The 72,089-nt window shown below is 38.0% G+C and overlaps 1 protein-coding gene across 1 annotated transcript; it reads right to left on the minus strand.

Moving 5' to 3' along the window:
- Positions 1-5,476: 5,476 nt before the first annotated feature.
- On the minus strand, positions 5,477-43,331 carry ANKRD10 (ankyrin repeat domain 10). Its single transcript, XM_054654061.2, has 6 exons — positions 42,980-43,331; positions 36,983-37,135; positions 28,510-28,601; positions 13,511-13,746; positions 10,015-10,110; positions 5,477-7,131 (listed from the first exon to the last, which is right to left on the minus strand). The coding sequence occupies exons 1-6, from the start codon at positions 43,178-43,180 to the stop codon at positions 6,665-6,667; spliced, it is 1,245 nt and encodes a 414-aa protein (XP_054510036.2). The 5' UTR covers positions 43,181-43,331; the 3' UTR covers positions 5,477-6,664.
- Positions 43,332-72,089: the final 28,758 nt, after the last annotated feature.

Here is a 72,089-nt window from a genome sequence, read left to right on the forward strand (position 1 = left end):
AATTTTTTTCAGACTGACATGTTACAGGAGCAGGATGTGGAGGAAGACTGTTCTTAAATGTATAATAAATCAAACTTGCACATAATCACTGTGGGACACAATCTGTAACATTCAGAGTACTTGATATTTTCAAATAGGTTCCTATGGGAGAGGAGGAGAAAAGACAACATCTCAGTGTTACTGCCACTCCATGTTGGAGCTGCTGTTTTCTGAACTTCTTTCAGGATGAAAAGAGGCAATCCTGCTCATGTCTACTGTCTTTAGTCCCACAGTACCCAGCTGACCTGGGTCAGTGCCCAGCTGTCCAAGAGGTCCCCTGTGCATGACTTGGTTCCTCCACTCTGCAAATCGAGTCCAAGGGATGATCCTGTTCTCCAGTCTCTGGATTCAGCAGGATTATTCCCTCAGCTGTTCTGCCTTTACTATTGGGGTCATGGCAGGCTTAACCTCAGCAGACTACCAAAGACCTAACAAATGGAGCTTGTTACTCTGGGCTTGGTGCCACGCTAACCTGGTTACAGAGCACGCAGCTGGCACGCAGCTGGCACACAGCTGGCACACAGCTGGCTGGGGCTGTGCAGGGCTGCTCAGGGCAGCTCACCAACAGCTGAGGAACACAGGGCTGCTGCAGCCACCAAGCCTGTGCCGCTCCCAGCAGGGGAGGCCTGGCGCCAGGGACTGGGAGTGCTGGTCCTGCTGTGCAGAGGGGCCTGCCAGGGGTGAGGGCCATGCTGCCACTGCTGCTTCCCTTCCCTCTGGAACCTTCCATCCTGCAGCCCTTTGCCCCTGCAGGCCACACAGCAGGTCTAGCACAAGCCCACCCTGCTGATGGGCAGGGCTGCCCTGCCAGGAGAAGCTGGCTTTGCAGGCACCTTGGAAATGTGGAGGTGGGTGCTGCCACTGTGGTTCAGATCCTTGCTCCTTTTCACATGAGCATGGATAATGGTGATTCTTTAGCTCCAGAAGAGCAGTTGGAACACTCTTGCCTCCTGTAAAACTGCCATCTACTATGGAGGCAGCACTGCTCATGTAGAGAATTGCTGTGCATTCAAAAAAGGGGTGATCAACGATGTTTTACTTGATGTCAATGCCAGCCTGTACCTGCAGGATGATGCTATGAGATGAAGAGTGAAGATCTATCCAGGAAATGGTGACAGTTTCAGTGAAACAGTGTCCAGCCCATCAGCTAATGGAAAACATCTCTGTGATTTATCAATACTAGAATTTCAGCTGAAAATGCAGATTTGAAATATTAATTATGAATGTAGTCCAATAAATAAATCCCTGGGCATTTTATTAGATATACTGTATATAAAAAATCCAAAGGATTTTACACTTCCTAGAATTTACAGGATTTTCTGGTAGGACATCTTATAGTAAGAAGAACTGCTTGATCTCAGGAACTACCATTTAAGTAAGTGCTTTTCTACATCATGCATATACTTTTTGCTTGGTTCTTCTTAGATTGTGTACCTGCCTGATTTTCATAATTTGTCTTTTTAGTACTGATTTTTAGGAAATATTTGTATTATACTGTGTATTGAATATGAAGCAGAATAAATTCAGTTGTAAGCTAGGTAGCTAAAGTTACTGACACGTGATCCAACTTGCAACACCTTTTAGAAACAATGAGAATAAAGGAAATAAACCTCAACTTCTCCTCCCCCATACAAAACCTGCAGGCACTATGAAGTTTGTGGCTGGAAAGCACAAGTGTCTTTGGTGACACTGAGCTGCCAGCTAGCACTTACAAACAGCACTTGACCCTTCAGTAACATCACAAGGAGAACTCTTCTAATACATGGTATTTCCTGTGCAGTAAGATTACATTGTACCTTTGCAGCAAAAGAAACTCAGACAGACTTATTTTTCTCCTTCAACTTATAGTTTTAGCTGGCAAGAAGAAATATAATTAAGACTATGCAACTTAATTTTGTGTTCAGCTTCAAGTACTTGGTTATTTCCCTTGTGGAGCCCTGCTCAGATTAGTGATAGAGCCAGGGCACTTGTCTTCAGTGACTGCACTTCAGCCAGCTAAGCCTAATTCCTGCTGATCTGGAAATGGTTATCAAGTCCTGGATGTGCAGCTCCATCTCAAGGAAGCAAAGAGAAGTTACTCATCAACAGTTAGGCTTCTTGATGAGAGAGATGATGCCCAGCTTTCATTCTCATACCACAGGTAACATTCACTATGATTTTGAGAGTGATAAAGCTTTTAAATTGGATATTAATAACTACCATTCCCAGAACTGATGTAGATGGCTCTTTTATAAATTATTCCACTGTATTAAAAAAATTAAAGCCAGATATGCTTTAAAAATAAACCATCTGCCTTAAACCAGAGTTCTTTTGATCCTTGCCTGTGAACAACCAGGCACCAATATGAGACAGGAAACTCTGGGAAAGGAAGGAGAGGTGTGAAATGTCTGGGAGTCATTAGGCAGTGCAGCAGAAATGTAGTTACCAGTTGCCAGGAATAGTAAATCCTGCTTACACAAGACTCCTTTTTTTTTTTTTTTTTTTTTTTTTTTTTTTTTTTTTTTTTCCCTGATTCAGCTGGGTCTCAAGGATTTTGGCTCTGTGAATCTGTGCTCCCCAGTCCTGCAGCAGCAGCAGAATGGGATGCTCCCAGGGTACCATCTTCCAGTCCTGCCTCTGATGCTTCAGCCCAATTGCTGCACAGCACTATCCAGAATAGGAAGGTGCCACTTCTATTCCTTTTTGTCCCTGTAGGACATCCACCACACTGCTCCATCCCCAGGTAACCTGACCCCAAACATGGCATCCAGGACTTCCACCCTGGAGCATCAAGAAATTAATTTTAGCTGCAATTTGACACAAAGATATACTTGGATTTAGGGGCAAATAACAGAAAAAGAACTACAAAACACTCCAAACCAAAAAAATCACTTATTAGAGTGCCAGAGAAGGTGTGGGGTTTTGTCACAAAGGCCCCTAAAGGCACAATTAAAAAGAATTTCACCGGGTTAGTCACCAGCCTGGAGAACATGTATCAGGCTTTGAACATGTCAGTGGGAAGGTGCAGTGTGTGTCACAGGTAATGGCACCAGCAAGGGAGGGAGGAGTGCTCCAGCCCCCTCACCCTCTGCTGCTACTGCCCTGCATTCCCAGATCAGGGCACCCAGAGGATGTACTGCCCTGGCTGTGCCAGCCTGGAAACACAACCTGGGCAGCTCTGGGCTGGGGAAGGTGGTTTGCACCCACTGGGAGAAAGTGGCAGTGCACACCAGAGGTGGAGATGTGTGCAAGGCTGCAGCTGACAAGTGTGTGTGTGTAGCAGTTGTACTGGAGGTGGTCCCTTGTGGGACAGCAAGAAATCCTTTTTTCTAGGTGTGTTTTCTGCTCAGGACTTATTCCCATGGTTGTGAGGCAGCTCTTTTGGATGTATTACATCTGTAACTGGAATGACAGAAGCTCGGTAGTGATTTGTAACTTGGCTATAAACAGGAAGGTGGTATTCAGTTTCAGACTGCAGGAGGACAATAGTTTGTTAAAGCAGTGAAATACAATAGATTACACAGTGTCCCTTGCTAGCTTACTGAATGAGAGACAGAGCAAGGACAAGGATTTGGTCAGTAAGATGCAAGACCAGCAACGGGGAAAGTTCACAGGGTGTGAAAGTTATTTGTACCTGCTCTTGAGGCCAAGCAGCATCTCATCTTAATCTAATACCTATCTCAAATGAAAGCCTTCCTTCCTCACTGTTGGAAGTTTAGACTAGATTTTATTTGGAATCAGGGTTTGTTAAAAATATTAAGGACTCTAACTACGTAAGAAGTAGTGTAACACTTCCCTCTTCCAGTGCTGCTAATTTTAACTACTCAGTCAGAAATATTCTGTATCAAAATACTGCCTGAATCTGTACTGACTTGTACTTCTGCCAAAATTCTGCAAATGGTTTTGAAAAAAAAAAAAAATAGGAAAGGAGCTACATTTAGGGGGAACTAGGGCAAAAACATCTGTATCAGCCAGAAAGAAATAAACTGAAATTTCACACAAAATTGAGAGTCAAAGTGATTATGAGGAAGATGGTAAGAGTAACCAGTTACTGAACTCCACATGACATTTGCAGTGGTGCTATCGAGTTACATCTGGCAGATGGAAAGAAAACTTTGCTTTTGGACAGCTACTTCCAGAACCAATGTAAGACAAAGCAATGCCTAAAAAAAAAAAAAAAAGTTTGCTTGATGCAAGTATTGAGAATTTGAGACTTGGACACAAGGCCCAAATATGAGCAGTGCTACAATACTACTGCCCTTGGCAGGCAAAGAGCTGGTGAGATTTTACCTCCAGGTGTTTTAAACCCAGCAGCCTCTTCAGAACTGCAAAGCACAGCTTCATTCAAACAGCTCAGCACTGCTGTCAGCAGAATCTGAGACTCGGTAACTCAGGCCTGAGGAGGGCTTGGGAGCTGACAGCCTTCTCAGACTGCCTCAGCTGGTCTGGCACAGCAGCCCCAGGAAAGTCTTCTGCATTTTAACAGCAAGATACTTAAAAACAAGGCCTCTGCATCATCAATAATTGCATGTAGCTGCCCACTGCAGGAGGTTTGGAAGTAGATGATTTTTAAGGTCATTTCTAACCCAAGCCATTCCATGATTCTGTGGTACAGAAAGACGCAGCTGCGCCTGGCAGAACTCATTTTGTGCTTGACAATCCTTTACCGACCAGCTCAGCACAGAAGTGCAGCTGGATCTGCTGAGCTCATTACTTTTATTACTTATTGCTCACATGTGTCTCAAATTACAAGGCAAACTGAAATCCAGAAAATTCCAAGGAAGCATGAGAAATTTTTTTCCTGTGAGTGTGGTATGGGCTCACAACAGCAGCATACACTTGGCTATGTATTCACCAACCCCAGCCATGCTGGGATCTGTGATTCCCTATTTCATGTTTCATTGAAGATTTATGGGATAATTTAAAAACAAGACTTCAGATGGCCTTTGCAGTAAATAAATATATTGTCTCAAAGAGCAGCTGCAAAAATGCCATCTTTGAATTCCCATCCTTATTTGATGTTTTAGAATTTATACATCTCAGCTCTTGCCTGAGTTGTCCTCTGTCACAGAGCTCTACTTTTGCAACATGAATACACTGTGAGCATCTTGTGCCTAGTGACCCATACAGAGTGTAAAGGCTAATTCAAACACTGACTTCTCTGCAATGAGTAGCACTTTGCTTAAAAATGTTTGAATGAGACTATATTTTTTTTTATTTACAGACAGGCAATATTTTAACCCAGTATTTTTTAAGCTGAAGGCTGATGTGACTTGTCATACACCAGGTTTGTGTTTGCGTAATTCAATCAAGGACAACTTGTTGGGCTGTTCCCATTTGCTTTCATATACTGACAAAAAGAAATTCACCAGCAGCACTGAGCAAGATTATAAACTACATATAAACAACTAAATGCTTTCTCAACTTGCTGCTAAAATAATAACATCTAAACAAAATATTCAGATACAATGTAATGTTTCTTTATTTTTTTAAAATCCAATTTGTAAAGGTCCCTTTTTAAACAAAACAAGAACAAAAAAATCAACACAATTCAGAGGGCTTATCTCATTTACCATATTCTTCCCTACTCTTCACTTATAACACAAGCAGCAACTTATAGTATTAGTGCTCATATAGTGCACTTATATGAATTTTGATTTGTGTATTAAGCATTAAATACAATGTATTTTCTGTGAGCATAGCCCGAAGAGTACACAACGTTACATTTTCAAAGCATATGTTAAAAAAAAAAAGACAATAAATGTATACCCAGGACAGTCAAACTCAAATATTTTGACTTGGCAAATTCTATAACGAGTAACAGCAATTTTAAACTGCGTACAAAGCAGAACAGTGCCAACATGCCTCCAGTCTGTGAGCTATGGTAAAACATCAAGCACACATACAAAGGAGAGAAGCCAAAGAAACCCACCACAGAGCTAACCTGAGGCACACCCAACTGCGACCGAACAAAGGCAGCTCACGTTCCCACTCTGTAATGCAAAGAGCCCAACAACAACAAAAAGCATTTCTACGCTACAGAAAGTGAACAGCAACTTCTTCCAAATTTGTCTCCGCATTTTAAAACAACTCGTTCGAAAAATTTAAAGATGAACATCTAATTATACCAAACAAATGTACAAACTATAAAGTCAGAGAAGCTCCAGAAGATTGCCACTTTCAACCTTGCATAGTGAGAGCTGGCATTGATATTGCTACCATAGCTTCAGCAGAAGATACGGAAAATAAAAAAAATTACCTCTAAGTGATGCACATATGTAGCATTTTCTTCACAAAATTCAGTTAAACATTGTTTTAATAAAAGGGAAAACAGCTCTAAAAAGGGAAAGATAGTGTTCACAAGCTTAGAAAAAAAATACAAAACCAGAACATTCCATAATAAAAAAATAAAAACAATAAACATTCCATCATGACAGCACCTATTTTATCACTAAATAAGCCCCATACATGCAACAAACTACGACTATTGTATAAGGCCATCAAATTAAAGGTTTACTTTTCATATAAACAAAGTGTAAAAATAGCAACAAGTTGCGATCTTCAAATTTAATGCTATGTGAGGATTCTGTCCCCCCAGTTTCATTTGGTAGCAGTTTCAATATGGTTTGATATAAATGTCATTCATCTAGGAACCGTGGTACAAATACATTGTGCCTAGGACAGTATTGTCATATCTCTGTTCGACCTTGACAGAATTGGAATGCTCAACAACACTACTGAGTTCAGGGATGCTCTCAGCAGTATCCCCAAAACCATGATAGTGTCCATAGTGCAAAGTGTCCCCAGGGTCTTCCACCCAGGAGGGCCGGTTAGAAACACAGCTACTGGGGCTCCCATTGAGGTGCAGGGATCCACACATATCAGTGGAATTGCTCATGGCTTTCTCGGGCTCCTCGATGCCGTTAGCGGTGTGCAGCCGGTGCCTGCTGGGAGAGGTGACCCCAGGAATGGCACCGTTGGGTGCTAATGCCGAGCACTCCTCACGCCTGGCATCCATCCCACCGAGCTGCTGTGCGGCGCTGAAATCCAAATGTCCATTGATGGCACATCCATTTGTCAGTGCATTCAATATGGAGCTACTGCTATTCATATCTGCATTAAGAAATACACCTGTCACCAACAATTAACGGTAAATCGAAATACATCAAAACATCTCCACTATACTCCACTTACTTAAAAATGTTTCCATACACAGCTTTGAAAATAAATCTATGCTTTATAACAAGGCAGGTAGTTCCAAGTAATGAGATCTGACCAGTAAATTTGTGGCATGGATTCTTATGTTGAAAATGCAACTATCTATCCACATTTGTTTTGAAAATATGCCTATATTAATCTTTGCAAAGACAATGTGAACTTCTCAGATTTCTTTTTTTTTTTTTTCATTTAACTGTAAGAAGTGCAGCTGACAACATTCTGGACAGTGTTTTCAAAGGAGGAATAAAAGTGATCTTTCCACCTTAACTGTAATGCCCTCTTGGGATGGAAGATTATTAAGTACATACAAGAACTGAGTATCTGTGAGACGGTGAAGGGTGGTTTTTTTTCCATTTTTCAGCCGTAATTTAACTGTGGCTTTTTTTAATTTTTATTTGTAACTCTCAGAGTACAGTATGCACTGAAGTAAGTCACATATAGAAATGTTACATTAGAGTGCTATGATAAAATGTTTCCAACTTCCTTTATTCAGAAAATACTTCACTGTACCTAGCAGCTTGCTAAATAACATACTGGGCAGGTTTGTATTTAATGCTATGTTTATAACAGCATGTGTACAATCCACATGCAAAATGCCATACAACAGCAACAGCAGAGTGCACAGAAGACTAAAAAATACTAGTAGGAAACAAAATTCTAAAAATGTGCATGCAAAAATCACTGACAACTGTTTTGAAGCAATTTCCCCTTTGAAGTTAGTAATTAGTACAGTAGGTTTTGTTTCCATGAACAGATTTCATCAGTCTGTCTGAACTGCATGTTTTTGCAGTGGTACTCAAAAGTACTAGCACAAAAAATTCATGATACATTCTGCCTTTAAAATATAATTTATGTCTATATTGGTAAAGATGAGCAAGGCAAACATAGCAACTACAGAGCTATGTGGTGACATTTTAGGATTTTACATTCTGTCATTATCCTTGGATACATGCACATATGTTTATGCCTCTATGAACGCATAAACCCATGTGCAAAACAGGATTGCATTTACTGCGTGTATGCAAATTAATTCAGTTAATTTAGTCTGTGGGCAACTTCCCACATTTGTAAAACACTGGGTTCCCATTTAAGTGACACATAATGAGTACCACTGTCTGACAAGGAAGAATCTGGAGTTTTGGTTCTCTCTGTTTTTTGCATGGCTATTATTTGAAGTAGGAATTACAACACTGATATTTCACAGACACCAGTATGTTACAAAAGAAATGTGTCCAATTTGTAACTCCCTGGATGTACTAACTGGAGTTCCCCATTTAGTCCCTACATCAGTTAAAATAACCACATCAGCCAACCTCGCTAACCATGAATTCTCATTAAAAGTGGAAAAAAAACCCCACAAACCCATCACGACATCACAGTTAATACTTCAGGGATAAAAACGCACAGAAGTAGTTTCATATAGTGTTTATTAACTGAAAAGTGCAAACTTTTAACTGTTTAAAAATAAACCATCATAGGCTGGTTTTGCCATATCAATTTAATAAATCTGGCACTTCTATTAGGTAATATGCAAAAGTAGCTAATGAATAGTTTTAGTGATAATTATAGAATGTTATTATTGGTTAAAAACGAGCACCTGTAGTAATACAGCAATAGTATATATTTATGAAATAAAATAATTTTTCCATAAATAAGAACACTTAGTAATTATCACTGGAAAATACCATAGTCTACTTTTAAAGTATTGATTATATATATGTTTATCTATTTATTCCTAATATATTAAAATATCTATTATTATCATTCCCTTTGTTGACTTGGATCTGTGGTACAAAGCATAAACATATTTCTGGCAGAAAAAATTGATAAATAAGAAATTAATTTCTGAATGTAATAATGCACGACTGTAGTAACTCCATGTCTTAAACTACAAAGTGCAAAAAAAGGCTGACCCAAGACAGTTTTAATCAAACTCTATATACATCCCATCACCAAAAGCATCTTGATTAAGCAGCCCTTAAAAAATCTAGAGCATTAATATAGACCAATCCTAGTAACATTTTTACTGTTTCATTATGATTGGTACAAAACATAAAATCTGTTTTCCCAGGTACACTAGTTCTAAACAGTAGATCAGAACTGTGATGTCTGGTCTTCTATTTACATAAAAAACCCCACAGCAGGATCCTGCACTTATGTCATTGTGTCTGAGCAAGTTCTGAACACAGGGTGTTTGCCTAGATTATTCTCTGTAGTATTTATTGTATTATTTTGAATATAGTTTTGTCATAACATTATTTTCAAAGCTAGAATATGCTTCCCTATCAAGTCTTCTTACTATCTATTCAATCAAAATTAAACAAATAATTTAACTTATTTCTGAATTTCCTTTAACTCAAAATTATAGCAACTAGAAGCAAGGCACAACGTAACACAAGCCTCAGGTTAAAAGAGAAACAGCCATCGTGGACTTGTTTACTTGAAATGTTAAGAAATTACTAATAAACCTTCTCTTTCACCATTACAATACATTGCATGAAACAGCTAATTTTTGATACCTACTAAACTCCCAATATAATGGGTGTTACAGCAATACAATAGCTTTCAAGACTCCAGACAACAATGTGCAAAAATAAAGGACTAAGTTTTATACTTAAAAATAAAATGCATATTGATTCTTGCAACGACAAGGAGTTTGCATTGCAGAAACAGTGTATATTTCAATTTCTTTTGGTCCAACAGAAGTACTCTCCTGTTGTTTGGTGTCTTCAACCATTTGAGTGTTGTTGTAGTTAACAGGAAACTGTCCACTCCCACCTGATACAACAGCAAACTCTCTATCAACGTGCATATTGTCAGCATCGTCCTCAGCTCCTCCATTCAGCACTGGTATTAAGCCATCAAAGCTGTAAGCTGACAAAAAAAGTCATGTTTAGTCATAAGTGCCCACTTGAAAACTAGCCAAAAAAAAGATGAGTACTTTGATTATTAAAGCAGAACAGAAAATTACTGGGGTACGTATCAGACTTTGCACCTACATAATAAAGTTACTAGCAGGACGCACAAACAGGTTCAATGAGGAGAAATTTAGGATACTCAGGCTTTACAGGGGTTGTGGCAAAACCAGCACATTGCCCAATTCACGTTTGTCTACTGTCAGTTTAGACTGCTCCCTTTTTCACTCTCACGGGCCAGGTCCCAAAAGCCACCTTTATCCACACCAGACTGCTCCCAGGGATCTCTTCAAGAGCTGAACAAGCAGAGCTGTCTTCTGAAATAAACTGCCAAGGGGTTAGACTGCTGGGGGGAATGCTTTAATAAGATGGGCTTGATTTCTCTACTTCTTGTACCTACCCAGAGCACTGCTCCACTACTACCCCAGCAGGCCCTGCCCTGCTCTCACAGTGACACTGATACACTTTTCTACATACACTGCACACACTCTCAGTGTTATGTTTTAAGTGCCTGCTTTGGCAGACTGCAATTCAGCTCCTATTATCTTGGGCACAACCAAAATTTTCATAAGCTACTCATTTTTAAAGAGCCTTAAGTCCTGCAGTGTTCCAGGGCCAAAGAGATCACTGAGGGCTTAAATGACTTCAGGGACCTTGGACCAGCAGGCTTCAAATTACCCTAAACCAGGAAAGGAAAGACTTTTTGTTTTAGTTAACTAGAGGAATATGTAAGTGCAATTTCATGTTGGCCAATTCCAAGGTTCAGTTCCAGGAATGCCCTCCATCACATCTCACACAGAACACCCAAAGCATCTGTGCTGAGGCTTGGGACACCCAGACAGTGGCTATAAGCAGCACACACATCACAGAGCACAACCTGCTGAGGGCTGGATTACAGGGGTCAGGATTATGACTGACATGAACACAGCTGTGTGACCAGTTGGCCCAGTGTGCATCATCATCATCATTGAACCTGTGCACCCTCTGCTGATCTTCCCAGGAAGCAGGATGAAATTTCTGGAATTGATTTCAGAAATATGGACATAAAATTCAGTTTATGTTCCTAAGTTAAAATTAAAAACTATTCGGCATATATTCTGAAAGTGGTCACCAATTTACTTGTTAATTACACTTGAGTAATTAGTTTCAGATACAGTGTATCATGTATCAGTGTTGCCTAATTTTGAGCTTTAAGGCTTCTTTTAATACTATGCACATGTGAGCAGATACACCTGTGTGTATATAAACTATTACAAGTAATGCCCATCCACTGCCCAGTTTGGTTATCCCAGGGCAAAGCACACCTTTGTGATTGTTCCAATTTGGGGTATGGCTATCAAAACCTGAGTTTTCCCTGCAAATATAGGTTGGCTTCACTCTCTGAACATCTGGAATCTCCCGTGCAAATTGTCTTTAAAGGACAACAGACCAGTGTGCTTTTAGTAAGGGATTAAAAATAACACAAAATTGGTCTTGTTCTGTAAAAAGGCCAGCTGAGCACAAAAACGTACTGATAACTCATTACTCAGCTCTATTATTACATCTATTTGTTGTTTACCAAAATGCCTCAGGAACAGTGACTCATTCTCAGTGCAAGAGACTTTTTACATCGATGCAATAGTTATTACTGGTGCTGATGTCTTTGAGGGCAAACACGTCAGATTAGAAACTCCCACAGCTGGGATGCATCTCTTAGTTACTCCAAAAACCTTCAAGCAAAAGCAGCAAAGGTTTTGCATTTGTTTGTGAAGGTCTTAAAGAGTCATATTTTTAACAATTTCAAAAATAACCTACTCCAATTGCTTTTCCGACATTTTTGTAATTGTTCAGGAGCACTTGTTCACTTCAAGCACTGTCTTTATTTGCTCAATCTAATTGAGGTGCTGGACCAAGTCTGAACAGTGAAAGGTAAGGCAGATACAGCACCACTCCCCTGACTGTGGGGAAATGCTGCCCACTGACTAGCTTGGGGCCCATTCTGAAAGAGACAGCTGCTCAGGAACACTCAGATGGGGCAGCTCTTCAAAATGCAAGGTAAGTTAACTTGACTTCAAGCAGCGCCTCCCGGTAGATCAACGATTGAAAACATCTTATTGCAGTTGTTATGGACACTTGTGTACTGGGCAAGTTTTCTTATTCTATGTAGCTACTTAAGAAATACTTATTCCCAAAGTCTTGTATTTAATTGCCCAGAGACTCTTCTCCATAATGAAATTTATCATTTAGACCAGCTACATGAAGCACATATCCTGTTTATGATTGGCCATGGAGTTCCCAGTTAAGGTCTCTGATCCTGGTATAGGTGGTGTTTGGATAGCAAGTACTGAACAAACAGTAGTATTGATATTGATGTGATTTATGTTGCCTATGTCATATTTAGAAACATGGTTTAGGTCTCAATTCTGCCCTTGCTATCTGGAATTAAGCACTGTTTAAGCCCATTCTATTTGGTTCACTCAAAGTAACTTATGTTAGAACATCAACTTTAACTGAACAAAGTGCCTTCAATGAAGACCTATGAAGTCCCTTTCTTGATGCTGAAGAACAGCATCCTTTAGCATCATCAGGAAAAAGGAGGTTTGAGTGCTGAATTACTCCCTTGTTTTTAGTAAGAGTTTATTGGGATGACCAATAGAAAGGAAGATAATTCTCCTCCATCATGTTACTTAAGGTGTTTCTAAAAAAATCTAAAATCTATAAAGATTTCTACACAGAGCTACCAAAAAGTATCTTTAGGTTATACTATTTCATCACCGCTGGCAAAGCAGCGTCCTCAACACAGAAGGCTGGATAGGAAACCTTAAGGCTCATTCTGTTCTTACAGCCTTGTGTAAGATAGCAGCTTCCCTTGGAAAACAATCCTGGAAACTTAGGGTATGTTAATTTACAGACATAACCCCTCTTGATCTGGGAAACCCTTGTGCATTCAATTTCTTCCAACTACCTTATGCAGCAGTTTCTGAACTGTGAATTAATCCCTGAATGGGAAATTATCATCAGAACATCCAAGCATCTCTGTGAATCAATGGAACACTACTTGGCCCTCCTGAAGCTGAAGAAACTGTGGAAGAAGCAGAAGCTAATTTCTGCTCCTACTCCTCTGCATAATTATTCTCAGCATCATGCAGCTTTAGCACTCTCTGGAAATAGAAATTTCTGAACAAGCCAGGATGATGACAGGGAGAACTGGGATCTTGTGGCATGGAGTAATTGTATTAATCTGCTTCTTGTATTAATATGTAATTTAGATACGTAACTTTGTCAAAAATACTCAACATCCACTCCAAAAGACTTTAAAACGTTTATTTTCCTTTCTCAGCACCAGTATCAACCCATCCCTTTTACCTCTGGGGCCTCACCTTCTGTTCTAGCCTTCTTCACTCCAGCAGACTCCATATCTTCAAAGGATCTCTTTCGACTTGTCCCACCACTGAATGGATTGGGACCTGCATTCTGATGAACCCCATTTATGGTGCCATTGCTATAGAAACGATTCAGGTGACAGTTCTGGAGGTTCAAGAGAAACTGGGCACATTCTTGGAAGCCCTGGGTATGTGCAAGGTCTGCTGCTGTCAGGCCACTGGCATTTCTCAAGCTGCACAATACAAAGAAACTGGATTACACTCATTCATCAGGCTAGCTGGCTGCTGCTGCTGCCCTTACTGACTATCTATCTGCTGGTGATGAGAGAAAACATACACTTAGCAAATTTTCCATTAAGAAATTAGTTATCAATCTTAGTTTTATAACTATCTTAACTTTTTGCACATATATCTCACTTCTAAGCAAAATTTGGGAGACAATACACTTTTAAATAAAATCAATATACTATGTGCCTTAAGCCATCTTCCTATTTAAACTTCTCAAAATGCTTTACTCTAAAATAGTCTGAAGTAGCTAATCTTTACATAAACTTCAGACTAATTTAAGTGTTGAATTTTACCATCTTCTGCAGTTTATTCTGCAATCTATTGCTTTAACTTGAGCAAAAGATCAAATACTCAAAACAAACTTAACATGACTTGGCAATTGTCCATGGCATTCTGGTTTCTAAGGTAACAACAACATCACTATTTTTCCTAACAACAAAATACATACATATACAGTAAAAGATAAGTAAAGATGCTATACTTAGCTGTGCTTTGCTTATGCTTTTGTTGCAGGTTTGTTTCTCATTTCAAAGTGTGTGACATCATAAGTACTGGGACTTGCTTTGGTAATTTCAACCAAGACTTTTCTGTGCACGAGAGAATGGCACTGGATTTTCCATATTCTAGTGCATCAAGGAGGTTAGGAATGAAATCAGGGAGGACATGTAGATATGCAGAGGTTTAATTTGAAAAAGTATTGACTCATGTGCATTTACACAAACATACAGGATGCCTTGTGCTCAGCAATTTAGGCTAACTTCATCAGGAAGAGCATAAAAGTGGAGGCAAGAAGGCCAGGAATGACAAAACTAGATGGTGATGCAAAAGATGCCCATTACTCTTTCCTAATATTTTTCCAGAGATGTTAACTAGTCAGAGAAGAGGAATTTTTTTTCTTGGCTTCAATCATTTAGACAAGTCTCTTACTCAGAAATCCAGAAACAGACCAGCTAACAGAACAAGAATTCAGAAGATTAATAGATCTGATTCTCTTGAAACTCCAGCTCATGAGAAGAAATCAAAGAACAAAGCCCAGATTTGCTTCCTAGATCATAGTAGCTTACTTGCTATAAATAAGAAAACCTTTAGAAACTGACTGTTACAGAATCACAAAACCCATAATCTAATCCAGGATTAATTTCATTCCATACTGTAGTATTCTAAGTCATTATTTACTTGGACTACAAGTGAAAATCCACAGAACAGCAGTCAAGAGTGCTCTAGAAAGTAAGACTTCAGAATACTGGAAAACCTAGGTAATCAAAGAAATGAAACTTCGATGTGGTATTAGTTTTGAATACCTACAAAAGAACTGCAAAGTGCTGAGCATCCAGTGTAGGCAGTATATGAATGGGATTAATATGAACAAAGGAGAATTAAAGCTAGCATCAGGAGAAAGTTTTAGAGTATAAATGTTGCTGAATCTTGAGTCTCTTCTCCTCATTTTAAGAGCTGCCTATGATATCAGAAATTCTACTGTCGATCCTTTCCCCTGCTGAACTAGATGACCTGTTGAAGCTGCTGCTAAGCAACAAATACTTGACACTCCTTTAGCAATTCTGATTTACTTGTGCAGCATAAGGATGTAGAACAATTAATCTACAGCTTAGGAAACAGAAATTTTAACAGATCTGTTCTGTTCAAGAAGAAAAGCTCAGTTCTCTGACTTTTTTAGACTTCTGAGCCCGAAAAGAACAATAAAAGAAATCTAAGCAAGAGCAAAATAAACAAAGTTATGCAAAGATAAAAATGACAAAACCAAAATGGTATTGAATGGCCATCTAATTTAAGAGAAGTTCAAGTAATTCTATTACTTAGCAAGTACTACTGAACACTAACTCTGCTTTTCCAAATTGACTGTTCAGTCACCATTTTCCAAAGGATCGTCAACGTAAGATGCCAAAGGCATTTGGAGATTTATAAACAAAGATCAAAGTGTGTAAAGCTACACAACCAAACTTGGGGAAAGAAAAACTAAATTTCCCAGAAAAAAATAAGCAGGATTTAGAGGTTGAATAACTTTAAAATGTAATGATCTTTGATATTTAAAGATCTGTCCATTCCTACCTCTTCCTGAACTAATATTACTCTTAATAGGTAGACAAAGATGTGCTTGTTTTACAGAAATATCCTGGAAGCACTGCATAGATTTCAAGGGACTCAAACCTACTGGATTTAACATTCTCGCTTCTGAAGTTTAGAAACACCTCTTTTAAATGTGTGAATCTGAATTTAGCCTATCAAGTTAGTAATGAAAAGGAAAAAAAGTTCAATGAAATAAAAGGAGATTATAAGTTCTAGATGACTCTGAAAACTGTTTGAATAAATGTTATGGAAGACAACACAGATGCTCTCTCTGCTCTCTTACAGTGGGAACACTAATTTGAATATTTTTCCTATATCTAGCTGCCCAAGTCCATGATTTTAATCAAAGCCTGATTATTCTTGGACTTTCATATACTTTAAAATTTCTGTTAGACTGCCTTGAATTAACAGGATGCAGTAGAGGAAAAGCTGACAAATTTTGCAGAAACCTTCCATCACTTTCTCAAAAACAGGCGAGAAAGATAAAAAAAAAGACCTACTTCTTTAGCAGATTTCTCTAGGAGGAAAAAAATCTGTCAATGGGAACACAAAAGGCAGCAAGAGGTAGCTGTGCAATAATAGCCTATCATAACCAAATGCAAGTAATAAAAAAAATTGCGAATGTAAATAGGAAAGAAATAGGAAAGGAAATGCTCTTAACAGATATCACGGAGTTTTACCAGATTGGAATAGTTTATGTATTTTCAAAATCATTTAGAAATACTGTCAACAACTGTAAGGATTCTGAGTCTGTAAGAGAAAAACAGTGTAATACAGTCCTTCCAGAAAGCCTGGAGTACTTGAATGAATTAAAAAACCAGCATACCTACTAGACCATTCTTTATAAGTGTTAATCTGAACTTGGAGTGGAACCACCCTGTAATTACACGGAACTAGGAACACATTTAATACTAAATCTGCTGCCCATGTCTGGCAGTGAAATGTCTATCTCAGCTTATCCCAGGAGCTAAGAATTTAAGTGTCATTACTGTAGACAGACTAGATTATATGGATGAAAATAGAAATAGTTCACTGTCCCAGCCACACATAAGAGGAGTTCAACCTCTTATGTACAATCCCTGTCAGCCCTTGGTTATGAACTGCAATTATATGTAAACTGACTATCAAGTGAAAAGGAGGGGGAATAGTATGTGATTCATTTGGCTACAATGTGTAGTAGCTAGGTGACATGGAATGCGTGGCTAAAAAAGGGAAGAAAAATCAACAAGCAGGAAACTCAGTGATAATCACTATATTCAAGTAAATTTACAGCTCTTTCAGTTATTAGGTGTCCCTTGAAAGGTACTTCATTTATTGTAGCTGCTGACATAAAGAATAAGGATTGGTAAAGAATATTATAAACTTCAAAGTAACTGCAAAAGAAAAACACTGGAAGAAACAGTGGACAATATGGACAGAACTACCTAAAGGTCATGGGTCTTGAAAAATAAATCTTCTTTTCCACCCATCCTCTGTGACCGTGTTCACAGGGGTTCTTGGATGAGGGAAGAGACGAGAATGTCGACTCCATGTTCAGAAGGCTTGATTTATTATTTTATGATATATACATTACATTATGACTATACTAAAAAGAAGGACAAGGTTTCCTCAGAAGCTAACTAAGCTAAGACTAGAAAAGAAAAGAATGATAACAAAGGCAGCTCTCTCGGACTCTGTCCGAGATAACTTGGTCCTTGATTGGCCATTAATTACAAACATCCAAGATGGGCCAATCACAGGTGGACCTGTTACATTCCACAGCAGCAGATAACCATTGTTTACATTCTGTCTCTGAGGCCTCTTAGCTTCTCAGAAGGAAAAATCCTAAAGAAAGGATTTTTAGTGAAAAGATGTCTGCGACAATCCTCTGCTTTTTTAGTTAGTTGGAGATAAAAATCTCTCTGGTACCAGTTTTGATCTTTAATCCTAAATACCTTGAAATAATGGAAGCTCCAAGAAGTTTGGAACACAGTGATATTAAATCTTCAGGCAAACTGTCCTTTTGTTACTGCTAATCATACAGCAAATATGAGAGGTCTATTTCTGCAACTGCATTACTCGGAATTAAAAAATGGGGACGGAAATTTTAGCATGTTTTATATTTTGTTTTGTAGGGGTTTTTGTTGTCATTGGCTTTTTTAAAAAAACTGTTTTTGTGACAAAGATGCCAAACTTCAGGACAAGCTTATATTTCTTTTCAAGGTTTGTCTCTCAGCTAGGCTTCTAGCTGAAAAAAGACAAACAGCAGGTCACAAACACTGCATTTTTCACATGAATTCATTATGAAGGAAGAAGCCAGCAGCAAGGAAGGTGTGGAAGGATGGAAGGAAGACGTAAGTAAGAAAATCAGAATAAGTCTTGGAAACTGACATGTGTTTTATGCTTACTCAGCAGTATTCACTGACTTGATGCAGAATTTTTTAAAGGCTGGCCTAGTAACTATCAAATCAGAGAGCAGTGCTCCAAAAGCGTACTTCCTTCTATCTCCAGTAAAAAAGTCAAAAACTAAACACAACTTTGAAGGTCAGTCTAGCTACATGAACAGGTGGAAAGAAAAACTGAAGAAAGGACACTGAAAACAAAAGCTCTGAAAATGTCATTCCTTTTTTGGCACCTGCTCCAGACAGGAGTATACATGAAGGCACGAACTGACAAACAGGAGAAAAATTCCTTACTTAACATTGCCCAGGGCTAAAGGCAGCCATCAGAAAGTCAATTCACTCCATGTTTAAAAAACACATATCTTGCATCCCTTCCAAGGCAATTAAAGTATTTGAAAAATGACTGAGTGTTCAGGATTTTTCACTAAGCAGCATTTTTTTGCTATATACTTTATTCACTGTTCCCATGTAATTCTTATTACTAGAAACAAATTAAAATCATGAAGCACACTATTATTTACCCTCAGCCTTCCCGTAGGCTAAAATCCAGGAGCTGGGAATAAGAACATCTTGTTTTCTTCATAGTACAGAAGTATAAGATGCTAGTTCCAACGCAAAGAAAGAAAGCCAAATGTAAGGAAGGATACATTTTCATATTACAAAGCTATTCTAGATAGAAAAAAATCCATGAGAAAAGACGATGAAAGTCTGAATATGGATGAGTAGGTGATCTTGAAGTTTCTTGACATATGACACTTGCTTATCACATTCTGTAGTGACAGGTGTTTTCATAAATAAACTTCAAACACACACTGATATATTGAGTTAACGCTCTGACTTTTGTATATGCATTTATTCACAGACCTACAGTGCTTAAAACACTCTTATAATATGTTTTTCTTCTCCCATCAAGTGATGTCCACAGGCAGTCTTCAAAACTGAGTGATCTTGGCATGAAGAGGACTTTTTTTTAGGATCCATTCTTCTCCCTCTGGGTTGACATCATCTGAACTCCCATTCTAAATGCCCAGTTCATCTGAGAGTCCTGGTACCCAATTAAAGCAGCTATAAAGAGGACACTGATGAAGCATGACTTTAGGTATTTCCTTCTTCTGAAATGCTTTTTCAAAAATGTTGGCTGCGAGTGTAATTGAATTGTCGCTCTAAACCAAGAGACAAGTGCATTATCTGGCCAAACAGGATTGGTGTACAGAAACACGAATGTAACTTTCAGCTTAGCTTTATTTAGGAGGAAATTTTTATTATATCAACCTAATTTAAGAAGTTTCCTAAAGGAAGAAAAAATTGAGGCAAGCTTTTAAAAAATATTCAAGATGCTTCCACTATGGCTAAGCAATGGAAAGTAAAAAAAAAAAAAAAAAAACCAAAACCAAGAAAACACTCAAAATTTATAATTGTTTAAATATGACTTGGTGCAACAAAGATTTAGTTCAGTGTAACGTACAGAATTTACTCTTTGAAAGATCCGTAGAAAGAAAACAAAGACTTGTGCTTCTCATATTGAATTATAAATGCTATTCAATTTACTTCAAAAAATTGCTTCCAAGTTGCTTCAACTGTTCATTTTTCATATTGGCAGAAAAAAACTGGTAGATTTCTTTTTAACATAGAAATATCTTAGAAATACACTATCTTCAACTTATAATGTCACATACCTTGAAAAACAAAACAAACATTTGCTACACAAAAAGTCAACAATAAATATTTTTGAAAATCATATATGTAAAAAAAATCTCCTGAATGTTTAATTTGAAATAGTGATTACAGCACCTACAGCTTACTGTGTTTTTGTTAATGCCATGCGACAATCTAAGAAAATAAACCACAGTTTTCGTATATCAATGTAATATCTGTTAAAAATTACTGATCTCAACTTATCTATTGTTAGTTTACAAATAAAAATGTAGATAATTGTAAATTAGGGTAAGCAAAGCATGCAAATCTATAGATTCTATATCTGAATTCCTAGATTAGCATTAAAACCAATCACCGCAACAAATACCTCAACAGTATGCCTTGTGTGCAGAAAGGAAGCGATACTGAACATTCAATGCCACAACTGTAAGGTTTTCGGAGAAGCACCTGTGGCAGTTTCAGCAGTTTCTATATGGAATGCTCCCCCTTTCTAGGATTACTTGAAAAAATCAAGTCAATTCGAATTACGTAGCTGTAAAACATTGACATGTGTAGTTTTTACAGTTTCAGAATCTTCTGTTTGATTTAAACGGGCAATGGTGCATAAACAGGAAACTTATATCATAAGGGATCACATATTTGCAGGCAACATTAAGATTAAAAGTACATTAACATACATAAAGTGCTGTAGCACATTATTCAATATGTAAGCCATTATCATGTGACCACCTTAACAACAAGATACTAAGCCTTTTATGCCTTTAAAAGCATTATAACTTTCATCCTGAAACCAATTTTTCAGTTCTCCACTGAAATTTATATAGAATGGATTAAAGTTACCGGTCAACTCATGGCTTCAATTACTTTAAATTTAGTAGGCTGTATCTCAAAAGAATTAGTAGCTATTCCTATATACAAAAATTAGCAGATACAAGGATTAAAACAAAACAAAAGAAGAAAGAGAAAAAAAGATCAGAACACTAAAACGCCCACAGTGAGAAAAATTGTTTCCTATATAAACAGTAGTATACTAGTGTAAAATTTCTAAAGCAAAATTATTTTAAAATACTAAACTTTAAGTGTTTTAACCCTTTGGTGTCCAAATACAGAAGTTATAAAATTGTTTCAAACTTTTTTTTTTCCAGATACCAAGAGAAAAATAATCTTAACTAAACAGATGTGTGTCACTGCTGGGGCAGTTATACAAATTCATGCTAGAATTACACACTGGGCATCTACAAAAGCACAAGTTGGTGCCAAGTTTTTATTTCACAACAAAGCATCTGGCAGCTGAAATTATTTTACACTTTTAAAACCAGTGCTAGAGTTCCTGTGAACATCATCCAAAATCATAGCAAGAGGAATATACTGAACAGAAGGACTCTGTTTTGTGAAGCCACTTTCTCCACAGGAAAATCAAAGTTCACTATGAATTATGCAGCTATAATTAGCTCCTAGATACTTCAGCTCCTCACTGAGCAAACACTGGCAGAAGAAAGAATTCATTAACCGTGGTAGGCAGCATTGCAGTTACCACAAACATTACCACCAGGATTTTTTATTCTATCTGTATTCCCATTTATATGCTTTACTAAAGACCTCAAGCAGTGCGCTTCATTTTCAGTACCTTTTGTACAAAATATTCACATTTCCAAGTAAACCTTCCCCTGACCAATATAGGCTTGACTTGGCCTAGTTCTAGCAACAATATTTTTAAATTCATATTTCATTATTTAAGAAGAGATTCCTAATAACAATTCACAAAGGGATGGTAGGAAAGACTATGGTAATTGAAACAACAGTCTGATTGCAATATAGCGTAACAGAAAAGACCTTTCTACTAAAATCAAAGTATTTCCTAGATCACTAGCGAAATTTGATTCCAAATAATAATAGTACTGCAGCTACTTAAAGAGAATGTAAGAGTTACTTAGCCAACCTTATGACAATGAGAACTATCACTGCTGTTAACTTCAGGTTTCTAGGAACAGAGCAAGAATTTCAAATGAAGTTGCTAACAATGAAGAAAGTGTAATGGAAAACTACTGAGAACAGGTTCAGAGCAAACTCTAAATTGAAAAGATAAAACAACCTTACAATACAGATATCGACCAAGATGACTTTAGTAACAAATAAAATGACATTATTTGTCCTCAACATAGCAAATAGCTACCCAAAGGTAGCTTAGAATTAGAGAAATGAAGGAAGCAAGCTTCTCTCAAATGTGCCAAACTTGAAAGAAAGTTCAAGCTGTTCAGTACAAACAGCATGGACAGTGGAAGTTTGGAAATAAAAATAAAGAGGTAAATTAATGTAACGGTACTTTTGTACCAAAAGCAGAGCAAAAATCAAGAATGAAAGGACTACAGGTAGTAGATGGTTTCATTATTTTCCCATAATAGGGACACTATCAAACTACACAGTCTTGTTGGAATTTTTTGGTGTGAAAAATAACTTGGTGTGTTTACTCAAGCAGACATAAAATCTTCCGGATTAACGAACTGCTGAAGTGCACAAAACCAGTTTAAATGACCTTCATGAAAAAAAGGTTTTTGAACTTAGATTTTTCTCCCTTTATAAGAAAATTTATCCATAGTATATAAGTGCAATCAAGCAAAACAGAATGAAGCTGAAGAGTAATATTTTCCCTAGGTTATGATTACCAAAGCTCTTCCATGGTTTGCTAAGCCTCCACGCCATGAGATACATCTTGTAATCAGTAGTGCATGACACATAAGAAAACTTTTCTGACCAACCTGAACATGTTCTGGGCCACACCACATCTACCTCCTGTTTTTTTTTGTCCAGAGGCTACTAAGTACTAAGGTCTACGAACAACTTTACTGAAAAGACAGAAACCAGATCAGCAAACAAAACCCAAATCAACACGGCAGGCTAGAGCAGATGTTGCAATAAACAATCCTCTCACCATGTATCTAGTCAAAAACTATTGCCAGATCAAGCACAGCACCCCTACAAATCACCACCACTGATATCTGGACTAACCATCAGAACTAGTAAGATTACTATATTTAGGATATAATTGTTTCTTTCACTGTATTTAACTCTGGCAAAGCTCCACTTCGTAACACTTTGGTTTCTCCACTTGACTTAACTGTACCCAGGTTTCTGTAGCCAGAAGAGCAAAAGAATAGCTTATCTTGCAGGAAAAAAAGAAAATCTATCTTAAGGGAAACTGCACACACTAATGTGAGCATCAGCACAATATCTTACACGAAGGCAGATCAATCCCAACAAAAAACCCCAAACATTCCTGTCAGAAATCTGACCCATCTGCATATAAAAGTCTTGGTAACACTTCCATATTCTTTACCCAGCTCTCTTGGACTGAACAAAGTCAAGAAACCAGTGCTATAGGGTTTCTCACTAATGAATAAGCTAAACTATCAAGCTCACATGTATCTAGTGAATTTCATCTCTATGTTTCAGAAAGGTCATAAGTATCATTGCTTTAATGATGGATTTTACTTTATTCATAAAAAGCACAGCCTCTCATATTCTGTGCTATCTTCCAGCTGATGCCAGTCATCACTGTTGTTATTCCACCCCCACTAAGAATAATCTGCATTCAAACTGAACAGGAATTCAGTGGTATGAGTTTGCCTCAGCTTCCTGCAATTATTAGGAATACCAGTAACTCAGAAAACTACATTTTTCCAGACTGGTTTACTCTAAGACTGAGCCTCTCTCATTTTTTAACAGTCACCCATGCATATACATTCTGCTTTGGTATTTCCAAATCTTTTCTTCAGACTGAATCCAAATTACTGCCCTACTTCATAATCACAAGCTCCTACAAACCACCTCAAGTACTGCTACAACCATAGCAACCAAACAGGAAACCAAACATGGAAGAATTTGCCAATCTTTACTTGCAGTTTTTTAAAGGAGAATTAGTGTTTCACCACTGAAATGTACATGCCACTTTGAATTTGCCTTCCCATAACAATTTACATAAAATGGGAAAGGCAGAATAAATTCCAACGTGTGTATCCTCTACACTGAAAAATGGTCACTACAAGAATACTACAGTGATGGCCCTTAAAATGCTTGTTACATACAATTAAAAAGAATTGCCATATATTCCTCATTAATTATACAGCAACGTTTAATAATGCAACAACAGCAATTAATCCAGCAGTTTAACTAGTATCTGGAGGCAATCAGGTTTATAAAAAGAATGTGTATGAAGTGGTCTGAGTTTGGAAAGTACCAAACAGATTATACAAACACTAATATACTAATTAACAGATAAGAACCTCTCAGTTGAAAAAGCACCTAAATCCAAATGATCAGTAAGATCCTGAAGCATTACTCTGAAGATGAGGTTAATTTAATGACTGTAAGAAAGCAGAATGTTGCTTCTTCTACACTGAATCTATGCTGTAATACAGTTTCTGAAGTAAAGAGGTGACATCATTCTGGCCCTTCACAAGTATGTTAACACCAGAAATGGACTGCAGTTCAATATTAAAAGTTTGGTAGTTAAGTTAGCTAGGCAAGAAAAACAAGCTCACAGTAAAAACCTGCAAATAGCTCCTAGGATCTTAAGAAATCAAGAAGATATCCATTAACTAAGACAGGAGATTTTTGAACCCTGAGACCCTTCAAGAAAAGAGGCCATGTAAGCTTCCCCCCCAGACAGAAAGGAACTGAGGGTTTGCATCAGAAAGGAATGGCCGACTTCTGCACTGTCATGAAAACAACACGTCACTGTCTCTTCACTAGAGGTGACTGATTTTCAGAAGTCAAGAAATCTCCAAAGTACAAATGAGAAGAATAAAAGCTGAGATATCACAAGAGTGATCACATGGAACAGAAATACAAGAATTTCACAAAGGACTAATCCAGCAGCACTAAAAAAATCACAGCAGACAGATTTCTGTTATGGAAGATGGATAGCAGTTGTGAAGAAGAAAAATTATATTAATATTGCCTTTTTAAACAACACAATGCAGTTTGTGACACACGAGTTTGACAAGAAGAAATAAAGTTAAGTAAATCTCTGTCAAAGAATGAGAATAAAGGTCTTGCTGAAAAATTTAGTATCAGTGATAGGACATTTCTGACATTGAATTTACACACTCAGATGAATGCCAGACAGCTTTAACAAGAAAGTGGCTGAAGTGTCTGCCTAATCCAGATCAACATCACTGTATGAATCTGTCATCTGGTGGAAACAGATGTACTGGTTTATTTATCTCAGCATGTCACTGCTTCTACTCAAACCTTGAGACCAGAATATATTAAAACTAGAAAGGAAATTATCTCTTTAGATAACATGTCTCATAACATGCCATCATAGTATACAACCCAAATTTACCCAAAACCTGAAGATTTCTTGCAGGCAAATAAAAAGGTTTTCTATAATACTATTCAAATACCATGATCAGTAAAACCTTTAAGCAATCAAGAATTTTTGTTTAACTGGATGGGTACATACCAAGCCACAGTCCATTCCACAAGTTACACCTCTCTCTATCCCAGGATAATACAGTGTTTGAAACTTCTCTCTTAGTTCTAAATCAAGACACTAAGGAATACACATCTGCTTAAATGACAGCTGCAGAAGAATTTTTATTCAGAGATAAGTGGACACAATGCACAAGTGCACTATATGCAAACGGACATGAAGCAAGTCAGGATAATCAATAGTTGCATCTGCTTCTTTTTGATTCAACAGTGTCCTGTGTTTACAGCTGAATTTTGTATTTTTAAATATGCTGTGATACAATCTGTATAACTACATTAAAACACAGCATTTACATAAGAGTGCAAAAGAGCAAAACAAAACATGGCACCAAGAAGGCTTTTCCTCTATACAGAGCTGTGGACACTTGTCTGTCACCATGATAAATAATACACAATTAACCATACATAAATTGCATCAATATGCCTTTTAGTGAAAATCCAGCAGTAATTATGGATACTTTAAAAGGTACTATCCACATTAAAAAGTCAGTTACACAGCAAACCTTTTCACTCATATGAGGACATTGTGACCACCTGCTTCCCCCTCTTCAAGGGTCCATGAATACCATAGTTAGTGGAGCAACCATTTTTATGGCTGTAGGACATACTGTGCACAGAATATGCTTCAGCTAAAATGAGAAGGTAAATACCACAAAAAAAATCAAAATATTTTCACTAGGGTACAATTATTATTTTTTAATATTATTAAAAATTTACACAGGAATAGAGACCCAAATTCTCTCTCATCAATTAGGAAAACAATGCAACAAGCTTAATGAGATTTATACTGCAACATCCTGTCTTTCTCTGCAAAAGCAATACACTAGCAAGCCTGAAATATAGTAAACTAGAAAAATTCAACTGAGGCTATTCTATTAAAACTAAAATTCTTACTTTTATTCTTGACTATTATCAATAGTCTTTGTCTTCCAATACAACCAAAGGAGGATATAAAGTAGAAATGTGGTAAACACTGATAATAAGGTTTCTCTAGTCCAAGTTACTTCATTTTAACAGCAATAATCACTAATTAACAAAAAAATACGTTTCTTGCAATATTACATTAGTGGTTACTAGTGTTTGTGTAATAATGAAATCTTAGCATCCCTGTTCTACTTGCTATAAAAAACTAGGGATGATGGCATTTTGGACCTATATTATAAATACCGTGTAAAGGTGCTGGACTATTTGGAGTCCCAAGGGGTATTCCATTTATCCTTATGAAACTAGACTTCAATACTGTTAACTACACTAAGAAATAAAGAAAAAACTGGATTAGAGGATCTAATCCCAGTAAAAATAGAAAGTACTTATTCATCATCAGTACAGATCAGCAGTTTAATTATAGTTAGTGCTAAGTTCTGTATTTCATAAAGTTCTTGCCTTGGTTTTATCAATCAATTATCAGTCAATTTTATCAGTCAATTATCATTTCAGTTAATATATACAAATTAAAACTCAAATATACAGCTAAAATCCCTCTCCTTTTCTTCTAACTGGAGTCATAAAATAAAGGAATCAGAACTTCCAAAGCATTTACATTTTCATGTTTTTACAAAAATGAGGAAATCTACATAACCATTAATCAGGGCCAGCTTTCAAAACCAGATGACCCAAAATTAATCAGTGTCAAAAGCATATACATGGATTTGGCCTAATTTAACATACTGAACCTGGAAACTAAGGAAAAAAAATCCTCACCCCTATCAGTCAATAGCTAACTCCCTCAGGTGACAGGGCCAAGTCCTTATTCTCTAAATGATTAAACTTGGGTTGCTCCACAAGCCTTTTGCATTTGCATCCCTGATTTTACCATTCCCATGATAGGACCTGATGTTTAATTACCTATTTGAAACATAGATGGAATTCAAAGTTAGGAAACTGAGAATTCACGTTATTTCCTGTTCATTAAAACTGCTATAAACCTACACTGCTTCTGCTGCAAATAACTTTGGTCAAAGACAGGTATCACACATTTCACATTGTTTATGTAGTTCCACAACTTTTCTTTTGGTTGGCTACTTTGTTAAAACCACAAGATTACATACTAATTGATGATGATAATTAAGGTTTGCTCAATTCCACAGTAAATTTAATTCCAAGTTTACCTTAAAAATATCCAAAAGTGAGTGAAAAATGGGAAATTATACATTCAAGACTGATTTATTGTGCTTGTCAATAACTGAGACAGCTTATTTCGTTTTTCTATAAAGAAATCTCTTCATACAAAGCAATTAGTTCACTACTATTAACCTAAAGGTAATATATTCCCTGAATACTCTATGACACAGCTAAAAGAGTTAAATTTTATGGTAGATTTATCAAGGCAGCATTACAAAAACAGTAAGATGGAAACCAAAGGGTAAAACAAGAAATTAACTACATGATTCTTATTTCACTTACAACTTCAAAGTTTCATAGTGCAGGTTAAAATACAGTAACTAGTTACCATTTAAGATAATAAAGCTAGTTCTAATTAAAACATATTGCTAAAGTATTGATATTATTTATAAGCCATAGAGCTTATACTCAACATTTCTAGGTGAAAACTGCATCCATTTTGTCCATGCTGTAAGTTGCAAAAGTTTGTGAGCTTTTCTGAATGTTTTTGCAGTACATAAACCTTTAAAGAAAAAAGTTAACAGGGCAAATACACAATACACTAACAAACAGTAATAAACTAATGGTGAAGTGTGTGAATTGCTGTTTTGCACATAATGCTGCTTTTGCATTGTTTTCTATATTTATTCATCAGTGCAAGGTGTAGATTTCTTGTAAAAAATAACTACATGCTGAATAAACTGTATAGTTTGGGGTCATCTGACAGAAGCACAATAAATATTTTACTATATCAGATGTATGTGCAACACTAATGTAGCACAATGGTATCATTTAATTAAAATTAACTTTATTACTAGACATGCAAAATATCTTGGGCTTCATTACAGTTGGACATGTCTAGCTGTCATTATTATTTGGATCATGTGTCTGCTGTTTTGACTTTTCTTTCTGAAATTAGTATCTATGTTTACCAATCTAAGTTAGTCAGCTACACACACAACAATCAACAACAAGAAAAAATACCTCACTTACTCTATTTGCGCACCATGAGCCACAAGGGCACTTATGGAATCCATACTACCAGACCGTGCTGCTTTATGAATAGGAGTTTCACCAACATAATCCTGTAAAGACAAACTACATTTTGTCAAGCATAATCTTTCTAAAAATTAAAATACTATTATTACATTACTTTAATTAAGAGAGCAGATATATAAAAGCAGCATTTATTATTAGCTAGCAAATACACCAGGTACTTCATCATTACTTTAAAGTCTGCAGTTGGCTGTCAAGTACATTAGACTTTTAGCAAGAAGTAACATTAAAGGCATTTAACTCACAAGATAAGCCTTATCCAATAGCTCAACAATTAGCAGACTCAGATTCAGAAAACTGGTCAACCCTCCCAACATCCACCACCGCAAGACGTTATTCTAACACCTTCATTTCCTGGCACTCCTTTCCCAATACACTGGGCTGCACAAGCCCTCTTGAGCTCGGGAGCAGCAAGGCTGAGTCTGTGGGACTGTGCTGCTTTCAGATCTTGCTGGCACACTGACTCAGTCCTTGAGGCTGGCACCATCAGTACTCGGCAGGAGAGGAGCCCATACGCAGAGCTTACTGCAATAGAGGTATGCCCAGTGTTCACAGGACAGGCCAGATCTCCCCCAACACATACACATTGATTCACATCCTAGATATTTTTCTTTTCTGATTTTCTGTCAATTTATATTCCATTAGTATTAACCAGCACATCCAGTAATTCAATTCTTTTGCATAATGTGCAGACATACTGGAGTAGAGTATTGCTTTTCAGGCAACTCCCCCCCATTAACCATCTTTCTTACAGGTAACAGGGAGGATCTACAACAATTTTACAAATCCAAGCAAGCAGCAAGTAAATTCATGCATCATGATCTACAGGCTGCAGAGGAAGTTCAGTACTTGCAATTAACCATCAGTATTAAGAACCACAGAGAAGAATCTGTAATGAAACATTGCCTTGGAATAGCAAGTAAATGTACTGGTCTGTTAATGTGATTCATCCTCAACACTTCCACGGTGTAGCAAGGGGTTTTTGGTTGTTTTTTTTTTCTTTTTCTTTGTTTTTTTCCCCCTTTCTCTTTGTCTCCAAACTTTTGACAGGCTTCATTAGTCTGTTCCAGATATTAAACATGTTCTAGCTGTATGTGCCTCAGTTTAGCTTCCCTGTTCCTTTTATTAAAATATCAACATTAGCTATTAAATTAATACAGCGCCTTTACTGATTCACCAGTGTTTACACACAACAGTGTTCGTGCCTAACTCCACAGTACTGGCTAGACTTTAGCTCTACTTGAAATGTGAATACATGCAAAATATGATCATACTACCTAGAAGCTATTAAGTGTCTAAAATTGTCTGCCAAGCTTTTGAGAAATTTAATCCTATCTTTTAGGCCATGTAAGTATAACTTGAAAATGAATTTTGGATAATAATGTATGTATTCTCAATTTTCTACTTGACAATTTTATTTCATGGTGAAATATCTTTATAACAAGTTACAAATACATGGAGGGTAAGCCAGTGCTTAAGACATATATTCAGCCAGACAGTGAACTACTTAGCACACCCAGCAGGGAACAACAATGGCACCAAAGTTTACTTTCTTATAAAATAAGGAAAACTGTTGAGGCTGACAAAGTTTGGACATAGGAAAGAGCAGCAATGTCTTAGAGATTAGAAAAAGGCTTTATAAAGCCCTTCTTCCAAAGTGGATGGCTGCAGCTGATGGATAGAAGACTGCTTTCCAATGAAGTTTATGCAAATTTTTCCTATTTGTAACTTCCCCTGAAGTAACAGGAAGAGAAAGAAATTTAAGAGAGGACACAATTTTTAAACTATCATACATTGAAATTTATTTGAGGCTAATTTATCCAGAAAAAATTTCTTTGGGTAATAAATTTTCCAGTCATAAAAGCTGTCTTCAATTCATCATTCTGTTACAGTGTCCTCCCCTCCTCCCTTTTATTAAAATGGCCAAAGTATAGAAAGTAAGTGATTTGCTTCTTTTGGTCAGCATTAGTATCTGCAAGCCCAAGTCTAAGTTACAATAGATTTACTCAATATGAAGTTCAGGTTAGGGTTAGTTGGCCATGCATATGGCAGAGATAAAATCTTCCTGAGCCCTAAAAACCTGGCACACTGCCCACAGTAAGATCTAGAGAACTGAATTCCATCATTGCTGTGGGGACACACAAAAAGGATGAGAGAAGACCTTTGCAAAAGGACTCCCCAGCATTGCATTAGAAGGATGAGCTAAGCTTATAGCAGCTACCACTTCCATCACCAAACAGAAAAGATTAGTATTTCAGAAGGGAATATATGTCTTGAGAAGGGCTGCTTTTAATCACTGGCCCAGAAAATCATGTGTCTGAAGTTAAGGAATTCAAATAATACTTAAAAAACAACAGAATACAGACTTAGGTTTTTATAGCATTCCTTTTAATTACAGTACCCAAATTTCAGTTGTCATTACTATTATGTTGTTTTGAAATTCTCATAAGGGGCCAAATATATTTGCACTGAAACACTTTCCTAGCTCTCCTCAGAAATTCTCTCTAGATTTTAAGTTTGACTAAATGGAAAATACAGATGGGAAAATATATACATCCCACTGAAAGATGGCAATGCATAGAGAAGAAAACAAAAGTATTCTGTATGAGTCTCAGAACAATTGTTTTGATTCAACAACTGGAATGGATGTGACCTAACAGGAAAACAAAGTAACATTTTTTTCCAAGAAGTTTCTGAGAGCAGTTCAGGGTATAGCCTGTCAGCACATTCTCACGTGTAAAATACTTCTTCCCTATCTCTTTTATCTCACAAAAGAAGTTCTTTTATTTTGAGAAGCTCTATTAATTCCTCATTACCCCTGATAACACCTCATAATCCTTTAAACTGGTCACACTCCCCATCTGTGCTTGAGTCTGAAACAATCCCTTTTGTAATAATATTCCAGGAAGAGAAGCATCAATGACTCGTACTGGCCTTTCACAACTAGAGCAGAACTCATCCCTCTGTTGCAACACTGCACAAACAGCCCAAACTTGTCTCACAATCTAGAGGATGCATTCTAAATAAATGAGTAGAAACTCAAACTAAGTTTCATTAATTTAGCATTCATGATAATACATTTGATTGGTTCTGTGGTTACTAAATATTTTGTGCACAGTGCTCTTGAAGAAATGACAAAAAGAATTCATGAACCATCACAGACACATTTAGTTTTTGCAACCCATTGCTGAATGCCTTCCTCCTTTCCCTTGGAAAGAATGGCTACCCTCTCACACAGACAAGGGCAGTTTTCTCTAGCTTGGCGTCATGACTAGATTACCTTTGACTTTTATTTCATTTTACTGCATAAACATCTAGCTTCCTTCCTTATTATCTTTTTATTTATGTGGCTGAAGAGTCTTTTGCTTTTTTTGGCTTTAATCAGTAAATCTATCTCAGCTTGACTAATCAGTTTCCAGTTCCTCACTATGCTCTTAACCTCAAAAGACACTTCCTCTACTGATTACATACTTTTCTCAAACTCTCTTCCCTGGCCTCTTTCATGTATGGGTATTTTTTTCAATTCAGTCTAAAGCCATTTTTTACTCCATTTTTTCCTCCTTCTTCTTTTGGGACCTGAATTCTGTTAGCTTGAGGATGGTCCAGTTGAATTCAGAGCACATTTCCTGTTTTGTTCTCCAAATTCCAAGTCCCTGGACGTGATTCAATTGATTTCACTCACTGGTACCCTTACATTCCTTCCATTTATCAAAAAACAACCAACCAAACAAAACAAAACAAAACAAAAAAAAAAAAAAAAAAAAAAAACCCACCAAAAACAACAACAACAACAACAACAAAAAACAAACAAACAAAAAAAAAACAAAACAAAACAAAAAAAAACCAAAAAAACCAAAAAAACCCCAAAACAATCAACACAAAAATAATAAAAAAACCCCCCAAATCAAAACAACCCTCCCAGTGAAAAGCAACTTACTTGCAGGAATTTATTTTTAAAGTAAAAAACTCCCACACATATTTACACTGAAAACTTTCAACAATGAATACTCTTTTGGATGGGACAGAATTGATTTTTTCATAGTACCTGGTAAGATGTTTTGGGCTTGTGAGCAGCAAAGTGTTTTTAGTACACCAATGTTCTAGCTGGGAGTAGGCTGGGATGTGCCCCAGCTGAGACCACTGACCCAAAGGAGCAGAGGATTATCCCATGCCATGTGACACCATGCTCAGCAAATAGAACTGGGGCTGCCATTGCTCCAGCAGTGGCTGGCATCACTGAGGCAGTGGTGAGCAACAAAGCTTTTTGTGCTGTGCTGTGAGGTTTTTAAAAATGTTTTATCACTTGATTTTCTTGGATTTCTTTTTCTTTGTTTCCTTTTTTTACCAGTTAACCTGTCTTTATTTCAACCGATGAGTTCTCACACCTCCCTGCTGATCCTCCCCCTCACCTCACCGGGTGGGGGAACAAGGAAGCAGCTGTGTGGTGCTTAGGTATTCACTGGGGATAAACCTCAACACTGTGCAAGCACGTCTAAAATATTTCTAGTAGTGATACCGGACTAAGACACAGAAGCCCTTACTTGAAAAGAAATACAAACTAACTCCATTCCTTAACTGAACTGACTAAATTTCAATCCTCTATCAGATGATCACATTTCCAAACATTACTCATTTCTTAGAACCTGTATCCTATCTTTTCTGAAGCTAGGAAGCAGAAATTAGAGAACACCGAGTACCTTTCCTCCTTTGCTAAAAAGGCTTTTGTGCCCAAGTGAGAACTTATGGAATCTTTTTATCTGGATTTAGATCTAATTGTTGTTAAAAATAAAAACTGTAATATACCCAAAGAATGTTTTCTTCCTCCCTACCAAGGATATCAGCCTATTTACAGTTCTTGCTCCTATGGGTAGTCTAACCCTCCCCTAAAACTATCTGACACCACTGCCATGTGATGTTAACTGACTTCATGAATAGTAAGTTGCATCTCCTGTAAGGGTGCAGTATTTCTTTTCCCTTCCCTTTATGACAGGCCACACAACACTTTTTTTGGCCAATCAACAAAGGCAACATACAAAAGAAATGTTTAATAGGCTGAGGCTAGAGGGAAAATATATTTAAATGAAGTTAATGGTTTTTTAAATCAGAAGTACTTATTATCTGATGTATCTAACATATACAACAGCCCAGAACCAATCTGTGTTGTGACAAGGATAAATCAGAAAAAAATCCTCAGGAAAACTAGCAGGATAATTGCTTTGCACTGTTACAGTGAACTAGAGCAGGCAGGCAGCCAAATGCAGGTCCTGAGTCACACTACTAACAACTATTAGCAGGCACAGCCCACTGAGGGGAAAAAAAAAGAAAAATCAGAAACAGTAGGACATTGTCTGGAATACACTGATGGGTAGAAACAAACCATTGCTTGGCACTTCAGCTTTCCTCCTGTGTATTGTTATATGGTGATCCTGGGGGTAAGGAGCTGCCCACTGATGAGAGACAGATGTGATTCTAGCCAGCACAAACAGTTACATAAGAGGGCTGGGCATCACAGGATATACTCACAAAATTTATTTGGGGAGCAAAGTGAAGTTGGGACAAGCAGTTTTCAGCATTTGTCCTTCATTGCTGCTGAGAAATGTCCTGGGCAACTCTCACCAGCAACAAGATAAAACATGTTTAAGTTTTCCTAAACTTCAGGGCAGGCAGCATGAGCTACAATACAATACCTCAGGGCAGATATGAAAGCATGCATGCAAACTCTACTGAGTACCGGAGGTTTACGGTAAAACTGAGAGACTCGAGTGGATTCCTTTTCAGAAGCTATCCTTTTCTTTTTCCAGAAGTGAAGGGTTAGTCTGTAGCCAATGACCAGAAGTCACTTTGGAAGGAAAAGTTTACTAGTTTAAATATCAAGCATTCCCAGATCTTTCTCAGCATGTGTTTTGTATCCAGTGTCCATGGAACACTTGTCCTCACACAAGCATTAGCCAGTGACTATGTCTGTTTGGAGTACAGCATCAGTCAGCGAGCTGGAAGGAATAAACAAAATACACATCAGGAAATAGTGCTCCAAAAGCTCAAAAGTGTGGGTGGAAGCCCTAGATGATCACCTAAAAGTGCTTGCAAATTAAATAAGGAACAGAGATCATTTAAGGAGTTCAAATCAAACAAGAATAGTAGAATTTGACTGCAATTCAATAAACAGCTGAGGAAACTGGGGATAGCAAAGCATGCACTGTGCTTTACATAGTCATGTATGCAACATTCCAACTATCTGTGGGATGAGCTTTCTGCTTTAGTTATCACCAAGGCACACTGCCTAGCTTTCAGTGCTTGTGCATGAGAAAACAGGGTGACTGACCAGTTGTATCCTACAAACTTCAGAGACTTTTTGTTTCTACTACCATTTAACTAACCAGAGGTACCTTATATTGTCACTAAACTGAGTCTGAAATACCTCTGGTCATATGTTCAATTAGAATCTTGTGGGTGCAAAAAAAAGTTACTACACTGAAGTGTAACTTGAGCCTACCATTAATGACATACAAGGCACCCACCATGTCAGCTCTCAGCACCCACCTCTGCTGTGTCCGTGGTCTGTCACTGCCTCAGTCTGACCACGTAAGTCTATAAGATCCTATCACCACTATCTGAGAACCTGACAATGTGGAAGATCATTTGCTCTGGCAACAAGCCAGCAACATACACACTTCTGAGTCACTGTCTTGCCTTAGTAACTTCTTTAAGCTGGAATGAGTCTCCTGCCCATTTTTAACTGCCTATTATACTGCCTTCTGTTTTCTTTTACAGTCATCTGCATGTTGCCCTCAGCCCATGGAGAGATCTCTCCACACTCTTCTCTTCTTCTGGGAGCTAGCTGCTACTTTTCTTCTTTGCTACAACCTCACTCACTACATGTGATTTTTTCCCCCTCATGTTCCAGGACATCAAGCTTGTTCTTCAACTCCATTTCAACCTCACTGGTCAGTTCTTCTCTTTATCCTCATAGCTGGAAACTTTCATTCTTCTCATTCATTCACTTTCATTCATTCTTCTCTTCTCATTTAGCAGTTATTTGTACATCTTTATTCTGTGCATGCCACGTTTCCTCTCTAATCACCATTTCTTTACATTCTTACCTGGTCTCCAGATGCATTTACAGCTCTTGTATTTTCTCTTCTGAAGATTCTACCACTATGCAGCAATAACTTTTTGCATAAGTTATTTTTGTCAGGTATCAAGGAGAAGATGCCATCTATAGCCTCTGCATCCAGCCACCTTCATTGTTTCTACAATTCTCCTGATGTCTCACAGCTGTTCTCAATGCACCAGACTTCTTTTCTGAAAACTCAACACAAACTTCCCCATTTCTTATTTTTGCACAGCTTAAAAAAAAAAAAGAACCAAACTCTAGAAATGCAAATGTTTTAGTTCTTCAGCAGACTTAGCTTAACTCTACTGCATATAAAACGCAGTCTGGCCCTTAAATATTTTAAGAAAAGTATGATGCAAGATTTAACAGGCCAGACATTTTATGGATGCTGTGATATACCACAGCTTTTAACAACAGCATATGCTGTAGTATTAATTACTCTGAGAATATTATTAAAAATACTTTTGATTACCATTAAAAAGGATGTTATGGATGACCAGCATACATAACAGATTCATTCAGTACTTCAAACATTTTCTTCAAAAACATGATGATAGTTTTTAGGTATTGATTCTGTTACAGTACCAGAGAGTACAACACTCCTTTGCAGGAATTTTGCTATATTAATGCACTCCCTGCTACCAAATAAATTACATACTCACCTAAACTAATTACAGTTATAGTAAAAAAATGGGCAAAAGAAATTTTTAAAATCACCTATTCATTCTTTGTTAGTCAAGTACATGTTTCTGATCTATTTTCAGAAAGCTACTAGAAAAGCTTTAGAAATAATCTAAAAGAAAAATAACATAAAACCAGATGCACCTTAAAATAAATCAAGGCAGCTCTTACTAGTTAGATGTATGGTAAATCATGAAGCACCACAAAGGTCTCATGGTTCTGTAGGTAATAGTAAATTTTTCTATTATTAGCATATTTATTAAGTATTATGTTCCTCACTAGTCTTTTTCTTGCCCCTACAGCAGCACTACAATATCAGGGTATTTGCTAATGCTGCCAATACAAGGCAACATTACCACTTAGTTCAAGAAGTAGCAAGATGTCAACTCCTAAAACAAATATCCCCCAAACCCCTAGAGGCTTAAAGGACATTTATTAGTCCTACCTCTACCTCAATGTAAAATGTCTATAACTGATAATTAAGTCACTTGACTTCAGCTGATGTCAAAAATGAAGCATCTGTATGTTAATGTAAGGCTCATACATGTCATAAAAAGGGATCAAGACACTCCTTGCAGAACTATATGCACACATGAAATACACATTAATCCGTACCTGTTTGTTTATGTTGGCCCCCACTTGAATCAACCAATTCAGGCACTGTGGATGTCCTCCAAAAGCAGCAATGTGGGCTGGTGTTTGAGCAAAACGTGTCGTACTGGCATTTACAGAAGCTCCAGCTCTTACTAACTGCATTAGGCACTCCAGCTTTAAAGACATGAGGGAAAATAAAACCAAAAATGTTACACAGATGTGCTAGGACAATTAGCATGTGGTAATAAATACATAAAACCCAGAAGAGCTAGATTTACTAGTAAGACTACATGAATGAAAAATAAGACAGAATATGAAATTTAGGACTTCCTCCCTTCTCCTTCACTCCTTCCCCATTTGGTCATAGACCACACCTGAGAAGTACTTAATTCTCACCTCCAAAATGGAGTTTCATCTTTAATTTCAGAAAAGAGAAAAAGAGGACATAAACCCTTCAATCCTAACTACAAGAGATATTCAGTTCCCTTTTGTTAAGAAGGTGGAAAGGGAAGAAAGAAAAGTAGGGGAAAAAAAGGGGGAGAGTTCTGATCCAGCAAACATAATGCTAACCAGATATTATTAGGTAAGATTTGCCAAAACAAAAGTGTTGTTAGGAGATATATAGATGCTGGACTCGTACTCCCAGCAGAGTTCATATAAAGCTAGATCAGAAAAACAAGAGATTTTTCATTTCTTTACTGTATTCCTGGAATGACAGAAGATTAGTCAAGAAAAATAATACTTAAGAATACATATAATGTGTTAAATCTATGAAAGGAATCAATTCCACCATTTTCTTGTTATTTCAGATAAGAAACTGTTTAAAACAAAACAGGCTGCTTGTTTGTGACACCATACAGATAAAAGCTTTCTTTTCTTTTAAAAAATTGCAGTAATGGTCAAGTTATATTCTGCCTTTTTTTCCTAACATACTAACCAGAAGTGTCAGATAACCAGATACTATTTTTAAAGGTTCATAACTTGTCATTTGTAGAAACTAGGCAAACCACAGCTACGATGACCTCAACTTTCAAAAATAGTCAAAACAACACTCCTTTCCTGTCACACAGTAACATTGTATTGTTGATAGGAAAAGAAACTCACCATGCTGAAATAAACAGTTTAGTCTAGGCATCCATTTACTGTGGGTAGAAAACAAATACCCCTGCACATAGATGCAGCAGCAAAACAAAGACCCTTACACCAGCTCAGGCATTGGTTCATATAAAACAAATCTGTGGTTGTCTCAGTGTATCACAATTAAAGAAAACATCAGCCACACCACAGCTGTGGAATAGTCTGTCCATAAAGGAGCAATTAAAAATCATCTGAATGTGGGCTGGCAGCTTGACTCAGATAGAAGCATCAACATCAGGACAGCATTCTCTGTTGCTGTGTGTCAGCCTTTCTTTTTCCCTCTCTTAACCTGCAAATTCCTGATCTTGCTGAATTACAATGAGATAAAAGTACCAAACACTGTAATGAAGTATTTTAATTAGTTTTGCAAATACATTGTCAACTTTATTTGTTTCCTTCCCTCATATAATTCAAACAAAACACATGTGAACCCTATCCCTTTGGACACACAGAAGTCATTTTTTTGGACTGTAATGGAGTTAAGGCTGGACACAGTTATACCAGGAACTCACTAACTGCATGAAGTAAGGGTGAGGATAACTGAAATATTGCATATTAATGAATCTAGCTCCATAAACATCAACATTGCCAAAGAGAAAGTACCTTTTCAAAAGAAAATGGGCACTTTTATTGGGGGAAAAAACCCAACATATCTTAAAAAATTTAAGTAACGTAACTTAAGAAAATTTATAACTTTAACACTAGACTACTGAACTACATTTTGTACTTGCCAATATTGGACTTTCCATGATCTTCACATGTTAGCACTCATAATATTGTTGTCAATCTTTAGTAGGTAATTATTAAATTGTAACACTTCAATTATTAATAAGTCATGTGATGGAAAACACCCCTTCAGCTACACCAAGAGGTTCATCTGTGGCAACTGAAGGCAAAAATAAATTTCGGCCTGTTTTTAGAACAATAGACTTTATTAATAGAGTTCATTTGAAAACACTTCCAGACAAGCATTACAACTTCAGGAAAGAATAATATTTCCTGCACAGGCACCAGGCTGAAAGAATTCCATAATTAGACAGGCATTACAGTCCATCTACTGAAAAGGAAAAAACACAAACTGATTCACCAGCACTATCCTGCACTGCTTGGATCCAAGAGGGCCACACACCAAGATTATCCATGCAACTTCACTTTTAAACATTGTTTTTCCTTTTTTTTTTTTTTTAATACTCTGACTTTAGAGTCATAGAGCTTTAACTATGAATACATTTCATCCCATTAAAAGCTTGAGTATGGATCTTCTGTATCATGGCTGTCAGAAAAACCTGCTTCTTCCAACATTATGGAAGAAGGAGATTAATTCCATCCATGAACAGAAAAAGTCATCATGACAAAAAACAATACCTCACTTGATCATTTATGCTCGAGATCAGGACACACAAGTCCACTTTCATTAAATGACCTAAATTTAATACAGTAGATATTTTCCAACCTAAAGCAGAGGTTAAACTGATTTAGTGAAGAAAGACAGGCTTCTATACAGGCCACAACACTGGAAAAATACCAAGCAGGAGACAGGCATTTTTATCTCTACCACTTTTGTTCCAAAAGAAACAACATATTTACTACTATTTTGCTTCCTATAATGTAAACAGTCAAATGACAAAAAACAAAAGTGGGCAAAGAGCACAAGCAAAGAGATGTGGTCAGGGAAAATAAAAACTCAATTGCAAGTGACTAAAAAGAAAATTAAGTTTAGTCCAAAACAATGAACTAAAATTAATATAAAAATCAATTTTTTATGCAAGCCCTGTATTTTCTACCTCTCTGGTAGCTTTTTTAGACTATTAACATTTTTACATTCTGACCCATCTTCTCAGAAATCTGTGGAATACCAGTGTAATTTAGGGCACCATATAATTAACTCCAATTAAAATACAGAAACTCTAATGGGAATTAATTCACATCTCAGGAGACAAGCACTTTTCTGCAGTCAGGGAATGTCCTGAAATGCAAACTCCACCACAGGTACTCCACACAGCAAGTAAATTTGCACTTGCTGCTATCTCTAAAAGGAGCTCCATACTGTCATTAAATGCCCAGATATTACAACTAGAAACACAAGCTGCAATATCCATCACCTCCAATTGACTTTGCTGGTATTTTAACTATTACCTGCAAACTGTAGAAGTGTGCTTTAGAACAAGTTATTCAAGAACCCTGTTTTCACTTTTAGTTGTAAGAGATCCCATTTTTACTGGTGCTGGTGTTACAGCAGTATTTTCTCCCCCATAAGCCACCTTTTCTCTTTCACATATTCATTTACAACCAACTTGACTATTGCTGCTACTTCCTTCCTGAAGCTTATCTACAACTATATGCAAGAATTTAGCTCTACATAGCTTCACTGTAAAATCCTTCTGTACTGCCCTTTGATGCAGGGAGAGCCATCTTATGTTCAACCTGTGCCACAGGCAGAGGGAAAGAAAACTCTTTGAAGTTCATCAAATCTGGACTCCTGCTGTGTGTGCAGGCACACATGTGTGTACATGTATGAACTGGGTTAGATTTCATTGCTCACAAGTAGCTCCAGGAAAGAACTAAACCAATTTTGTCTTTTGAGCGTCCTAGAGAGCTGCAGTGAGAAGCAATGGTCTGGTGGACCACGTTACTAACTGGCCCTGTATCACAGACAGACACAAAGTTCTGTCATCATATATAACTTTTTCCAGGAAAAGAAAAAAACCAAACAAGTGAAAATCCCACAAAATCTAGAAAAACAAAGAAGTGAAGAGAAAGAGACCTGTTCAGTAACTGTTAACCAATGCTTCAAAAATTAACATTTGAAAACTGTGGTACTTCAAGAAACAGAAGAATTTTTCATTTCCTTTTGTTGAATGTGAATTCGGGAAACAAAAATGCCATAAATGTGAATGTAAGACATGCATCTGAGCAGCTCTTGTCTCACTGCTGGCAACACTCTGTTAACTGGTGAAAGGTACAAGTGTAACTGTGTCACACAAACACAAAGCCAGTTGGATTTGGGCTCCAATACACTACTCTAACCTTTTCAAAGTGCTGTGCAGTCTTTGGCTCTGAGAAAATAACACAATTTAACTAGACTATAAAGTATGTAGATAACTTCCACAAATTGCTGCCTGGGTCTGATGGCTTTTAGGACAAAACATATGAACAAAATTCTGTAAAACACATTTACAGCCTATGTCATCTCTGTAAGACTCATTTCATCTGCCAGATTTCCCCCCATATGTAACACCACCACCCATCAAATTCTGCCCATACCTAAGAATGAAAATAGCAAATACAAGCACAACGTGTTGAGGCCGACTTGTTCCCTTTGTTTGCTCTTTCTGCAAGTCTCTTCAACAGAAACTGGAATGTACACAAAAGCTCACTCAACCTACGATGGTTAGCAGGCACTTAAGATGCTTAAAGGACAAAAACAAAACAACACATACACTATCCAAAATCTATATCTAATAATTAAGTAAATACTACCTCGCAAAAGCACGACTGTCAGAAGCTCATACTGAAAAGAAATTCTTACAAGACAGAAAAAAGAAACAGAAGACCGTAAGGCCAATCAGTACCTTAATACTTCCTGCGAGTGTACTTCAGAAGGAAAATAAAGACACTCCACTTTTTTTCGGAGTGCAGATTATTAGCTTCTTTCTCAACCGATAAAAGACTAGTCTACATTTTGGATTTTGTGGCTTTAGGGTTTTTTGTTTGCCTTTGTTTTAGGACTGGAAGACGACTTAGTTAAAGCTGCTTCTAAAAGCTTCTCAAAGAAACAACTGCAGCTAAGATCACATACCGTATAGAAACCATCTCCTAATGTCCTTTTATAAACCATGACAACTGCCTAAGTACATCAATCTTCCTGCTCTGGCACACAACCAATAAGCAAATAGAAGTATATGGGAAATGGGAGGGAGAACAAGAACAAAAGCCCTTCGAATTCTAAACTCAGACAAATCAATGAGGGGAAAAAAACAGATCCCAATCCTCTAGGCTGGAATCCTGCATAGTCTGAGATACTCACTGCATCAGAAACAGGAAACGCCTATATTAAAATCCAGGAATTAGAATACCACTCATTCTAAGATGTGAAGTTAACGGAGCTACTTCGTATGTTTTGGTCTTTCCTGCAATGCAACGGCGCCAATGCAGAAAATTCCATACGGATGAACCGCGATTTATTTTTCCTACCGAAGGCAAAAGGGGAGCGCTTTACAGGCACAAGCAGCACCTTCTGCCCAAACTCCTACGAGCCGGTTGTCATAACACGGGCACCACAACACAGCGGTCTCCAGGCGCGGAGCCCGAGGAGGGCCCGGACCGCGCGCAGACAAAGCGCCCCGGCAGGCAGGGCCGGCATGCAGGGAGATCAGCCGAGGGCGGGGAAGAGGTCGCGCCGCGGCGGTGCCTCCAGCCCGCATGGCCGGCGTCCCCCGAGGGTGTCCGGGGGATATCGGCCGCTCCTCGCCACTCGCTCCTGTGCCGGTGGCCCGGGCGAGGCGGGGGGCCGCCGCTGCCAGCCGGGAAAGCAGCGGGGAGGGAGAGGGGCGGCTGCCGCCGGCAGCGGGGGTGGGGATGAATGATGCCGAGACGGCAGGTGCCGCCAGCCCCGTGACCTGCGCCACCCACGCCTCGCTGACCGCGGGGACCGGAACGGAGCCAAGCACCACGGCTGTCCGCTCCCGTCCCGCCCGATTCCCTGAGGAGCGGCAGGCGGCGGTGAGGGGAGGGGGGGGCGGCGGCGCCTCCCGGCACAGCGCGCGCTAGGGGCAAAGATGGCGCCGCGATGCGCGCGAGCGGGAATCGCTCCCTCCTTCCCCTTCTCCTTCCCGTTCCCACCCCCGCTCCCGCCGCCGGCTGAGCCCGGCCAGGCCCCACCTTGCCGAAGTGCGCGGCCCAGTGGATGGGCGTCCAGCCATAGAAGGAATCCTCGGCCGCCAGGTCAGAGCGGGGCGAGCTCTGGAGCAGCGCGCACAGAGCGGGCAGATCCCCATCGCGGCAGGCGCGGTGCAGGGGAAAGCGCAGGGTCAGCAGCTCCTCGCTGGAGAAGCCCGCCTCGGGGCCGGCTCCCAGCGACATGGCGAGCGGGAGAGCGGTGAGAGGGAATAGGAAGGAATGGGGGAGGGAGAAGGGGAAAGAGGAGCGGGCGGGCGCGCGCTGCCCTGGCGGGAAGCGGCGGCGACTGCGGCTGGCGCGCGCGGCCCCGGCACAAAGGGAGCGGGGCGGGGCCGCGCGCGACGCTCCGCCCCCCGAAGGGCGGGGTCGCGCGGCCCTCAGGGAGCCCGGAGCGGGGCGCAGCGAGCAGGGAGCGCGCGGCTGCTTCGCTGCACACCCTCCCGTCCCTTCTCGTTCGTGCTCCTTCCTCCTCACGCCTCCCGCTCTGGCTTCGCCTGTCCCTCCTTCCCTCTCCCTGTCTCTCCGCCTTTCCTCCCTCCCGCCTTCCCTTCCCCTAGTCTTCCATCCTCTCCCTCCTTCTCGTTCCCTCTTCCTCTTTCTCCCTCCTCCCCTTCTCCCTCCTTCTCTCCCTCCCGTTTCTCCGTCCCGCTCTTCTCTCTCCCTCTCCTCGCCCGCGCCCGGATTTTCCCTTGTCCGAGGCGGCAGAGCCGCTCTCGCCGCCGCCCCGGACCGGTGTGGCCGCAGCGGCGGGGGCAGGGCGGGAGCGCCGCGGGTGTCCCCGGCGGGCCGTGTGTCCCCGGCGGGCCGTGTGTCCCCGGCGGGCCGTGTGTCCCCGGCGGGCCGTGTGTGCGCAGGGAAAAGGTGCCGGCAGCACCACAGGGCTGAGCCGCGGGGTAGCGGCTGTCGTGGTTTGCTCCCGTGCACCACGGACGTGCTGTCAAGCCAGCTTCAGCACTCGGAGATCGCTGTGGGTTTGTGCTGCTCAGTGGATTGCAAACCAAAGGATAACCCTGTCAGTGTCTGGTTAAAATGACAGTGCCTGATTTTAAATTGTTTGAACCAGAAATCAGTCCCTGAGTAATGGCTCCGCAGAATTTTTAAGGAGCTTCTGTTTGTTGCTCCTAATTGTTTTCTTTGTTAATGTCTTTTTCTGACACTAGTAAAATTTAATTGATAAATGAAGAGTACAATTGTTTCGATGTAAGTTCACTCACCTGTCGCTGAAAATGGAGGAATCACAGAAGCATGGAATGCTTTCAGTTGGAAGGAATCAATCCAACCCCCCTGCCATAGTCAGGGACACCTTCCACTAGACCAGGTTGCTGAGATCTCCAACTAACCCCCCCTTGAACACTTCCAGGGGCTTCCACAACTTCTCTGGGTGTCAAGGAGTATTCCTTGTTCAGTATACATTATTAAGCAATGCAAACCAGAAGTTATATTCTGGGGCAATGAAGGAACAAATAAATTTCTGTTAAAGTGTCAAGAGACCCAGGCATTTAAAAAGCTTTTATTGAACATCAGTCTAATTTGATCATTAAGATACTGTGAAATATCTTTTTCTTAATATAGGACTTCTGACTTCTCAGAAATTGTGATTCTGTAGGCATTCCTCACATTTATTTGGCTTCTTTGCATTTTGGCATGTATAAAGCTGTGTGTGTACAGTATCCAGTGCTCAGAGATAAGGTTCTAGCACAAAGAAAAACACCTGCAGACAGGAAGAACTGGACCTTGGCTTACAGCCCAGCATGAAACACCCCTCTGGCATATACATCCCATAGCAAGTACTCTTTTTGTACATATGTTAAGTCTTAGGAAAGGAATTGGACAGTCAGCATATGGGGCCATTTTTTTAGCATTCAAGAAGGTGATTAAGGAATTCATTCATTGTGGAAAGGCACTGATAAAGAGTGGGTGTTAGGTTGGATTGTACTGCTCTCATGTAGAGAAGATCCTTTCCAGAAAGCTGTTGCAACAGCAAACTGGAGATTTGGCCTAAGATTTTCCTTAAAAACATCACAGGGACGACTGGAGCTTCAAACCATGGATTTAGACTGTAAAAATAACAGCAAAATGAAACACCTTTTTCTTGTTCTCAAAGTTTTGTTTTGATCTGCACATAATAACATACAGCTCTCTGTATTTAGGACTAGAAGAACAAGTCTGGTATCAAGATATTTAACTCCAAATTCACAAAAATAATTAACTTGAAATGTGGCTATATTTTTATAGCTGTATCAAGTCAGAATATGAAGATGGAAATCCTGCTTTCAGAAACTTTTGCTTTAACCTTAGCTGTCTTTTCTATTTAAACTGTAATGCTTATTTCCTTTTTTTTTTAATCTGCAAAATAGGACTAATAAAATCCTGTTCTGAGTGGTGGTAAGAAGCTCAATTAATCAAAGTGCTTTAAGGTAAAAAACATAACACTGTTATATGCATATACAGACAAGGCGTTTCAACATGAGGCATTACTGCAGCTGATATTTACATCCCCTATATATTATTATATAGTCACCAAAATAAAGTATCACTTCAGCTTCTAGAATGCTGCCAAGTTATAGATCTCAGAATAACGTGCAAAGGAGGATGGATTACACATCAGCTCTTTTATAGATGGTGACACTGAAGCATGGGAAAGCGAAATGCTTTGGCCAGGGGAGGGAGTACTTTCAGCTACAGCAACTTTCAGTTCAGTCCCTTATCCTTAGCCTTACAAAAATAAACATTTTATTGGCCCCTTTTTATGTTGGACCTGGCCTTTGTTTTCAAAAGCTCTGAAAGTTCATCATACTATATGCATTTCTGATCCTGGGTTATGGGGATTTTTTCCCATACGCAGCTAGACAGATGCTAACACTTTTACATCTGCATGCCTGGTTTGGGGATTAAATAATGCAGATCCTATATGATGGAGCAATTGAAAGAAAAAAATAAAAAAAAAAGCAAACCACACAAAAACCAAAACCAAACCACACAAACCCCAAAAACAAACAGGGAAAAAGCCAAAACAAAGCCAAACCTCCCCAACCTATACCACAGCTTATGTCATAAAAGTGGACCTTACCAAAATGTTTGGTATTAAAGGACATGGTTTCCCAGGTTGAAAAAGCAATGTTTTTTATAGTGTAGCGTATAAGCACTGACATAGTTGTTCACATCTTGTTTATAACTATCATAAAAGGCAATAAATGTAAAGACCATGGGTTATAGTGAAGAGGAACAAAAAGATTCCTGGCCTTGAGAAGGTTAATATTCACGATTTGCATGTGTTTTTTGTCTCATACAAGGATATAGAAACTGCCACAGCAGACAAAGGCAGTCTGGCTAGTTTCCTTATGGGCAGTGACTTCATTTACCTGCCAGTGATTCCTACAAGGTAGACAACTACCACTGCATTTCTTTTGGAGGGGTGGAAGGAGAATGCAGGGAGGGGAAGAGGCTTTAACAATGCTGTGCAGGAATTCAGCATGTGGAAATGAACTCTGGTATATCTTGTTTTGTGACTAAATTCTTTGTTATGAGGTCAATCTTTTTTATTTCCATGCTAGTGATCTACACCAAAAGTTCCAAAATAGCACAGCACAGTGCTCTCTATATGAGACTGATTCCTTAATCAGTCTGTAGTTGGCATATGACTTGTGAAATCACATTTGTCTCTCTATTTTTTGAAATGTGAATCATTTTCCAGATACATGTAAAAGCATGTATGTTTTGATATTTTGCATTTCATTTGACTTCCTTAAAATATTTTGGTAATGGACTTCATAAGTAAATTAATTTAATAGAAGTAAAATCTTTAACTACTGTCATACCTTGTGAAACTGAGGACATGGAAATTCTGGGATTTTTAACATTTCCTTTCAATTACATTATAATTTATTCTTTTGTACTTCTTTATCATTATTGTGGCTTAATTCTGTACAGAACAAGACACATCTTAAAAAGCTTTTCAACAGTCTTGCTGTGCAAAAGATCAGATACATAAAATATAAATCTGTTTTGTGATTCTAACTTCTTTCTAGATGACAGATCTGGTTTCCTTGACCTGCTATTATGGTCTGTTTGCACATGGCATAATTCAAGAAATTGAGAGTCATGGGTTAAACTGTGATTTACAAACTTTTATGAAAAAGGGGCACGGTAATAGGTAACATTTCAGGTTCTTTGCATTTGCTGTTTTATATAAAGACATTTTAGTGTTTGATGTTTTTAATGTTTTTTAAGCTGAAGTCTTTATTGGAATGCAGTAATTAGTATTGTAAATAGTTACAGTATTATTTATTAAAAAGATACATTCTTGGTTTTTTAAATTACTCAGAGAGTTCACCTACTAAACTTAGTAGAACACGTTTTTGTATATTTGAAAAAAAGTAGTTATTTGCAGTCCTATTTGCATTAATTTCATCCTCAGTTCTATTCTTGGTCTTTTAAGGGAAGTGAGAAGCTTTGTTTCTGTTTCTGTCAGATCAAGGAGGTAGACTTCATGTTTTGTTGGGGCGTTTAACAGAATTAAATTTCAAATAGCAGAACACACAGAGGAGCTTATAGGCAAAGTGGAGTGGAAGAGATTGGCTCTATTTTAGCTAAGTTTGCTATTATGTTCTCTTTTGGCTAATGGCACAGAAATAAAATGGTCTATAAATGAAGGCTTCTTGAATATTCATTAGTCTAACAAGTATATTTTAAAAGTAAACATATTACTTTAAACATGTGGTTCGTGGAAAAGGATTTGCTGTGTTACTGACCTGTAGTGTACTTGTCCTCTCTGTGCCACTCTGATACAAATAAATTATATTTGCCCATTTTTCTTTTCAGGCAGGCTGAATATGGAGCATGTTATAATAACTTGTACTGGACAAAGTCAGGATTCTGTTGGGGTTTTTTGTTGTTGTTGATTTTGGTTTTTTTGGGTGGTTTTTTTTTTTTTTTTTTTGTAAAAAGTACTCTAGAATTTAATCAAATACAGAATTCATTCAAATTCCTCCATTCTTGCTGTAGCAAGTTTGCACTGGTTAACACTTAGGGCTTTATTTAGTTGCCCATACATACATTCTAGTGCCATTTGAGATGCCCAAGAGTATTTGTCCCTGTTGCCAGCTGCTGCTGCAGAACAGGATAAGTTTACACAAGTTCTCTGCACAGAGCTGATAGATATCTTGGGAGTCTGAAGGCTTCTTAGGCTAACACTTCTCCACAAATGTCATTTAAATTGATGTGCCCAGTTACATAAGGAGTTCCTCAAATTTTGTCTGGTCCCGAGTCCCATTAACCTCTTCTCTTTGAAGGTGGTTGTCACAGAGTTGCTGTTTACATCCTACATTATGCCCGAGTATAGTTCTGGATCTGTGGGTCATTGTAGTTGCTACTTGTGTTTCCTTCTGTTTTCCTATCTTTGAGGGTGATTTTCCCAAAGGACAAACTTATTAAGATGTTATTCATCTTCCTTTTTTCTTTCTTTATTCCTTTTTTCCTTTTTTCCTTTTTTCCCCCTAAAACTCTCAGTGAACTGTAACGAAAATGTGACATTTCTTTAGATGTCATGATTTTTTTTAGCAGTGGTGGGAACTTTACATCATTTTTCTAGTGTAGAGACTGACTCATAATTTTCAGGGAGCAGTTCAAAGATTAGATTTACTTCCTATTTTTGCTTAAATTAAACCACAGCTGAGTGATGCACCACTTGAAGTATGTTGTTCTTATCTTGATTTTTAGCTGTCTTCACCTTTCTTCAGCAAAGACCAAGTGTTCTATTTAAATCACTCCTAAAACAGAATAAGAAATAAACACTTTTTTTTTCAGATGGAAGTTATTGGGTAAAAGAGCTGAAACATTTTGTAAAAGCTAATTTCATAAACTTAGAAACATTGGTGTTCAAGTACTAAAACTGAGTGTGCATAGTATGTGAGGCCTCTGGAGGTACAAAGATCAGAAAAGTAATAGCAGCAGTAGCTGCTAACATGGAAAAAAAAAGTCATGAGTGGAAAAACAGTAAACTGAAAATCCTTTATCCTCCTTTCCACTCCTCAGTTCTCAGAGTTTTGTCTGGCAAGAAAAGCAGGGAATCTGTCTGACTTTCAAATAATTACTGATGTATTACTCTGTTGGAGGCTAGTAGCAAAGAGCAGCTGTGCCCTGTAGACAGAGCCAATTTCTCCCTTTCCCATCCCCCATTTCTGACTGCCTTCCCTGGAGAAAGCAATCTCACTGTTAAATAAACTAGGGTTGGGTTGCAAGACAAACCAAGAGTTCATTGGGAAAATATTTACTCATGCGTAAAGAAGCCCTTTTTAAAAACTTTGCTGCTTAGGAAACGATGCGATTTCGTGGGTAATAAATAAAAACGGATTTGTTGCACTACAGTTGTAAAGCTGCCATCTTTTATGAGCCTGGGAAGAGTGACCTTTTTCATCCTAAGGCTTTGTCAATTCTGCCTCTGTGCAACTCTGCTCTCCTCTTTTTCATATGTGAATCATCTGGGCTGTGCTCAGCTGAGAGGTCTAGTCCCTAAAAGATAAGGTCTGAAGGTCCCTAAAAGATAAGTTAATTATAGTTCTTGGCTTTTTGACAAACTACCTTTCTTTTTCCCACATTCCTTACCAATTTTAACTGAAAATTAACATTTTTGAGTGGCAAAATACCAGTATTGTGGTTAAAAACAGTACTGTAAGAAATCAACACTAAACCATTTCCATTTATATTGAGCCTGAATCACAGTAACAAGAAGGTTCTTCAATGTCCTCATCTTCAAATGGTGTCCTGACTGTAAAAATAAAAATAAAATAAAATAAAAAGTTAACATTTAGGGTGAATATAAATCTCACTTGCTGATTTTGGATTTAGTAAGTAATTCCTATCTGGAAAACTGAGTGGGTTAATTGTGTAATAATCTAGAAACCTTCACATGGGAAAGTATTTAATAAAGGTGAAAATGCCATTTTGACTTACAAAGAGAGGAAACAAAAATCCAGAGGAAGGTGAAGAGTGTGAAACATCTGTCTCTGAGCCTAGCAAGTGTTCTTGAAACCAGTTCTTGAAACCTTGAAACCCTAGGCAGTGAGATCAGATGTATTTGGGGGGTTTAGTTCTTACTTCTCAAAAGGACTATGCTCCTCCCCAAACTGTGGTTTAACAAAGCAATTGTGGCACCACATTTTCATTGGAGATTGGTGCCTGGTGTTTCAGGAGAGGGATTGAAAAAAAGCTAACCAGCCTGTGTTATCAGAAATGGTTTCTATTTCAGCTTGCATTATATGAAAGGAGCCATCTTGTGGTTGTCTCCTTTGAAAATAAAATGTTGCTGTAAGATTGCCTTGGAAAGCGGAAGTGAAACATGTTTCTACACCTCTGTGATGATTTTTCTTCTGTTGTTTAGAAATGTAACCTTCCGAATAACACTCGACCTTTCAAATGTTTTTACTCAGAGAAATTTTCTTCTATCAGGTCCCAGTTCTACCAAATCTTCTGAATTAAAATAGCACATCTGTCTGTTCGTACAGGATTATACTAGATGTGTTCAGTCTGATTTCACTGCTAATCAGTTCATCCCAGCAATTGCTACTCCTCTGAGCTCTGTTCAGACAAACACAGTAATCTGCACTCTAAATTTTGCTTTAAACTAACAATCAACAGCATGTCCTCTGAAATACAGCTCTTAGTGGAACTGTTTGTGATGCTAAGTGATATATCTATATCTATATCTCTACCTGTATCTATCTATAGATATGTAATCTTCATTGAAATGTGCTCACTAGGAACTCGGCATTCCAGGTACAAGGCATCCCTACCCTTTGCTCCTGGACTTCTAATTTGTCTTGGGGAGCCAACATTTAGATGATACAGCAGTCAGATTTCTTCACCTCTTTGCTGATACACAATAGCAGTTACCAGTTTTAGAGTGTAATAAATCCACAAAATCCAGAGTAGATAAGCAAATTTATTTTATGTAGATTAGCTCACTGATGCTTGTATCAATTTATTTAAATATATTTTTAAAAATCCCCACCAAATAACCCTAGTTAAACCATATAAACACAAGCTTCAGTCTCATGTTCAATTTCCCTAATAACTTTGAGTAAGGTTATGTATGATTCAGCTTGGGTAGCCATCTGCCTACTGCAGTTTTTAGTAACTAAATGTAATATCCAGGCCAAGGATCACCATAACTTGCTGAAAATACAGAAAAATGTTACAGATTTTATTTCATTGCTTTTTGATATTGATTGGAAGGCAAAAATGCATGGAATCTATGTTTCTGGTAAATTTGTGCACGTGACAACTAACAGATAAGTTAAGTCTTACTTTAGAATGTGCCATTTGAGGTTTATTGTGTTCCTCAGAGCTGAAAAAAAGATTATTCTAGAAAAATGCAAATTTGGAATTGGGGTTTGAAGTGAGACTAACATTTGTTCCTGCTGAAGTGGAAGGTAGACTTTGAGATCTAGGAGAGACAGGATTAGTAATAGTTTTTACTACATCTAGATTGAAAAGACATTGTAAAAATATATTTTGGGAAAGTATTTGAGACATTGGATTAAAATTAAACCTGATAGAATTTTCAATCAGAGAATACTGATTGCTTTTTTACTGAAAAATATGCGTGGGCTCCTTCAGAATATGTTTTCTTTGTTAAGTATAACTTTTTTAATGCAAATCTGATTTAAAAAATACTAAAATAGTTCAAAACTTCATACTAAAATTGGGATGTTTTTAAGCTGTTAAATGAGATGTTTAAGTTTGTTTTCATTTTTTAAATATCTTACTGATATCTTTACTTTTTCTTCTCAGTTAAAGAGAAGACTTAAAAAATTGTATTTTTCTTGAGATAGAAAAATCGTTTTCAATGTCACTCTAAATAAGATCAAACAGTCAAATGACATCTCACTGTTTGAGAAAATTCCTTAATTGAATGAAGCACCACAGTTGTAGAGAGCATAAGCAGGGAAATGACAGGTATCATGCCATGTAGAATTTGGACATAATCTATCAGTAAGACTGTGTTTGCTCTGCTGTAAGCAACAATAATTTTCATGCATAATCATAGATATTTACTTTCTATTTTAATTACTGCTCTCTATCTTGCACTAGTAAAGGAGATACAATCTCTGGAATGAAACATGTAGGAGAGGATTGTAACCTATTTCTTGGAAATAGATTAAAAGCAAATAAGTTAAAATATCTTCCCTCCAAAAGTTTTGCTGGTATGACAGTGATGATTATTCTGAGTGCTGGAGTAAGAAAAACAATATATATATGGGATTATTTTTCACACAAATATGCGGCTATATGGGAAAGTAAGTCTTCCAGTGTCTAGGATTATGGAAGATGATGGATTAGAATAACTATTTAAAATAATATTGATTAATCTGCCTAATTTCTGTAGCTGTTAGGATACAGAAAGTCTCCTTTCAAAAACTGAGTCTGTGCATCTCTCAACATCCACCAGTTACCTAGAACGACAGCTTGACCTCTGTCTCTACATATTTGAATGGTACTGGAAGCAAAAACTTATTTTTCATATGTTTCCACAAAAACATGTGTTTACTTTGGTGAAACTGAAATCACAGATTCATAGATCCCAGACAGATGTAGTTGTGGAATTTTTTTTGAAAAGGCATATAAAAGTCCAGAAATTTGGCAACTATAGCATATTCAGAGGAGAATAAACACACATTCTAAGAAACATGGAATGTAAAGAAGTTAAAACAGGATCAAATGCAAGAATAGACTGCTTGGAAGTGAGTACCTTTTTAAAGTATTGCATTCAGAGGGATGAATGCAGTACTTTAACTGAATGAAGCTCCAAACTCAGCTTTCATAGAGTTTAGAGTGCTAAACTCTATGAAAGCTGGTGAAAAGTACCAGCATGTACTCATTTAACAGAACTGATCAGAGTTGATTAGAATTACCTGGATTCAGCATCCAGAAGTTTCTTGTTCCTAAGTGAATTTGTAGTCATAGATACATTTCTTACCTAGGTCAGCGCTTCCATATTAATAAACAAGAAGTCGAGTAGGATTTTCCCTAGGAATAAATCAGTGCCATGCACTGTTGATGGAAGCTTTCAGCAGATCAGCCTTATAGTTCCCTTTGTCCAGATTTTTTTTGTTTCTGTTAACTATGGTTACACTGAGTTAGCAATCAGAAATTGTGTTATTCAAAACAGTAAGGAAAGCATTTTTAAACTGTTTTGTGAAATAATTAAATGGCAGAATCTGGAAGAGAATGTTGCAATGCCACAATCTGGAAATTAATCCAAAAATGAAACTATTTGTCTCCCTGCTTCTCTTTGCACCTTGATATATTAAATGAATGTGTAATTTACTTGATTGAAATCTTTTGCTTCGATAGTAAACTCCTGATTTGCTAAAAATAAAATACTGTTGACACAGAGAGACATTTTGAACATCTTTGGAGGAAAATGAGCTTTATCTGTGCTCTGAAAAGTTTACAGATATCATGTATATGGTACTGAATATCCAGTGAGAGAGTCCAGTGGAAGTTAATCAGTGATATTTCCTGTGAATTCACCTTCAGATGGGTGTTGTCTCTTTTTGTCATTTACTTTGGTATTATATTATAACAATTGAAGATTTGGTGCTTTTTATAAAACTTTAATCTTGATTAGTATACTGTATTTTTACCACATCCAGTAGATGCCAGACCTCATTTAAATCAGCTAAATTCTGCTACAACCCTATTGCACGCCCTTGGTTCTTGCAGACACCAGCCTGTCTTTCAGCAGTGCCATCTCTTCTGCAATATCTAAGTCCAGGTTTTGATCTGATTGGAATCATGTTAGTTTGCACTGAACTCACCAAATTACAGAACAGCTTTGAAGTGTTAGCTTTGTTAATTAGATTGGTGATTTTACTGTATAAATGTGTGCCAGTGATAACTATTTGGCTGGACTGGAGAAATGGTTATGGACCAATTGCAGCTGTGTAGAAAGTGACTGCAAAGACCTTGCCTTATGTGCAACTTCAGTACATTTTCCTCAGACTGCTGGGTGTATCAGAATACTTTCTGAAATAACACAGTTCTCAGCAGGAAGTACCAAGAGTAAATGCTGGCCTGAAAGCAAACCAAGCTGATTTGCTTGGTTAGGCAGAACAAACCAACATGGCAGCGTGGAAGCCTCTCCATGGAGTAGTTTTTATTCTATCAGATGCAGTCTAGCTGGCTGTAGTAGCAACATTCTTGTATCAAAATATCCTAACATGCAGATATTCTTTTTATTGACCAATCTTTCTGACAGGTACAGAGATTTCAGGGAGAAAAGATATATCTTGTTTAGTCATGGTGTTCCCATTCTGAAGATATTTCTGAAATTAGACCTAGGAAGTTGTATGGAGCATCTTACAAGGAAGCTTAAACCACAGCCATTATTTATATCAACATAAAGTAGTGGTGTAACCCCAAAGGAATGGCAATGTGTTATTTTAAGCAACCTGACAGGACATGAGAGGCTGTCTGATATCACACATTGGCATAAAAGTTGATGCTGAAGATCTTTAGCTGTACCAGGTTTTGAAATGAGAGATAGTACCATGTCTAAAATGTGTTATCTTTTTTGAAACACATGTAATTTTCTCCATGCTTGGGGAATAATTGTCTGCTAATCACAGTAATTAAATGAATGGCCAAACTTGCAAATCTGCCTTGACTTTCAAGCATTTGAGAAGCTGAGCAATATCCAAGCAGTTTGGATACCAGCCTGCATTTTGGTAGAATGGGTTCGGTTCATTCACTGCTTGAGGTTTCTTATGTTGTCCCAGAGAAGACATACTGGTCCAGACCCACAAAGACTCTTGCTTCCATTTGTAGCAGCTGAAACCCTCTTTAAATAGCAATTACCTTCTTAAAACCTTCTGTGGATCTACACCTAGGTCCGTTTTCATTGGGAAAATATCTGGGAGAACTGCTGGGACTCCATTGTTCCACAAGATTTGCAAGGCAAAGTATAATTTATGTAAAGTCCCGAGCCAAGGACACAGAAATAGAAATACATAAACAAAAGCTTACAAGTTTCTATAATACGTCACCCATGAAAACATCTTTGATACTAAAGCTGTACTATATTCATACCAAAAGGCGTATTATCACTGGAATAAAAAACCAAACCAGACAAAACCCCCAAAGTACAAGCTATAAAACTTTTGAGAAATGCTTTGGGTTTTTTTCCTCAATGAAATTGTAGGAAAATAAAGCCCTTTGTGTGGATAAGAGCCATTTGGCTTAAATAACCCCAACATTTGGTGCTATAAGCAAATTAGTATTGAAAGAATTCCAGGCTGTTGTGATATATAGTTATGCAGAACAATAGTTCTTTGCTTTCTGTGTGTGTATCATTACATGATTTTTTTTACACATTTCACACATTTAATAATGTATTTTCTTAGCTTAATACAGTGTATGATTTGCATTCAAGTTACAGAAATCATAACCTAAACAATTATTTGTTCACCTGTACCTCAGAATCAAGAAGGATTATTTCTCACTTTTAAAAATAGCTCTCTCACCAGGTGATATCTATTTTCCAAAGGACAGGAAGCACTGGTGTGTTTTTGCCTCTTCTAAAAGTATTTCTGCTGCCTTTGGAAGGGAGCAATGTAGGTTACTAATTACTAGCGCTCACTTGCTATCACTGGAGCCTAGGTTAATGCCCATCAATTTGAGAGGCACGTACATCATGAGATATGTGGTGCCCTTTGTCCCAGCATCACCCCTGGCTCATTGAGGCAAATTCAGCATACTGGATCCATACCCATTCTCAGGGGAAGGCAAGGAACAAATCTGCTGTTTTAAGCTGCTCATTCTGACTTGGGTTAGCCCTCCATTCAAAGTTGCACTATATAGGAGCCAAGGCACCTGTTTGGGTATGAAAACATCCAAGGTTAGATGTTGTAGTGCTCCATCTAAATCAGTTTGTAGAACAAGTGTATAAGGTTTTTGATGGTACTGGACTGAGGAATAAAGTTCACCCCTTGTAGAACAAGACATGGTAAAGGCAGCAGCAGGACCACGGTGTTAAAAATCACTGCTCTGCCAGTCTGTTTCAGCTTTGACCAAAGACCAAGATCTTTATGATTCGTTGTCAATGTCTGTTCTACCTTCAGTTTTTACTAGAAGAAAAAAAAAAATGTTTGCCACTGTTTATGGTTTTAAATATTCTAAGATGTGCTGAGATGTGTGACCTTCAAAATTGAAGTTATGCATGTACCATGTACCATGTGTATTTGGAACCTTGTCTCAGAGCCTGCATACTTTTCAAAATGTATAGTGCTTGGGATGAAAAGAAAGTATATTTAAAATTTTCATTTTTGGGAAAAAGCCTAACTAAAATAGGAATATGAGTCTGTAAATTCACTGGGGAATTGTAAGGATGGTTGCTGATCAGGCCTATAGTGAATTTAAGAGCAGAGCTTTTAAAGGGAGATGTAGCTAGCTGAGGGTTTGGGAATGGGCACAATGCTGGAGTCTCAAACAGATAGGATGTCTCCTGAAAATGAGAATCAGGAAGAAAAAGGCTAATGATTTTTTTTCAGCCTGACTTTATATTTCTCACCTCTAGCCACCCCTTTGGACTATTCTGACCAAATACTAAAAAGGTCTTTCAGGGTAGGTCTTATGTAATAAGTTCCATTAGTTGAGTTTAATCCAGCAGTTTAGATTTGGGACATACTTAGCTATTTCTTAGAAGCATTACCTCAATTTTATTCAGATTTTCCATGGTTTTACTGCCAGGCAGTTTAACTGAAAGTAACTCAGTTTTCCCCTGTGTCTTATATTGTGGGAAAGAACCTGTAACTGCCAAGAGTTCCTATGATGCTTTATGATGTTTTTTCTAATACTGATGTAATTCTTGCACAATATAGGTGTTCTAGTATCACCCAGACTCTACAGCTACTATTATACAGATGAAATACTGCTGGGAATGTAAATGGGAAAGCCTGTTGTTCAGAACTACATATTTGTAAGAGCAGTATGTTAAGAATAGGAACAGTGAGGGTGCTGAATCACAAATGGTGAGGCTCATCTAGTGATGGCTGTGACACTTCCTGCTCCCAGCTGTCCTTTCCATCCCATGACATGGGGTTTTCCACCCTCAGTGCAAAGATAGTTCAGCTGTTCAATGCAGCAGCTGCTGAATTTCTTTAATTTGCAGCCAAGAATATTAAGGTAAGCCCAAATAATTTTTGGGCTACCTTAAACTAAATTAAATTGTTCTGCCAACAGTAGTACTTCAGTTTTCCAACTGACACAGATGCAACTGAACAAAAATCTTGGGGGAATGGGAGAGATGACTTTTATCAATTACCTCAATGGACTCAGATTATTGGATGGAAAAGAGGTTATATCATTATTCTGTGTTGAGAAGCTCAGGAGCATTTTCAGGCTCTTTGGTGTGGGTACATGCCTTAGCGTTAACCCAGCTACATATTCTGATGAAGTGCACATCCAGGACAAGTCATCACTGATCTTGAATGAGAACAGGAGTTCCTGCTCCTAGAGCTCAAATCACCTCCAGACTCAGTTTAGATGTCTATGGTGTAGATTTCTACATATGATGTATGTGTTTAATGCACAGAAGATTCAGTGAATGCAGTCAATAGGTCTCTGACATGAGTTTTGTATCTTGTTGGATTATATCCTCTCCTTTCATTCACCATTCCAGAAACAGTCACTGTATCATACTCATCTCTCTCTTTCTATAAGTGTTAATGACTCCTGGATGATCTCCCTCTTTTCTTCATCAATTTTCCTCTGCTCCATTTGTTGGTAATACTTCTCAAGTCTAGTTGGGATGTAACTGCCAGAGACTTTGTGTTCTCTTGCAGAAATCTCATGAATGTTAGTAGATTGAACAGTGTTTGCTCTGCATTATGGACTCAACTTCTAGATGTGCCAATAAGTCTACAAACAGAAGACAGACAACCTGCATCATTTGGTGTCCCTCCTCTCACACACAAACTGCCATGTGTCTCACTGAATCAATAAGATTTGATTAAGGGTACATAATGGCTTGTTCTTTTTTCTCTCTTTCATACATGTGAAAAGGCATTATCTTATTAAACTTCAGTTGTGCCTTTTCCTCCAGTGTTCTCTTTAAGAGCACAGCTGTTGTATTGGGGCAAATTACAGTGAGCCCTTTGTAGTTACTCTTATCCCTTGGTGACTTCATCTGCCATGAGGTTGTCCATATAGCCAGAGCACCTACAATTTTCTTCCAATATTCCCATCATCTTAATACTGAAAGAATTCTCCATGGATTTGTGAAATGTACCCTTATGCTGACCATCATTATGTTTCCCTTCCCTTTCAATACTTTCCAGGGTTTTTCATTAGTTTGTCTTTTTAATGCTGTTCTTAACAAGTGTGCCTGAGATTAAAGTGAAACATTGTTCAGGGAGAAAAGGGCTTCTGGCTAAACAGATGTCACTTGAAGGACTATATATCCCTTTCTTTTGGCAACTGGCACAGATTCTGGCTAACATCAGTGGGCATCCTGCCCTCCAGCAGATGGTGAGAAGTGTGGAGAGCCAAAAGCCCATCTACAAACGTGGAATACGTTGAAGAGTTTATGTCTCAACAAATGTTGAACGAGCTTTTTTAGTCTGAACTTCTGTGCCTGCAGCCAGTCTGGAGAAAAGGAGAGCTTTTTAACAAAAGAATATTCTGCATCAACATATGGCTGCTCTAGTGTTTAGAGCAGATGATTGTTATGGGAGGGTTTGGGAGAGGGAGATCGTGAAGTAATCAGCATATTAGAAGAGTAACTCCATTTATGGCTTCTTTCAATTGGGAATCCCTAGTAAGAGCCCAAAATGCAATGTTTCTGGTTCAGCTAAGTTTCAAAGAATTAGTTCTGAAGTTGGAAAAACCTGTAGTATAGTTGTTCAAATTAAGTTAGGTAGCCTTAGAACAGAATTTCACGTGTGTTTTAATAGAAAGTCTAACTTGTTTTCTTATGGCTTAGTCATGTTTGCCAACAATTTTGAGAAATAGGGATGGTTTTGATGTCAAAAACCATCTTGCAAAATACAGAAGTTATCACATGGATCAATGAGAAGTTTGTGTGGCTTCTTTTAGTCATGCTTAGGAACCTTACTGGTTCTTAGTTTTTAGGGGAAAGGCAGTGACCTACGGTACTGTAGCTGGGCCAGGAAATGTGTATTGCAACAAATACAGATATACATAATTAGGTCAAGGCTTTTGCCTTACATTTTCCTGTGGCTAGAAACACTAATATACAGACTGTACTGTACATGTGATTTGTCTTTACTTGTAAGTGTTGAATCCCTACCCATATGAACTTAAATACTGAGAAGGTTTAAATCAGTTGCCTGGCATGCTAGATGAAGGAATAGCAAACTGGGATAAACACAAGAAATTTACTGGATAATATGGAGAAGGAGATTTACCTGAGTCCAAGCAACTCAGCTGCAGAATTTGTATGTTTTGTGCATGATTGTAGGGGAAGAACTGACTTTAGCTTTGAAAGAAAGCAGAGGCAGGTATTAAAGAATTGTGAGGAACACAGATGAGAAGCTGAAGGAGCTGGCTTCTTGTTTGCTGTGCCCTGAGAAGAATATTATGGGTGCTTGCATGCCTTGGAGCATGAACCAGAACAAGGAGAGGCAACAGGCAGTCTGCACTCCTCACCATCAGTGCATCCAGGCTTCTGAAGATTGCCCTTGTTATAGCAAAAGTTTGTCTCTAGGGAGTTCATGCAGAAATGAATCAAATGCAATAAAAAATTGGTAGTGTGTACACGTTCCTATGGAGGCTTGTCTAGAGACTGTTGGAATTGTTCACTTAAAAGTTATAATACACAACTATCAGGTAATAATGATTTTCACTCACTGTCAAGGCTGTTTTGGTGACTGAGGGATAACAAGTCTCATTGTCATTTACCCATACTTTTTGGGTTCAATTGCATCCTGCTTTCACATTGATTCCCCCTTACACTTTTTTGTTATAATTCATGATGTTTTAAATTCTTTCATTTTCAGAGTGGCCAAAATCATATGCTTTGGGTTTTTTAAAGAACTTGATTCTCTATAGATGTGTTATTTCATTGCATACACGTTTCTATAGCTGATGATTATAAGGTCAATCCCCGAGCGAGCTCACTAGCAGTGTGCATTCAGTAGCACTCCTCATTAGTTGGTTCATAAAAGCATAGGGTTTTTTTCAGTTCTTTGTACATTGTACTGAAGTGTCCCATGAACTCAGTACCAGCTTTCTTGTATTTACCAGCCTGTTTTCTATTCTTTTAGCTCAGCTAAAAATCACTGTGATTACTAGCTGGTGCACAATCTCATGAGCAACATGAGATTTGCTTAGTAATAGCATTTTATTTAAATAATGAAATTTGCAATGGAGTTGAATTACAGTGCTTGCTACAGAAGTATTTTCAAGCTTTTTGTCTTTCTAATATTTAAAGCACATGTGGCAGGTGTAAGAGAGGGGAGGACAAAGCCTAACTCGCTGGGTAGAAAAGTGTGCCTTTGTGTTAGTACTGTGAAAAAGGCCCAATCAGGGACCTAATCAAGAGACTGCAGAAGCTAAAGGCTCTCTGTGATCCACAGGCCTGGCATGGGGCTATTGTGTACTGGTTTATAGTTGAGGCATTGTGTTTAGTATTCTTATGGAGCCCTGCACAGGGTATGAATAGGAAAATGGAGGCCAATGCCAGTTCCTGTTAATTTTTTGTTCTGTACAAAAATCTATTAGCGATTTTCCACGCACCCTGAAGTCCTACTGTCATGTGGTTTTGTTTCCTGGCCGTGTCTCTGCCAAGATATTTTCACCATCCTTTGTTCATTGTCCTCTCCTGGCCCACGTGCTGCACCTGTGTGCTTTTGAAGTGGTTCATGCATCTGGAACTGTTTGTCAGACTCTGGACAGTAGGTTTTCTCCCTTAGGAAATCTGTCTCTCCCTACTGTATGAGGAAATCTGGCTGTGTTCCAGCCTGCTTGGAAGCGTGGCTTTGCAGAATGAAGTGTGTACATGTGAATACCGAAGTGAGTACTTAAGTAAATCTCCAGAATAAATCTATGTGTGTGTTACCTGAGTGAGGGCTGAGTGACAAGTCAGATGATTGTGGAGCCATATTTCACAATTCAATAATTACCTGCTACTAGATCCGAATCCACACAGCTTTTAAGGTGTGTTAAATTTTTTTCTTTTTTTGTTATGCCAGAAAAGAAGAGCTTTTTATCCTCATTTACCAATCTAACATAAATACTACCATCATTACTAGCAAAATTAATAGCTTTAAGTTACAAGAAGATTAATCTGATAGCTATTCATGCTCTTGCCAGGTCAATAGAAGGACTCTATTGATTTTTAGTACTTCCAACACACACATCACAAGCTGCAGAGCAGTCCAGTGTCCATCTATTGCCTGTAGGAGTGCTTTAGCCACTGGGCTATAGGTCGAATTGAGGGCAAAAGAATTCATTGCTCTAGTTGAAGCTTGGCCAATGTATAGCATGGGGAACTTAAGGAGACTCTCAAGTGCTATATGTTCAACTTGGGGACAGTAGATCTAATATTCCATTAGATTCAAATTTACATGACTTCTGCATAGAAAATAAACTGGCCATCTGAGTCTAAATATATAGGAGCAGAGCCGTGCCTTTTTTCCCCACTTAAAAGCTTGTAGCTTATCAAATTATCATGCAGGCATTCAGTGAGCAAATGTGTCATGTCAGTGAACAAAAATTAATTGAATGTATTTATGCCTGTTACCATGGTTAATTCTACATCCTTATTGCAGAACTGCTGGGAAAATTAGAAGATTATTGGCATGGTTGATTTGTATTCCACATCTAATGCATAATACATTTTGCTTTCTTATTGGTGAACAGAACAGTTGAGACTTAGCATGGACTTGACAGAGCCACCAGGCACTGCCATCTCATGTGGGTTAGGTCTTAAGTAAATGCTTGAGTTAGAGGATGCAGGGTTGCTAGCCTTCATGGTTTTAGTGCAACTTCTGGTGCTTTCCTTAAGATTTCAGCCTTTTGTTGGACTTCAGCAAAGCATTCAACATGGTTTCAGCCTTCTCCTGCACAAAGTGGCAAGTGACTGCATGGGTGGTCTGCAAGATGGGTATGAAGTTGGCTGAGAGGTGGCACTCAGAGGGTAGTGATGAATGGCTCGTACTCAGGCTGAAAGCCTGACACAAGTAGAATTCCCCAGGGATGAAACAGGACCCCATGCTATTCAACATCTTCATGAATGGTCTGCATGATGGGGCTGAAAGCAGCCTCACCAAGTTTGCTGGTGACACTAACCTGGGTGGTTGAGATGGACATGTCAGAAGAGAAAACTCTTTCACACAGGGGCCTGGCCAAGCTGCCAGAGTGGGCAAGCAAGAGTGGTATGAAGTTTAATGAAGTGTGGCTGGAGAGCAGCCTTGCTGAGAGCCCCCTGGGGCTGCTGGTGGACTCAAGCTGAGCAGGACTTGGCAGTGTGCCACTGCAGCAGCCAAGGCATCCTGGGCTGCATCCGCAGGGCTGAGACAGAGATGTGCTCATCCCACTCCTCTTAGCGCCTGTCTGGCTGCACCTGCAGTGCTGTGTTCAGTTCTCATCCCCACAATTCCAGAAAGTGGCAGATGGACTGGAGAGGGTCCAAAGGAGGACCACAAAGATGATCAAAGGGCTGGAGAACCTGCACAGCAAGGAAAGACTGAAGCAGTCAGGCCTCTTCTCCCTGGAGAAAAGAAGGCTTGGGGGGCATCATCACAGTATTCCAGTAACAGCTGCTCCAGGAGAGGTTTCATCTCTGTCTAAAAATTTTTTTTTTTGCAATGGTAACAGTCATTTACTGGAACAACTTCCCCAGTGTTGGAACCCCCACCACTGGAGATTTTCAAGATGCCATTGGACAGTGTGCTAGATAATCTCATCAAGGCTCCCTTTCATCATGATGTTGAGCCAGGCAATATTTTGAGGTCACTTCCAAGGTGGGATATTTTGTGATTCTATTGCTGTTTAAAAGCCTGCTTTCTTTTAAATAAAAGCAAACTTTTTAGTCTTAGATATTGGAGTGTCTTGAAATGTTAAAAATAATGTGGCAAGAGCCTTGGAAGGCAAATAAAAGCAGCTGAAAATGAATTGTTGTAAAGCAAATCTGAAACTTTTTGCAAGCCAACTCTCTATATTTGAGGAATCAGTTCAGAATTTGTAAAGGCATAGAGCATTCAATATTGTGAAAAGCCTCTCTTTGGTGCAGTTGGTATTAATACTTATGGAGTGGATAACTGAACTGGTACCCCAAGTGGCTTGCTGAGCTACCCCCTAAATTCTAGAGTTTATGTTCCTTGGCACAAGAAGAAATTTTTCTTCCTTTCTTCAGAAATGCTTATACATTTCCAGCCTTCTGCAGTCAGTTTAATTTTCTCCTCCTCTATTATATTTCTAATAATCTGCTGTAGTACTAATTATGAAATCTTATTAATTTTCAAAAATATTTTTCAAATGTTCAGATTCTTTAAGAAATCACGTTTCTCTGTTCTGAATTACTACCTTTATGAATGCATCTCAGCTTTCATTGGACATTAAATACCTACACATTTCAGTTTCTGAGGAAATGCTTGAAAATATGGCTGGAGCACACTCTAGAGGCTCAAAATTTCAATGGCAGATAAATTATCCCAAATTTATTTGTATAGCAGATATCATGATTTTGAAGCAACTCTCATGATTTTTTTAAACTTTTTTTCATTTCTAATGAAGATTTGAAGCAAGATTTGTGAATACTATGGATTTCTTTATCTCCCATTCTTCCAGGTAAACATATTTTATTACTCTTAATCTGCTGACAGGGAGCTGGCTTTTCTATATTCTGCTAAGTCTTATATCTAGGTCAAAGATGGACGATATTCTGCCAGTTCATAGAGGTTCTGATATTATTTCTGTCATGTTTTGCAAACTAGGAAAATTTATCTTGGTAGATTTTAAAAAAGAATTGTGTCCTGAAAAGGACAAATCCTGCACTTTATAGAATTGTTTGGAGGACCAAGATACTAGTATACATAAGTTAAAAAATTCTAAACAGGTCTGTGGATGTAATAAGGTTGTAAAGAATTTATTATGCCACTTGAAAAGGGTCACTACCCTACATGGTAGACTTTGTGTTCTCTGCTATTTTACATCATGTTACATGACTGGAAAGCTTGCATGAAGGCTAGGCAGAGCAAGCTTCCTAAAAATCCTGATTTATATGTTGTTTCAAATAATCCACGTGCCTATGCATCTTCACTTTGCAGTTATTTTTTTTATCTGTGTAATATTTCCAATCAAATGTGAAGCTCTTGAAGTGCAGGAAAAGGATTAGTGCATTTTTTGGACTGCTGACATTTTAGGAACATATTTAGTAACAGGTTCATGTTACTCTCTTGAAGGATGGTGTTAAATGTCCAGTTGAGTGACCTAGACAGCTGAATGCTGTCACTATATCTGAGCAGCAATTTGTGAAGTCATTCATGATGTTTCTAACCTGTTAAATAGGCAGCTATGAACACTGTCAAATTTTTGTTTTTATTTCCAGCTATTTGTTTAACATACCTGTTGCCTGCTTGGACTGTGTTGATTGTACACTATTTTATGTTGACATCCTAGAGCCCCAGTGGTGAATCAAACTCAGGCATCCCTGTCTGGGTGTGGAGCCCACACGCAGTAATCACAAGACCTTTCTTTTTTTAACCTGCAGTTGTTGTCTCTGTTCCCACTTCTCTGGCTGGTCACTGCTTCATTACACAGAAAATGTGCCCTCCAGTCCTCTGTCCTACATTGGCCTTGCTGCTTATTTGAAGAATTTGGGGCAGGTTCAGGCATAAGCAGTAGCAGCCCTCCTGGGCACAGGTTCCAGGGATGTGCAGCAGAGGAGCTGACCTGGCATGGAGCCTCTTGGCACACTCTTGCTGTGAACACTCTGCAAGTGCTCAAGCCCTGGGGCTGTGGTCAAGGCAGCTGAGGGATGTGCTGATTCACCATGTCCATGCTGGAGCACGGATTCCCAATCTGTAGCCCATGAGCTAACATTTACCTTCTGAACAGGTGGCTGGGGGTTATTTTCTCTAGTTGGTAGAGAGCCTGTACACTGTGGAAATGGTCTGAATGACTGTTCAGCTCTGTGAACTGCTGTGACTGCAGTTACCAATCCCTGGCAGAAACTACACAGCTGAAAATCAGGGATAAAAGGACAGGGGTAAACTGGAAAATGCATCTGAGCAAATCTTGTCCCTAAAAGGTATGGACCACTACAAAAAATAAAAATTTTGATTCAAAAATTTCCCTGGATTCTGGCTTACAATTTGAGAAAGCCAAAGTATTTTCATTTGAAAACTCAAGGAAAATTTTTAAAACTGCTATTATTTTTTGTTTAAAAGGAGATTTCAAGGCAAATTTGGACATGGCCAATGTCACACTTTTCCATCAGAAAATAGTTCTACTAATCTTTCTGGACAGTTTTCAAAAGCAGACCAAATAACGAGTTTTTCTGCCAACCAAAACATACAATTTCTTTCTAAAAAGAAATTTAAAATATTGTTTAAGTGGCCATGGCATTCATTTGCTTTTGATCCTTTTCAGCATTCTGCATCCCTTAAAATCCCAAGTTTGTCTGAACTCTGGTTACAGAAATAGTGTGGGCAGTACAAACCACCTATTTCTATGTGCATGTGTAGTCAAATTCCTGCAGGCAGAAAAGCTTATGTTTCAACATAACTACCAGTAATGACAAAAGAAAAAGGGGAAAAAACCCACAGAGGATAAGTAAAGTGTATACAGAGGAGGGAGAGAATGCCAAGAAAGAGAGTATGAAATACACCATGTGACTGGAGTCAGAGTGGGAATGGTTATTCTTGGGGTTTGACCCTCAGGCCTGGGATTTGAGCTTGAGCCTTCTCTTCAGTTCCTGATTTTGGTGCCCAGTACTGATGCCAGGAAAGACATCTAAGACAGCTTATATGTACCATATATACCATATATACCAAATATACCATGTATACCATGCTACTTTCCAGCTAAATAAAAGTAATTCATAGTGATACATAAGACAGAGTATTCTTAAGGAAGGCATCATCCATACATATTTTTTCAGTGAGTTTGCTATGATTCTATAGTTCTTATATTTTCAAAAATTGTTCCTGTTTGTGCAAATGCAAATAATGCTTTCTGTTTCACTACTTTATGTGTGCAAACAGTACTGCCATATATATATGTTTAGCTAAAGGCTAGGGAAAAGTCAATGTGGAATGGGCTTGTTTCTTATCTGGAAGTTTAAAATGTTTATTTATATACCACTTACAGTAAGTCTTGAGAAAGATTATTCTTTTTATCAATCTTATTTTAACAATTACAAAATCAGTAGGTTTATTTGATTGATAGTAATGCTTGGATATTTTTAAAGATCTTCTCATAAACAGGTTTTGTTTAATTACTATTTATTTGCTACAGGTTAGCCTTCAAATACACTTATTTTTAACTGCTTGCAAAAATGCCTTTATCCACTGCTAAAGTAGAGGAGGACAATTACACTACAATAGAATTGAGAGAATCATGCAGTGGCTGTATTATTTTGAGCTACTGTTGCACACATGTATGTGTAAAATCAGTGGGGACAGAATTCACACTGCCTGAACAAAATTTGTATGTACTGAGCAGTGTGAACTCCCCAGTTGGGGAGAGCCTTTCACTGCCAGAACGTGACAGGAAGGAGAAGCTGCTTCTGGCAGAGACACATGATGAAATTAATTCCCCTTCATTGAGCTCATCTTACTGCTAAGGGGAGGCACTGTAGGAGTAACTATTAAGAGGCACTGCTAAGAACATCAGTGAGCGCAGCATACTACACTTTTCAGCTTTTGTGATTTTATTAGATATCTGGATGAGGTAACCTCTTGAAATAGCTGAGAGGAAGAGAAAGGAAAAAAAATGCTGGTTGCCTAACATCATCCTCCTAAAGAAATCATATAGTGTCTTGCTAACACCAAGAGGTTAATTTTGAGTTGCTGTTTTCTTTATCAGGAAGGATATGTTAAAAATTTGGGATTTTTTTGTTTTGGTTTTTTTTCCTTGCATATTCTTGAAGAGTAGATCAGACACATTTTTGTGAATGCAACTTCTTGTCCTGGAAAATCATATGCAATCACCATAACTGTTTCAGTCTTTCTGGTCTTTGGTGACCAAAAAGAAATCCTGTTTTATGCCTGCATTTTAAGACCAGAAGTGAGAATGATGATTATTTAGCCTGACATTCTCCTCAACACAGGTCACATCTCAAGTCAGAGTCACAGAGGTTCTGCTTGATAAGGGGATGCTGTCTCATCTGCTTATTCAATACTGAGTATTAAAATGCCTTGAGCTTATTCCTATATATATTTTTTTTAATGTAAAGGAGATTACTATGAGTTCCCATAAGCAAATACTATCACAAGGAAAAACTGGCTATTTTTCTCTAAAATCCATTAATTACTGATCTTTAATTTATAGCTGTAATTCTGGTTCAGATTGTATTCTAGATTGTATTTTAGATTTAGGGAATTATTTGTGGGTTTTTAATTGTTTGATATATGGAAGTTTCTGTATGAAACCATTTGGCTTGAGAGGACATCAAAGTTCATCTAGGGCATCTTTCTGTTGCCAGGCAGGAACATGTGTAGATATATCCCTTTTGACAGATACTGGTCTGGTGTTTTCTTAAAGATTGCTAACAATGCTAAGGTTATGGCACCTCTCCAGAAACCTGTAAGGACATTTCCCCATGTCCAGTCTGAATTTCCTTTGCTGCAGTTCCTTTTCCTTGCATGCACCACAGACATGAAAAACACATGATTTCCATATGGTTTGTAACAGCCCTTCTATGTATCTGAAGATATATTCCATCTTTCTGCATAGGACATATATTTTGTGTGTTGTGCTGTTGTTCCTGCCTTGCATTCTCACTTTCCCCTTGCTATTATCAGTAGCTTCATTAGCATATGTATCTATTGTTATTATTACTGTTCTTTCATTTTTGACTCAAGTACTTGGAATTAGAATCTTCACAGTGAGTAACTGCTTGATAGTGAAACATCAATACTTGCTTTTGTATTTTATTGGAATTATTATTATCACCCTTATTTTGGGAGCTCAACTGGCTGTCATGGAGGGACAGTTTCCATTTCATCTGAGCACGTCCTGTGTGAGATAATCATGAACATTTGTTACAGGAAATACAGTTGTAGCACATTGGGGTTTTTAAATTTATTTTTAGACTTATGACTAAAGGGCAGTGTCAAAGTTCATGGTCTAAAAGTGAATATTTTGTGACAGCCATCTTATTTTTAGGTCTCAACTTGAAACAGGATTTCTCTTGGCTTACATGGTGATCAAAAAGATATACAGCTGTGATTTGGAGTAAACAAATGCCTTTGTGGAAGCTAAATTTGCTTGTGTGAGATTTTAGTGTTTACAAACCTAGTAAAAGAACAATATTTGACTACAAAAAGTGGAAATCTTTCAAAGTTTGTTTGCTTAGTTGTTATTTTCATTCTGGAAGAGGAAGCTAAATTATAGCCAGCTATGTAGTCCTGCAGGCATGATGTACCATAGTTTCTCAACTCATTAGGTTATTTGGCTGTAAATTAAATGTAAAAATATGTGTATTTCAGATAACCTACACTGTTAAATAAATTCACCTCTAAAATGTACTTTAAAATAAAGCAAATTATCTTGTGCTTTGCAAATTAAAAAGTTCAAACCAAGTCTTAAATAAAAGTCTCTTGGGCTCAAATTTTGACCTCTTTATTTTGTGGAACAGTATCTGCTCCTCAAACAGTCCTGCTGTGTCTCTTTGAGGAGTAAAGCCAATCTCCATGTGAATAAGACTATCCCAGCCTTGTCACACATTATTCAATTATGTTTGATTACTGCTACAGAAGATCTGCTCTTACAGTTGTTAAGGCAAAGATGTCAGTGTGTTTATTTAGGACCGAGTAAAAAATATGGGATCGCTTTGTGGCTGCTATTGTTAAATCAAATACATTACAGTCTGGTTTTGTGCAATGTTTAAATAAATATATATGGTGTTGAACTACTTGATTCATAATTTTTTCCAGTTGGAGTCTTCAAATGCTAACACCTTTCCTTTGAATAAACTTGGATACTAGCTGGAAGAGCATAGATAATGACCTCATGTTGTTGTAGAATTCATCACTTTATTACTTTCACTTCTTATTTTTTACATATGCATGATCTTTAGCTATGGTCCAAACACAATGTTGCACTTAATAATTCAAATTTTGCTGCAACTTCTGCATAGAGACCAACCAGTATTCAAAATCCAGAGAAATTCAGGACAATTTTTCCTGGACATGAATTATTTCTTCATGCATTAAAGACAATAGGAAAGAGTAAGGAAGGAGAATCTCTATAAAGGTCCTGTCACAGTTCTCTCCACTGCCTTTTAATTTGGCAAAAATGAAATTCTGTATTCAACATAATGAGCCATGAAGCTTGGGAAATATACAATCTTCCTGTGTCAGTATTTCTCTCATTCTTGTGCAGTTCTACAGTTCAGGATAGTGCAGTGTTGTTTGGTCATGTATGAGCAAATTTCTGTAGCTGCAGAGGAGCATCCTTCCTGGAAGGAGGTTCAGGGCAGATTCAGAGGGGTCTGTCCTCACTGGCACTGGCAAACAGCCCCATTCCTCTTTTCAGGCAACAGCAGCAGTGAATGGTGTCTCTAACTTCTCATTTGCCATTTCAGAACTGGAGGAATGGCAGGAAACAGCAAGGCTTGCCTTTTCATTTGAAATATTTCATATATGTATGAAAGTTTTGTTTAAAAAAGTATTTTTATATTTGTTTGAGCAAAAATAGTACAGCTGTACAGGTGTGACAGTAGCCAAAGGCATTTTTCTCCCTGCTGGTTTAGAAAACAACTCCAAACTTGGAGTTAACTTCTGAACAGCTTTCTTGTCAAGAACAAAATGTTGAAAATGCTCAAGGGAGCCCACTTGTGAAAGACCTGCTTTCTGGGGCCTCAGCCTCATCTGTGCCATATCTGTTACATTGTCCGAGCCGTGAAAGTTTGTCTCTCATGTGTCTGCTCATTCCATACAGGTTTATATGATCAAATCCTCAGCCTGGGAAACTGCACCCAAGAAAATTACTTTTTAAATATTATTCAGCTACAAGTTTTATAGAATGGTTTATTCTCATCCACAGAAGTTGCCACAGTTCAAATTTGCCTGTTGCTGTGACATCTTTTGAGCAAATAATAATATGAGATTTTATACTTCATCTTTTGTACTGAAATTTAGGGTAGAAAAAAAGTCAGAAGTTGGCTTTGAATTCTTTTGTTACTTCTTCCTCATGTAAAACTCCTATTTACTTTGGGCAAATTTGCTTGAGTGTGAACTTTGGTGTTTTGACTTCTGTGTTAGTTAATTAAATAATCCTGTTTTCAAGAAGGACTTGACCAAATCTTTATATTGTAATGTAGTGGTGTAAATCTGGTTGAGACAGTCTTGTGAGTTTGGGTGGAACAAAATCATGAGAAAATAATGTGGCTTTGAATGGTGAGAATTACACTCTATTTCAGGTGCTTTTTTTTCTTTACATTCACACCAACATTTTTTTTAGGCTTTATCCCATTTCCTAGTATATATTTGGAAGGTTAAATAGGTGGATTCAAGTTATTTTGGTGGTGCTATTTCTTCCCACTGGCATTAAGCTGTGACATTCAAGCCACAGCAGCACAGCAAAGCAGCATTTGAACACCTCTTGTGTACATTATTTATGTCAGACATCAAAGAAGAAGGCTCCCATTTAGATCTGATCCCACCCATATTATTAAATTTTAAGATTATGTCGATACTGTTGTGAGTTAAACATAAAATACAAATTGGTTACAAAACGTTTCTTAATGTTAAACTACCTCAGATTGCCTCAATTTGTGTAATTAGACAGTGAATATAATTTACATGTTGAGCAGTAGAAAAACTCTTCCTTGTACTAACATGGATACATTAAACAATGTCTCCAGCAAATTTCCTTCCCTTAACATCCTTTGCTTCTTAAGTTATTGTTTAATACACTTCCTAATCCTAAATTAGTGCGGGTAGTACCGATTTAGTACTGTTTGGCAGCGATGCAGTGTTTGCGCATTTTCTTCTGACTGACATACATGATAAGGAGATTTTAATTTCTGAAATGAACAATTACAGACACTACAGTGTTTTGCTGTTGAACTGAATATGCAAATAATTATGAGGAAAATAGGCAATGGTCCCAGGAAACCTCTGGTTTCCAAGTCCAGTCCAATTAGTAAAGAAGGAAGCTTTTTTACACAGCATTTATCATGGTCTGTTTCACTGACCAGATAGAGATTCTTGACAGAGATGGACTGAACACTCTTCAGGTTGAAAGATAACTAGGTAGAGAGTCAATCCATTAAATCAATAACTGATTAATCTAGTACAGGTTTATAAATATCATCACATCAAGACATCACATGAAACATGGTGAAAATACAGAGATCTCCACTGCTTTGAGGGTGCTCTAGAAAATTCAAGGTAAACACTGAAAATCTTACTTTGTTTAATTAAAAACAAAAGGCTTCTCTTACCTATGCAATGTTGTTTCTTTCTGTAGCAGTATCTGATGAATAGCTGGAACTTCTGGAAATTGGCTGAAATGTGACAGCAATGTCTGCAGAGCTGTCTTCAAAATAGGCTTTACATGTATATAGAGACTCTCCACTGGGAGCATAGAAAACATGGACAAAGAAAAAGGAGACAAAAATTTCAGGCAATCTTCACCCTTTCAACGTTTCATAGTCCAGTTCCTGTGTTTAAAAGCAGGAATATCCCATTACTTGGTTGGAAACATAAGATTTAAGACAAGGCCAACAAGTAATGAAAGCCTGATGCTCTCCTTATAAGGGGCATTTTTATATGGGGTAATAATTTCTGTGAGGTTACACCTAGAATCCTAGAATCATGAAGTCATTATAGTTGGAAAAGACCTCCAAGATCATTAAGTCCAACCTTGGATTGAATACCATCATGCCCACTAAATTGTA

The sequence above is a fragment of the Agelaius phoeniceus genome, chromosome 2, assembly GCF_051311805.1.
Source record: "Agelaius phoeniceus isolate bAgePho1 chromosome 2, bAgePho1.hap1, whole genome shotgun sequence".
Classification (NCBI taxonomy): Eukaryota; Metazoa; Chordata; class Aves; order Passeriformes; family Icteridae; genus Agelaius; species Agelaius phoeniceus.

What these genes read in the sequence shown, in the direction of transcription:
- ANKRD10 (XM_054654061.2), bottom strand. Translation starts at nt 43,180, where the DNA reads ATGTCGCTGGGAGCCGGCCCCGAGGCGGGCTTCTCCAGCGAGGAGCTG. An exon ending in GGGCCAACATAAACAAACAG is followed by an intron (nt 28,602 to 36,982) that starts GTACGGATTAAT and finishes TTGTCTTTACAG; the next exon opens with GATTATGTTGGTGAAACTCC. An exon ending in AGAGTTTGCTGTTGTATCAG is followed by an intron (nt 7,132 to 10,014) that starts GTGGGAGTGGAC and finishes TTCTTAATGCAG; the next exon opens with ATATGAATAGCAGTAGCTCC.